Source organism: Balaenoptera musculus, chromosome 15 (assembly GCF_009873245.2).
Source record: "Balaenoptera musculus isolate JJ_BM4_2016_0621 chromosome 15, mBalMus1.pri.v3, whole genome shotgun sequence".
Classification (NCBI taxonomy): domain Eukaryota; kingdom Metazoa; phylum Chordata; class Mammalia; order Artiodactyla; family Balaenopteridae; genus Balaenoptera; species Balaenoptera musculus.
In genome coordinates, this window is record NC_045799.1 from 6,294,713 (window position 1) to 6,364,513 (window position 69,801).

A 69,801-nucleotide genomic window follows, 5' to 3' on the forward strand; every position below is an offset into this window, starting at 1 on the left:
AAAAAATTTAAAAAGAAGTCTATTTTGGAAACACACAAAAGCATCTTGATCTTGTAAACAGAAGTCCTGAAACTACAGCTCTATTGCTGAGACTGTTCCAAAAGCTGGAAGAAGTAGGCAGTATCATCTGAATTCATGAGCAGTTAAAAAGGTCCAATGGAACTTGTATCAGGAGTGCAGTGTGGTCATCCCAGTGCATGTGCCAGAGAGAACAAGCAGAAAAGCTGAACCTTTGCTTTACAGTTTCATAGGCTGAAAGTTGGAAAACGTGGGTAGTTTTGGTTGGTAATTTTGGGGTAGAACCGGTTATCCTTGTTTCTATGCAATAGGTTTCTTTTGGTCGTACAAGAGCAGCACCCACAGATGGCCAAGCTCAAATACCACAGAATGAGAACACAAAATAAATTTAAACTCACTACAGACCAAATAATATAGCTCTTTGGAAGTCTGAACTAAAACCTGTGACTTAACATGTTAAGAATGCTGAAAATGGTTTTATAGACCAAAGAGTTAAAATGATCCTTAAGGATGATGTCTAAAGCACAATTTTTATATAATAAACTTCAGAAGACTATAAAATTCCTGTAACATAAACCAATTACTTTAATATATTTAATATCTTTATCAAATGATCTCAGACTGTATTTCTAGGTACTCCTACCCAGACCATGAGGTATTTGTAGTGGGAGATAATGATAAACCAAAGTTTCTCTCTGTAAGGGGAGCTCAGGGCTCTCTGACCTAGCTAAGAGTTGAGTCCAGAGAACTACTGTCACTGCCTAAAAAGTTTCAAGAACAAGAAAACCTGTATTAGTTCGTTAATTGCAAAAAATCTTCTGAGAATGCAGCTGCTGGGTGTATCCACGATGAGTAGCTATGGCTCATGCTGAAGGGAACTGAAAAATAAGATTTAAAATTACCTAAGAACAAAGTCAATCGATAGTCATCATTCCTGATGATGAGAGCAACAGCGGGCTCACCGAATTGTGATTACACTGGATGTATTTTCAATGTTTCCTATCAAACGGTAATCATCTCATCAGAACACATTTACTGAAGACAAGCATTTTAGGTTGTGAAAGGATAATGTGGGACGTGTGATGGGAGATATACCTCCTATAAATCTTCAGGAAAAGTTGGCCACTACTTTCACTGAAATGAAAACTATGTCAACAGTAACGTCGCAGATCTGAACTTGATTATCAGAATGTCACTTTAGGATAGAATTGATACTATCGATTTTCTAAAATGGTTTTAATATGGCATAAAACTCTTGATTCTCAGAGCCATATGCCCCCATATCTGCCAAAATGTATTTTGAAAGGAAATGTACAAAGGGGATGTAAAACAGGCACAAAAGTTGACAAAATATCCAAATGAACATTCCTCATGACAGATCCACTTGAGATCTAGAAAGCACTTGAATACTCTATCCTTCTTCAAATGATCAAGGGAAAGAGCAAGTCCTGTATTTACAAAACTGATGAAAATCACACTGTAATAATCAGTGACTGCAGAACAACCGCACAGATCTGTGATTCCAACTTTTTCCACCATGATTCTCCATCAAGGTAAAAAAAGATTCTTTCATACAAATCCCAGAAGGACGCAGAGGTGGCAGCACAACTGCCAAACATGGTACAATGACTTACTACTGAAGCTGATGACGGGACACAAGGGGAAGGAGGGGCAGAGTCCTCGAGAAAAGAACCCTATTGAACGCCAGCGGCGGCTCTAGTCCGTGGTTGACCTCCGGTACCAAAACCGCGCCCTGAAGTCGTCGCTGCAGGTCATGAAGCCGGGGTTGGTGGGCGAGTGCACGATACAGCGCACGATGTTGTTGTGGCCCAGTGAGAGCAGGTTCCGGCGCTCGGCCGTCCTCGAGTCCCAGCAGCAGAGGCTGATGGTCCTCTCGTCGGGCAGCAGCACGTAGTCCTCCGTGTGGTTGAAGACGGCCTGCGTCCGGTGCACCTGCCGTCCGCTCAAGCCAGCGCCTGTGCAGAGACCGAGAGGTTAAGGCCTGGGCGCCAGGGCTAGCTTTCCAGTTCACACCTTAGAGCCCAGACTGTTCTACTTTTGTTATTAGCTCTGTTGACGTAAAAACTGCATTTTAAAATTGTTGAAGTAATACACATTTACTGTGCAATTTTGGTAACTCTAAAAAAAGTATGAAAAAGAAAATCACCTTTGGGCACACCACCTAATGCAACTCTGTTAATGTTCTGATGTATTTTTAGGCATAAAAACACCTTAAAAAAATACAAAAGTGGTGCCACATTATCTAACTTCATGTTGGATATGTTGTGTTTTTACTGGCTGCAAAGGATCCCGTTGTTTGGAAGCACCATTAGGTAATGATTCTTTTCCTGCTAGGCAGTTAGTTTGTATCCAACTGTACTACTGTGACAAACATTCTTGGTACAGAACACGTTATTTCTTTAGGACTAACTTCCTAGGCCCAGAATCACTGGGATGGATGAACAGCTGCTCTCCAAGAGGAAACTCTATGCTTTTTTTTTTGACCATGAATTAAAAAAAGCATATTTTATGTTTCAAGTATTATATGAACTATTAAAAACAATCTGCCTGATAATTTTACACAGAGTCAACATTTTGATGAATATCTTTTCCAAATATCTCCGTGCATTGTACACTCATTTGTAATTTATATAAATCAGGGCATACGGCATACAGTTTGTGGTGGAGACCTACAAAGAGGGAATACAGCTTAACAGATAAAAATACACACCTTGGTGCTGGATCTGGACTCAGTACTTATTAGCGATGTGACTTTGAACAAATGACTTAACATCCCTAGGCCTTAACTGTCTCCTCTGCTCTGCAGGGATAATTACAGCACCTGCCCACAAGATGTTGCAGGGATTAAAATGAGGTGTAATGCCCATTCAGCTCTGCAGTATAAGTGTTCAACAAACATTACTGAGTGGTTTTTTTAAAATTTTATTTATTTATTTATTTATTTTTGGCTGTGTTGGGTCTTCGTTTCTGTGCATGGGCTTTCTCTAGTTGTGGCGAGCGGGGGCCACTCTTCATCGCGGTGCGCAGGCCTCTCACTGTCGTGGCCTCTCTTGTTGCAGAGCACAAGCTCCAGACGCGCAGGCTCAGTAGTTGTGGCTCACGGGCCTAGTTGCTCCGTGGCATGTGGGATCTTCCCAGACCAGGGCTCGAACCCGTGTCCCCTGCATTGGCAGGCAGACTCTCAACCACTGCGCCACCAGGGAAGCCCAAGTATTTATTTTTAAAGGCTGCATGCCGTGAAAGGCTATGTAACAATTTAGCAAGTCAAAAATATATATATTTAAAATTTTGATAATATGACACCAAGCTGCCCTTCAGAAATATTTTACCAATCATACTCCTAACAATATGTGATTTCCTGAAACGTTTATCAATACTATATAATACCAATCTTTTAAATTCCTGAAATCTGATGAGCAAAAAGATACTTCCATATTCATTTCTTAGGTTTATAGTGAAGTTGGTCATCTTTTCTGGGGTTCACTGAGCAGTGTCTGACCTATGTTTATTACCTATGCTAAGAATTTTTTTTTTTTCCCCTAGCCAGCATTTAATTTTGTTTACAGTGTTTTAAATTAACTTTCAACATCAAAACTTCTAATGTTTACTTGATAGTTCTTCCTTTTCCTTCATTATTTCAAGAGCCCTCTGAATTCTAACTAAACATTAAAACTGGAAAAGCAGATCCAAAAGTGCTGACATGAAGGGGTCTTAAACTGTGAACTAGAAAAATAGGGAATTTGCATATAAATTCATTATAATCTCATTTTTAAATCAAATCCCAATTCTCCAGAAAAACAAACCAATCAGCCACATATAACCATAAAACATCCCAAGCATTCATAAAACAAAAGTGACTCTTCCAAAGACTTGCTAGCGATACCATCTACACTAGAAGCCAGAGAGATGGCAGGAAGCAGACTCTGGTTACAATGAGATAAATCTATAGTAGGTTATGCTGCACCCTAGTGGTTCAGACGTCACCAACTCCTCAATTTTCTTCACTTACTAACATCCCAGCAGTCCCTTACAATAGTGCTGTTTTGAGTTTTAAAGTTCTGGTCACGGCAATTTCAGTGTATGACACAAACGTCTCACAACAGAGGAAGCTAAGCTGAAGTTTTCTACCAAACAGCCTTTGCTGCTACAAGGAGCAGAAGAATGAAACACAATATTTTAATACTTACTATCAAATAATTAGACAAACACTGACTACTAGTGATAGGATAAATTTAAACAGATCTCATAAAAAGAGCTCACAGGCGCAACTGTTGCAATTAGAGGCCAAAATGAATTAGACAATCAGACTAACAATTTTGTGTTTCTGTCTGAAGGGCCCACTTTATATCTAGGTTCAGAACACTTGGGGTCTCTTTTGGGGGCTCCTTCTCCTCTCTCAGGCATGAGCCAAGATCTTTCCTCTCACTTACTGAGTCTCTTCTCTGGACTGCTTTCATGTTTTTGTGGGAAGTGGGCAGGCCATGGGTCTACAAACAGACCATCTAATTCTCAAGTGTTACTTGCATGGAATCAGATCTAATTTTAGCTGTTAACATATTGAGAAGGGCAAAGTTAAGAAACTGTGGTTCTATTCCCAGCTCTGCCTCTTGTTTGATTCACATAGATTGTGTGGATCTAGTTCGAGGATCTAAAAGAGAGTTCTGGAAACTAAAATGCCTCAGAAATGTGAAGTAATATCAACTTCTCACATACCTGTGTATCTGACCAGGGTTCGTCCTGTTGATATTTCCCAAAGTTTAGCTACAGAGTCTTTTCCACTTGACAGAATGTATTTTGAATTTTTGGAAAAAATGGCAGAACAAACTTCAGCACCGTCGTGTGCTTTCTCAAAAGTTGTGATGCATCGATTTGAAACACCATCCCACAATTTGATGCAGCCGTCCTTGCTGCCAGTCACATACATATTGGCACTAGGATTGTAATTAACGGAACATATGGCATCAGTGTGTTGATCTTGAGGATTGCAAGAGACAAAGCACTGAAATGTGTTGATATCATAAAGTCGAAGAGTAGGATGCTGAGTTCCAACAAGTATAAAGTCTCCAGAAGGATGAAAAGAGATGGAGCGTAACATTTCGGCCTCCTGTTGGGAAAGAGACCAAGTGGTGAACAATTAAACCCAGAGGAAATGTGGAGAATATTTGGCTGATGCAAAGAATCTATAAAACAGTGACTAGATATGACACAGCTAAGAGAAGAACAAAGAACTTTCTGGAATACACAAAAGGACCATCTGAACACAGATTTCCAAAACTATCTACTGGTGAGATTATTCCAAAGATCACAGGTGAGCTTCATCATTTGCACATAAACAGTGGGTGAACTCAGAAGGGAATACTATCAATCTATGACACATTCACATATGATTAATGAATAAAAATAAACTATAAGAATAGTTTCTTTAATTTGTCCCAGGGCTCCAAATACTGAGGTGGAAGCCACTACTAAAACATTAGTACTTCTGAACTGCATATTCAAAACAGAGCACCAAATGTCGCTTTTCCAGCAAACACCTGAGAATTTCAACTGAATAATTTTTTAATTCCCCTAAGTTAGAGAAGTTCATTGTGTTTTGTCTTTAAATAGGAATCTGCAACCTTTAAAGAGTGATGTGGATTATGAACCGTATCTGTGACCAGCAGCCGTCCTGACTGGCCAGAGGAAGTGGGCGCGTGACAGCACGAGAGCCGTGCCATTTGCGGTGGGCGCTGCGTCCTTGCTGCCATCCTCTTTATTTATAGGATGACCACTGAGGCGACTTTTAAAAAGAGAAGAGCCACACAATAGCTCATTGTATTTAGGAAAAAAAAATGCATACAGCTCCTTTCCAAACATTCCTAACCTGAATGTATTTGAAGGCTCTTTTTGCAGATGGTTTGGAATAATCAAATAATTTAAGAGTATAATCCCTTGAACCAGAGGCAAGGATCTGTTCTGTTGGGTGGAAAGCAAGACACGTGACTTCATCCACGTGGTCGTAAAGAGTTCGAATCACTGGGTGGTTTTCCATGTTCTGCTGTGCAGTCTCATTCATCATGACCTAGGCCAGCAAGAAGAGAAGAGAATCTCAAAGTGTAATATCTGTCTGGCTTAAAGTATACATTCTACAGCTATGCTAAGTTAAAACTGGTTTAAACTATGCTCTCATTCTCCCAAGAATGAACAACAAAAGGCAAATGGTAAGTATATTACCAGGATTTTTACCTCTATTGGCATGGCACTTTTGGCCAACATTCTTTCTGTGTCAAGTATTTTTATGGAAGCGTCAGCAGATCCAGTAGCTATTAACTGCCCATCTCTACTATAGGTAGCTACACGACATGGTCCTTTATGGGATGTGACATAGCATGTTTCATACTCTGAAGCCTCTGGGGACATAGTCTGGACATCTGCATCAAACTCCAGGTCAATTCCTGTGCCAGGGGCAACTGTATCTGACCGACCAATTGCATACTGAACTGCAGTATCATCGTTTTCCATTCCTGAAAGGAATAAAAATTAAGGGCATGAAAAAACGTTATTTTAAAAAGACAGGACAAAGTTCTGGATCCAAACTGGGAAAGGTGTTTGCAGATGTCAACTTACTCTTTCTCGGAGCTGCATGGTACTTAATACTGTACAAAGTTATGTATTGTGACCTGGGTGCACGCACAGTGACAACGCTGTAAGGCAATAGGCGTTGTGGCAGGTTAGGCTCCAACAGGTAAAGTCACCTCCCCAGATACTTGCCTCCAAAAGTTTCTACTTTAACCACAACCACAGAAACTGAAAAACAGCAGTTCTGTAGTTAAATTGTCCATTTTTCCCCATTCCGAATTTTAATATTTTTAGTGTTGAGATCTGTTAGTAGCAGCTCTGAAGCTCATTAAGTCAGATATATTGTTAATAATAACATTAGTGAAACATCTCTGAAAGAATGTTGAGGTTTAAACAAACTGAAGTTTATCAAGAAAATGCATTTTAAATTGAAAAATAACTTGACATATCATATAAACAATTTTTATCAGTATAGGAAAAATCAGAAATGCAGATAAACAAAAAAATAAACATAACCTTGTATTATATCACCCAGAGATAATTACTCTTAACACGGTGGTATGAATTCTTCTGGACCTTTCTCCACGCACACAGTTGTTTCATTTCTTAAATCACAATATGTAACGTGGTGTGACATACTCGGTCATTTACTCATATGGAATAAACAAACACCTGGCCAGCGTAATAAACGTTCACCCACATCATGTTGTTGGATCTAACTTTATGAATATGAGAACATGTACAACCAATTCCATATTGTTGGGCATTTCAGTGGAATTCATTTTATTTCCTCAGGCAAATTCTAACAGTTTACACTGCCAAGTCAAAGAGTATAAATATGTTTGGCAATTCTGTATTTTACTGAGTGCTTTCTATGACACAGGCAAGCACCTGGATGCACTGTTGAACAAGACAAGGTTCAATATCTTTATTACACTTGCAGTCTGGGACTTCCCCAGTGGTCCAGTCGTAAAGAATCCGCCTTCCAATGCAGGGGATGAGGGTTTATCCCTGGCTGGAGAACTAAGATCCCACATGCCGCGGGGCAACTAAGCCCGGGCACCACAACTACTGAGCTCACAAGCCGCAACGAGACAGCCCACGTGCTGCAAACTACAGAGCCCTCGCGCCACAACTAGAGAGAGAAAACCCGCACACCACAACTAGAGAGAAGCCTGCATATCACAACAAAGAGCCTGCGTGCCACAACTAAGACCTGACGCAGCCAAAAAAATAAAGAAAACCAAAACCAAAACTAAAACCAAAAACACTTGCAGTCTTTTGGCAGGTGGTATGGATTGTGTGGGAAACTCAAAACAATATAGAAAATTTCAGACAGTGATTCTGTTATGAAGGAAATGGGATTGTTGTTTTAGAGCACTTGGGGAGGTACGGGGAAGATGTTCGGGTTATCTTAGAAGAAATGAGGACTCTGAGACGACATCTGAGCTGAGACTTGAAGTCAACAATACAACGGCAGAAAGCTCCAGATAATTCATATAAAGATCCTGAGGCTAGAACCAGCTCAAAACCTTCACAATCTGGACTTTGCTTTCTCCTGCAGTATCTAGCACTGTGCTCGACACATACTAGGCACTAAAACTAAAGGGCAGTAATCTTGAAAAACATCTGAAGCCTTGTCACGGGCTCAATGAATTTGCATTCACAAGTTACCTAGTTTGATGAGGTGCAGGAGCTGCTCCGAGGGTGCACAGACAGACTGAGGCTTGATTTCATTGATGAGGCCATTAGCAATGCTGATGTAGCCGTCATAGAGCAGCTGGCTAATGATCAGCTTGTAGAGCTGCTGGCGATCCTTCAAGCCCACTTTGGTTCTGTACATCTTGGAGAAGAGGAAGATAATTTCCCTGCCAGCTGCAAGAGAGAAAACAGGTGATGATGAGGGGCAGAGGCACTAGTAAACCACAGAAGCAACACAGGAATCTGGTCAGCCTTTCCAGGGCTTAAATCCCAGCTCTATCAGCATTATCTTTGGTCAGCAACTATGTTTCTCTGAGATCAGGGTCCTCAGCTGTTAAATAAGTCAGTGAAGGCTAAACAAGATGATACATGTAGAGCATTGAGCACAGTGGCACACAGAAATGGTTCAAATCATGTTAGCCAATATTTACAGTAGAACCTCTCTTCATGAACATTTTTTCTCTGCTAAATTACCCACCTGCAATTTTTATTCTTTACTGCTATCCCAGAATCTTCCATTTCTTCTGTTAATGAAACCCTGGCTAATACTTGCAATAGGTACAACAGCTGCTATTGCTGGATGTCTGGACACTACCGTTTCCACCAGCTAAGCTGTTATGTTTACTCATGTCAGTTATGGTCATTCTTAAAACATGTTTCAAGGCAACCGAGCTTGTTACATTACATAATTTAATTACAGAATACTTTGGAAAGCATTGCTGAATAAAATATTGGCAAATAGGATATGGCCAAAATAACTATAAAAAAAGGAAAAATTGGAAGGACTGTGCACTTAGATTGATTTACAAGTGTTTAAGTTCTCTCTCAGGCTCAGAAAGCAAAAGAGAAAATTACAGATGGTTTCCAGTTTATGCAAAAAAAAAAAAAAAAAAGAACTCCAATTGGTTGACGTGATTAGATAATCTGATTATAAAAATCAATGTCTGGGGCTTCCCTGGTGGCGCAGTGGTTGAGAATCTGCCTGCCAATGCAGGGGACATGGGTTCGAGCCCTGGTCTGGGAAGATCCCACATGCCGCGGAGCAACTGGGACCGTGAGCCACAACTACTGAGCCTGCGCGTCTGGAGACTGTGCTCCGCAACAAGAGAGGCCGCGATAGTGAGAGGCCCGCGCACCGCGATGAAGAGTGGCCCCCGCTTGCCGCAACTAGAGAAAGCCCTCGCACAGAAACGAAGACCCAACACAGACAAAAATAAATAATAAATAAATAATAAATAAATAAAAAAAAATCAATGTCTGTACACGTGTAGATCTGTACAGGTATCGGAAGGCTGCAGGAGCTGGGGAACAGCCATAAAGAATAAAAGTCACAGGCAGACAGGGAGCTGTGGCACAGAAGAAAACTGGAAGGCAGAGCACAGGAGAGAGAGAAGAATGTAAGAAAGAAGGGCGGCGAGTGGGCAGTTAACACCACTTCACAGGGGTGATTCTGAAAGTGGGAGGTGCTGTAGGAAAGGGGCAGGGAACAGTGTTTTTAACTACCCAAGGCCCTCTGGAGAATTACTGAGGCTACTGATAAGAATAGCCAATGTTTCCTAAGTGTTTACCATGTTTCTTCTCAATCCTCAACAACATCTTATAAAGGAGGTCCAATAATCTTGTTTACAGGTGAGGAGGGGAAATAACTTGCCCAAGATCTCAGAACTAGTGCCTGGAGGAACCAGCATTAGAACGCAGGCGGTTTGACTCCAGAGATAGTGTTGTTCTAATCGCTGCGTGTACTGCTCCTTAAAAACTTAATGATAAACTAGCTAAAATTCATTAGACATTCCGCATATAACACACATGGTGAAAGCAACTAATATGCATTACGTCATTCAATCTTCAGCTTATCCCATTTTAGAGGTGGGCAACCGGAGGCACAGGAAAGTTAACTCACCCAGGATCGAACAGCTTGTAAATGGCGGAGCCTGGATCCTAACCCAGAGCCTGAGCTCTCACTGTGCTCTACTGATGGGTATTAAGCAAATATACATAAATCCATGCTTGTGTGAACAACACGAGGACACAACAGAGATGATGAAACCGGCTCAAAGAGGTTAGGAAATACCGCAAGTAAAACGTGGCTGCGTAAGTCGTCCAAGGTTAAAGTGGCCACCAGGACTACCCACCCCAGAGCCCAGAGCTTAACCACTATTCCATCCTTCACTCGTGCCAGGCGTATCATAGGGCTACCAAGAGATTAAAACAGGAAAAGAGAGGACGAGCCCTGCTTCTCAACTCCCATAGAACGTCCGCTCGCTGGGCTAGAAAGCGCCTAATTACCGCCCCCAGTTTGCAGGTGAAGGGTCTGCGGCCCGAAGACAGGAAGAACCCGGTGCAGGACTGGTTGTACCCGTAGTTGGAAGGAAGACCAGGGCGAGAACACAAACGCCCCCTCACCGTACGCTCCGCTATGATCCCGAGCTAGAGGCCAGCGAAGGATGGAGTGAGGGTGAAAGAAAGGCCTTTGAGGAAGAGGAGGATCAGTGCAGGCCCAGCCTGGCAACTCAGGGCGCATGCCGCCCCGCTCACTATTGACTCTTCCCGCCTCGCCCGCGTCTTTCCTGTGGTGCCCCAAAAGCGCTAGCCGACCGCACCCGCCATTCCACGCACCCCGGGCTCCCCCATACCGGCTCGTCCCGCTCTCTCGGTCTCCTGCTCTCTCCTAGAAAAATGGAGACGCGAATCCTGCCCGATCGATCGCTTCACTGCGCATGCACAAAGGGTATCGCGCCGAGCGCTGCGCTATCGATTGACCCCACTCGCTCCTGCCCTCTCGCCATCTTACAGGGGCGTTCTAGAGATTCGTTCACCTCCTCCGACTTTATCTCCGACGCGACAACCCTGACGCCAAGGGACTGCTGCCTCACGGACAAATGTCAGATCCGGAGAGCACCGCGGGCGCTAGAACGGCCGCGGGTGTGGCGGGCCGTTGCCTCCATCACTTCCGGGGCCTTACGAAGCAAGTGCGCCTGCGCGCCGTCTCCGCCGGGCCGTGACTCAAGCCGTCGAGTTGGTTTTGAACCAATGAAAAGGCAGCGCCTCTCTAGCCCCGACCAATCAGCTTTCGGGTTCGAGGGTTTAACTCCTATTTAAAATGAAGACTTTGACCCCTAACGGCTGAGCTCTCGGGAGGACTCGGAGGTTTCGGGTCGGAGGTGGGAGGCCGTAGGTACGTAGACCTGGGGCATCTCTGTGAGGCGGGCGGGAGGACCCTGGGTGGCTTTTGGGGGTGGGTGGGAGGGAAGCGGTCTTTGGGGCCGCTGGGCCGGCGAGGGGAGGGTCGGGGCGAGAAAGCCTACCTTGGTCCCGCAGTTCCTCCCTGCGACCCCCCCCCTGCTTTTCCAGCGCCCTCCCATCAGCTCCTGGGTCCCCAGACGCCCTGTAACATGCCGCCTGGTGTTTATTAAACACTTGGAGTGAGTTGGGTTGTGTGGCGTCGGGGGGTGGGGCGTCTGGGGGGTGCTTTCTGATGGGATTCTCGTGTTCAGTGAGCACCTGGGTAAGGAAGTACAGAAGGTTTTTGTTGTCTTGGAATTTACGTTCTGGGGGGTGGGGAGACAGACGATGAACTAGCAAGATAACTTCCAATAGGGATGAGCGCTAGGAACCGGGGGCTACTTTGGATTGACTAGCCAGGGAAGGCCCTTGTTCGGGCGGGATGGATGAGTGGGTGAATAAATAACTAACTTCCTCGAAGAGGCCTTCCTGGGCCAGTGCTTCTCAAACCGTAGACCTTGGACTACCCTTAACGGGATTACTTGAGCGTCCGTGTTAAAAATGTGAACCCACCGAGAGAATCAGAAGCGCTTGGGTGTAAGACTCAGGTGTCTGTATTTTCATCAAGCTCTGCAGGTGATTCTCATGTTTCGTTGAGAACTAGTGGTCTAGCCCAGCCACATGCTGGTCATCTGGGGGTGTCTTTGAAATGCAAGATCTAGTTGTTAGGTCTGGGGTTGGGCCTGAAAGTCTCCATTTCTAGCAAATGTCCTCCTGATGTAGATGTAGCCATCACCCTTGACTTTCACTGTTTCCTTCTCGTCCTTAACCTTCCTAGTTCTTTGAATTAAATGCTTCTCAGCAATATACTCATTTCCTCTCCACTCTCCTGCATCTGTGCAGACATTTGCAGGTTTAATGAAGGAAGGAAAAGTCTCAACCCACAGTGCTATTAAATCTGTTTTGCTGTTTATACTAGTAGGATCTCTGGTTTGAACTGCAGGGATCTTGTGCAGGTCGTCTGGACATGTGACTCCTGAACTCGGCTGCAGGCCAGAATCACCTGAGAAGCAGTCTTCTTGCGGCTTTCTCCAGAATTTCTGGATCAGAATCATGTTCCGTTCTGTTATTGTTCTTCCTGAGAAGGAAAGTGCATTACATTGGAGTGAGTGAATGTAGCTTCAGTTGAAGACTGTTGAATCAGTGTTCATTGGCCTGTGTGCTCTCCTGAGTCTGCTGCTTGTAACTGTTAGGGAGAGTGAAGAAAGCATCAGAGCGTGTGTGAAATTCACATAATAGGAGAATGTATTTCCTTTTCTTTTTTGTCTGTTATGTCTAAATGGCTGTTTGATATAAGGACTCCAGGCTCCTTAGCCTGGTCCCGTCTTCGAGGTGGAGTTATTTGATTACTTATAAAGTGGATGTGAAAGCATGGGGCTGAGGAGTGCTTTCTGATTGGATTCTAGAATATAGGGAGCATCTGAGTAAGAGAAATAGAGAAAGGTTTGTGCTTTCTTGGAGTTTATGTTCTACTTACTGGATAGGTTGTTGTGCCTGACTCACAGGAAGTGATTCTAACACTTCCTAAGTGTTAGAAACTGTGTTTTTATTACTGATCTGCTTTGTTAATGGATTGATTCATTCCCAAAAGATGAGAGTACATACTATGTGCCAGGCATGTTCTGGGGAGGTAACAGTGAACAAAATGGGACTAAGCTCTTCCTCCTGTGGAGCTTACTTTCTTTAGAGATACTGAGCAGGTAGCTGGGTGTCTGAGTCTGGGGACTCAGATGGTAAACAAGTACAAATAATGTTATGTAAGGTGTTAAGTAAAAATAAAAGAGAGATGATCTGAAAGGGGCCTCTCAGCATGAATGAAATGAAGGAACAGCCACACTTCTGTTATAGGGAGGAGCCTCATAGGTAGAGGGAACAGGAAGTGCAAAGGCCCTGTGGTAGGGGGCTTCTCTGCCAGGGAAAGGGAGGAGCCCTGAAAGGCTGGTGTGCAATAGACAAGAGGAGGAGATCCGGTCACAGAGGTGGTCAAGATCCACGTTCTGTGAGACTTTATAGGCCTATTTGTGCAAGTAAGATTTTGAATTTGAGTTGAGGAACCATGAGGGGCCTCTGAACCAAGGACCATATATCTGACTTGTTAATGGGATCACTGGGCACAGTGTTGCGAATGGACTTAATGGGAGAAGGGTGGAAGCAGAGTGACCATTGGGAGCCTTCTGCAAATAATTGCAGGGAGAGAAAATTGTGGTTTGATGAGGTGGGAGTAGTAAAGGCTGTGAGCAGTGATTGTGAAGATAGAGCCTGTTAAGATATGCTGATGGATCAGATATGGGGTTTGAGGGAGAACCGTGTAAAAGATTGTGCTAAGACTTTAGACTTGAGCAACTGGCAGGATGGATTTGCCGTCTACTGAGATGGGGGCAGCCCAGCCCGCAGTCCGAGAGAGCGGGTTGTCGGAGATGGGCGTGGGGAAGGGAGCAGGACTTCAGTTTGGGACAGGTTAAGATTGAGATGCCTCTCAGATTACCAGGTGGTCAGAGTTCCGATGGAAAGTTGGCGATCCTCAGCCTGTGGATGGTATTGAAAGCCAGGAGACGGGATGAGCTCACCGAGGGAGTGAGTGTAGTTGGGAAAGAAGTGTTTCTGGGCACCCCCCATGGCAAAAGGGAAAAGAAGTGTGCGGGAGAGAAGAGGTTTCATTGGGTGTGTTGGGTTGATACGCCTGGCAGACCTTCCTGGGGCATCCTGAGCAGGTTGTTAGAGAGCCTGGCAGTCGCAGGAGAGGGGAGGGCAGGAGACGCAAATTCGAGTTCTCTTGATAAAGATGTTTAGAGCCCTGGGGCCCTAGGCAGGTGTAGATGGAGACCTGAGGAGTCCATCCCGGCGTCACCCCAGACACTGAGATTGGTGGTACAGGTGAGGCTGATCAGCAAAGGTGGTTGCGGTGGGACAGCAGTCAGGTGAAGACAAATCTGCGAGCTAAGCGAAGAAAGGAGTGGAAAAAGAGTGCAGGATCCCCTGGAATGCGGGGAATGCACGTTAGAGGAAGGCCGAGAATTGACCTTTGAGTTTAGCAACAGCAGGGGTCAGTCTGGAGCTGGGCTGGTGGTGGGGATAAAAGCCCTGTGGGAGGGAGCTGTGGCAGCGTGAGGGAAGTGGTAGAGACTTGCAGAGCTTTGCTGTTGAAAGGGGAGACCAGAGATGTGGCCATAGCTTTGGAGTCAGTTCTGGGGTAAAGAGGACCTTTTTTATTCTGAAGGCAGCAGGTGTGGAAGCTGGCTTGTACAGTGATGGAAGTGGTCCGTTAGAGAGACGATGGGGCAGGACAGGGCCGTTCAGGAGTGAAGTCTGAGTATCGGGGAGGGGAGCAGTGTGTGAGGGGGGAGGAATGGTATCAGGCGAGAAAGCACTGCTCCCTTATCAGCCTCATTTGGATGACAAAACATGTAAAATTCTGTGTGATGTTGAGGCTATTTCATCAGGATTTATAACCCTCATCCAGCATAACACTTGGAAGCAGGTGGATTTTTACAAATTAAAGGTGGTTCTTTTTTCTTTTCAGGCATCATGGACAAATGTAAAGAAAACAGCATCTCGGGGCCTAAGGTAAATCCAATAATCTGTAATCTCAAGTCACATTTATAAAACCCAAAGGGAGATTGGGTTTTTATTATTTATTTATTTATATTATTATTATTTTTTATTGGGGTATAGTTGTTTGAGATTGGGTTTTAAATCTAGAATTCTTTTTACCTTTACTTTGGGTTGTAACTTTAGATCCCTCTACCACGTTCCTGGGTGGGAATTAGTCATTTTTCTACAAATTCAATAACACTTCGTTGCTTCTTTCACCGTAAGTTTTATTTCCTCTGCTTTGTCTTACAGTTAGCTGTTTAAGTATCTATATTGCTCCATTGCATGCAGGATAATGACGTACATAGTAGGTGCTTAATACTTGCCCGTACTTCCTTGCTTGCCAGAAATTAATTTCTATGCCATAGTTGGTTCTGCTCACGCTTTAGAGGAATGTCGAGCAGCAGTTCAGTGGGCATTTCCTGGGAGCCCACTTGGAGCCAGGTTCTGTGTCAGGTGCAGGGATCACAATGGTGAAAAGCACGTGGTCTTTGACTTTAAAGAACTTAGAGCCCTTCTGGGTAGGTGTGTGAGCCAGTACCATACTATATATACATATAACCTGAGTAATTCCTAGGAGGGGTGCTCAGTTCAGCTTGGGGTAGATTGGAATCCAGGAGGAGAGACCCCCTGGCCCTTACTTAGCATTTGATGAATATTTGTGGAGCAGTTAGGTGAATGGGTCTCTCACAGAAAGATCCTTTTAATATAAGTAATACCTGGGGTTTTTTTTCCTTCTAGGAAATTAGAAGAATATAAACACTGCTTGTTTTTTTGTGGGTTTTTTTTTGAGGGGAGGGGTTTGTTTTTAGAAGTCTTCATCTTCGAAAAATGGATACTTAGCCTTTTTTACTGGCTGAAAGTGTAAAAATGACCAACCAGAAAAAGGCTAAGTTGATTCACTGTATTTGATTCTCAATTCTGATGATGGTAATCATTTTAAAAACTTGCTCTAGGGACTTCCCTGGTGGCACAGTGGTTAAGAATCCCCCTGCTAATGCAGGGGACACGGGTTCGAGCCCTGGTCCGGGAAGATCCCACATGCCACGGAGCAACTAAGCCCGTGTGCCACAACTACTGAGCCTGCGCTCTAGAGCCCGCGAGCCACAACTACTGAGCCCCCGTGCCGCAACTACTGAAGCCCGCGCGCCTAGAGCCCGTGCTCCACAACAAGAGAAGCCACCACAGTGAGAAACCCGTGCACCGCAACTAGAGAAAGGCCATGCGCAGCAATGAAGACCCAACATAGCCAAAAATAAATAAATAAATATATATTAAAAAAAAATTGCTCGGTGTTTAAAATGATTTTTGCTGCCCGAATGTCTGCTGTGTTGTGGATGCTGCTAGTTTCAGACGCAATCTCTTTTTCCTGCAAGCTGGAAACCCTCTCTTGGAAAGCACTTGTACCAGCAAGCTGGTGATGGGTTGTGAGGCTTTTCTTCTGGCACTGTTTCCTCGTCTATGAGGAAATTTCCTCCACTGAAGCTAGAGGAAGTGCCCCCTGCCCTGTGTTTGATTAGCTCAGGGCCTTAGAATTTAAGTATTTTAAAAACTCGTGACATCCAACTTACAGGCGTGTAAATAATATATTTTGGTAGTGACTTTTTTTTTTTTAAATCCTTTTTTTTTTTTAATTTTATTTATTTATTTATAGCTGTGTTGGGTCTTCGTTTCTGTGCGAGGGCTTTCCCCAGTTGCGGCAAGCGGGGGCCACTCTTCATCGCGGTGCGCCGGCCTCTCACTATCGCGGCCTCTCTTGTTGCGGAGCACAGGCTCCAGACGCGCAGGCTCAGTAATTGTGGCTCACGGGCCTAGTCGCTCCGCGGCATGTGGGATCCTCCCAGACCAGGCCTCGAACCCGTGTCCCCTGCATTGGCAGGCAGACTCTCAACCACTGCACCACCAGGGAAGCCCAGTAGTAACTTTTTGAAGAGCCTATGTTTATTTTGTCTTTTGCCTCAGATGCATTTTGTCAGTATTGAACACTTGGAAATTGAAACACTACTAAATCAGTAGTAATTAGCTTTTTGGACTATTAAAACTGTGGTCATTATTGTAAAAAAAAAAAAAAAAAAAAGTAGTAATTAGCTTTTGTGGAAAATCTGGCAAGTACAGAAATTCTCCAAAACTTCTTTACTCAAAGATAATGACTATTGAGGGCTTCCCTGGTGGCGCAGTGGTTGAGAATCTGCCTGCCAATGCAGGGCACACGAGTTCGAGCCCTGGTCTGGGAGGATCCCACATGCCGCGGAGCAACTAGGCCCGTGAGCCACAACTCCTGAGCCTGCGCGTCTGGAGGCTGTGCTCCGCAACAAGAGAGGCTGCGATAGTGAGAGGCCCGCACACCACGATGAAGAGTGGCCCCTGCTTGCAGCAACTAGAGAAAGCCCTCGCACAGAAACAAAGACCCAACACAGCCGAAAATAATTAATTATTTAATTAATTTAAAAAAAAAGATAATCACTGTTGAATATTTTGATGTATTTCTTTCAGTCTTTTTTCTAAACATAGGTATTGTCAAAGAAATGTCGTTGGAATTGGGATTTTGGTATAAAGTTTCCAAATTGCAGCTTCTTGCTAAATAATAATTCCCAAGTCATTGGGAATTCTTAGTGTTTAATGCCTCCCTTTTTAGATGAAAGTTTGTTAATGAACATTTGTCTATGGGAGCGTGCTTTTCAGGGGTGGGGTGTTGGGGAAGGGGAGGAGGTATCATTCAGGTATTTCAGCCACATACTAACTGTATCCTCTGGAAGTGCTGATTAAAATCGCTTTCCCCTTCCATCTCTTATCAGTGAGTGACACTCATTATTTTCTTATATTGGAAAACAAACTTCTGGAATATTCTCATGATATTCAGCTTTCGTTCATGGAGACCATAAAGTTCGTTTTTCCTCCCCAATCTAGACTACAGTTCCACTTGGTGATGGCCCAAAACGTGTTCCGGTGACTCAGCAATTTCCTTCTCAGAATCCGGTGTCTGCGAACAGTGGCCAGGCTCAGCGGGTCTTGTGTCCTTCAAATTCCTCGCAGCGTCTTCCTTCACAAGTGCAAAAGCTTGTCTCCAGCCAAAAACCCGTACAGCCCCTGAAGCAGAAGCCAGCGCAGGCAGCCAGCGCCCCTCGTCCTGTGTCCAGGCCGCTGAGTAATACCCAGAAGAGCGAGCAGCCCCAGCTCCCAGCACCTGGTAATCAGCGCTCTGAGCCTCATTGGAGAGCCGTTCTTTTTAGTTGCTGAAAAAGCAAGTGTGTAGACATGTCTTTATTGTTTGGAACCCTAGCTTTTACGTCATTTTCTACTGAGGATGGGGAGAAAATCTGGTGTCCGGGTGAAGTACCAGTGTCTCCTGTGGGCCAGGCCGGACTCCCACCCTCGTGGAAGAGTTGGCAGCCAGGGAGGACGCGGCACCAGTGCCGTGTTCTTTGATTGCATATTAGGGGTGGAGGGGAGGGACGGGGTTCTCGTAGCAGGTACTCTTGGAGCTGAACAACTCCAGGGTTCTGGAGCGTGGAGGGAAGTGCCGGGCGTGGGGAGTGGGTGGACGGAGGCGGGCCAGGTCAGGTCGAGGTGGGCACTGCTGGCCGCGGTGAGTGGGGCTTCATCCCGTGTGCACTGGGAAGCTCCTGAAAGGTTTTTGAGCAGAGGACGGGCTGACTTGCCTTTATAGAAAGCTCATCTGAATGTGGGGCATGAATTGGAGAGTAGCATTGCTGGACCCAGGGGTACCAGGCAGGAGGGAAGCCATTGTGGTTTGGGGCCAGTATGGCAGTGAGCTGACTAGGTGGAGTGGGGTCGGTGTTGACAGTTGTCATTTACCAGGTGTGAGTGCTCACACGGCAGGTGTCCTTCATCCACCTTGCATCGTTCTGTCCTCGTAACCGCTCTGCAAAGGCAGCCACAGTTTTTAACTTGGTTTTGTGGAGGAGGAAGCTAAGACTTCGAAGTGTTAACTTATTCGAAGACAGCCAGGATGGGGTGGTGCAGACAAATCCGAGAGCTCACTTAGGATGCAGACTTGACAGAACTGGGCAATAAACCGGACATGGGGATGGTGGTTGTACTGGTGGCCTTAACTGAGATTGTGAACCAGGGAGGGGAAAAGTCCAGGTGAGGCCTGAATTCAAATATCTGACCAGAGCAAAATGTGCTGCTGTTAAGAGTTTGAAGTGCTGGAAATAGACAAGTGGAAATGTCCCATGTAATTTCCCATTGGCCACTAATACAGTGGAAGGAGGGTGGTGGTTGGCTTATGTTTTGTTGCACGTTGTCTGTAGCAAATGGACAGCTGGCTGGCCCACCTCCTGGGGAAAAGGTGACGAGGTGGGAGCTTGTGATGGATGGGAAGATTGGTAATTCTGCTTTAGAAGCTCTTCATTTAGAAACTGAGGCTTCAGGGAGATTATCTAAGGGCCTAGCTGTATGTATCTGCTTGTCTTTACTCTCGAAGTTCTATAAAGACTTCAAATGGCAGGAGTCAGGTTACAGTGTAGTAGTCTTTTTTTTTTTTTAATATTTTATTTATTTATTTATTTTGGCTGCGTTAGGTCTTAGTTTTGGCACGCGGGATCTTTGTTGAGGCAGGTGGGATCTTTCGTTGCAGCACGCTGGTTTTCTCTTCTCTAGTAGTGATGCACGGGCTCCAGGTCGCATGGGCTCTGTAGTTGTGGCATGCAGGCTCTCTAGTTGAGGCGCACAAGCTCAGTAGTTGTGGCGCATGGGCTTAGTTGCCCCGCGGCAAGTGGGATCTTAGTTCCCCGACCAGGGATAGAACCCGCATCCCCTCCACTGGAAGGCGAATTCTTTACCACTGGACCCCCAGGGACATCCCTTTTTTTTAAAAAATAAAATAAATAAAACTAGTAATAGTTCAGATCTATCATTCTGGACATACACTAATATTTTGGTAGCTATTCTTTGATTCATCTCTAATCAAAGATTTTTAACTTATTCTGTATAGTTATTCTAACAACAGGTTTTTTTTTTTAAATAAATAAATAAATTTATTTATTTATTTATTTATTTATGGCTGTGTTGGGTCTCCGTTTCTGTGCGAGAGCTTTCTCTAGTTGCGGCAAGCGGGGGCCACTCTTCATCGCGGTGCGCGGGCCTCTCACTGTCGCGGCCTCTCTTGTTGCGGAGCATAGGCTCCAGACGTGCAGGCTCAGGAGTTGTGGCTCACGGGCCTAGTTGCTCCGCGGCATGTGGGATCTTCCCAGACCAGGGCTCGAACCCGTGTCCCCTGCATTGGCAGGCAGATTCTCAACCACTGCGCCACCAGGGAAGCCCTAACAACAGGTTTTTAACTTACTCTATCTAGGAAATAATCCTGAAAAGGAAGCGGCATCAAAACAGAAAAATGAAGAATCAAAAAGGTAAGTTTTATCTTGTTTACAGAGTTCTGTGCCATCACTCTACTAGAATACACCATTTAATTGCAAATTTAGTTATGGGAACACTTTTAAAATAGGTCTTTATACTGTATTTTCACTTAGAAAATATAGATGTTTCAAATTTCCAATCTTTTAAAAAAGGGAGAAGGAATTTTAATGATGGATGTTTATTAGGGACTCGAGTTTTTCTTATTGCTTTCCAAATTTAGAAATGGCTTGTGTGAATCTGTTACAGAAATGTGTGAAGTAAAAGTTCCTCTCTACCTTCAGAAGTAACTACTACATATGGTTTATGTATGCTTCTATACTTTTTTCTATTCTAGTAAAGAGGTGGAAGTTAAAAAAACAACGACAAAATCTGGTCCTATTGCAGAGCTATGGACTAATACACGATTGTCTGAGTATTTTGAAAGTATTGATAGAATTATTATACTTGTTTCTCATAATAACTGTCTGAGTATTTTGAAAGTATTGATACAATTATTATACTTGTTTCTCATAATAAAGCTTGGCTGTATTTTCCCCTGCTCTCAATCTCTGAACTGTCTAGATTCTAGAATGTGATAGGAGCCAGGAATGAACCCACAGCCTTTTTTGCTGTAGCGCCTACCAGCGGCTCTCTGAGAATCTACATCCAGTGGTTCTCACCCCACTGCCCTGCGGGCTCCATCCGGCTCGCTTAACCGGAGTGGTTGCTCTCCACCTGAGAATGTTGGCACCTCCGGGGCTGCAGGAGGCTGTGCTTGGTTTGAAAGAGGCTCACAGGTGGTTCTGCAGCATTTTTCCCTCTCCAGTTACTCACCTCATCCTTCTTGTGGTCCTAAGTGCTGTTGTTAATAGGTCTGTGCTCCAGAGCATAGTACTGCCTTGGGACGCTTCCCAGTGAGCGCTTCAGCTCTAACAGTCCAGGTTGTTCCTTGTCACGGAGTCACTCAGCTGATGGCAGGTGGGGGCATAGGGGGCTTAATGTCTGCGGTGACTCATTAATTGTGGTTATTGGTTTGGTTCTTGCAGAGGGTACATACTCAGTACAACTTTGGATATAAAATTTATAGGATGTCTACTAACTAATATATGTTGTTAGAAAAGATGTGTTTTCTTCACATTTTAAAGTGTTCAATTCTCTCCTAGAAGGCAGTGGGCTTTGGAAGATTTTGAAATTGGTCGCCCGCTGGGTAAAGGAAAGTTTGGTAATGTTTATTTGGCAAGAGAAAAACAAAGCAAGTTTATCCTGGCTCTTAAAGTATTATTTAAGGCTCAGTTGGAGAAAGCAGGAGTTGAGCATCAGCTGAGGAGGGAAGTAGAAATACAGTCCCACCTTAGGTAAGTTTTCAGATTGATGTCCAGGAGAGTGGTGTACAGAACTTTAAGAGTTAAATGATTGTAAACTTCTTTGTAGAAGGCTGGCTCCGTAGTACTGCAGAGAGTGACTAAATTCACTAGACTTCAGTGCCGTGGTCCTGAAAAATTGCTTGAAGGTTTGTTTTGTTGAGGGAGTAATTTACCGGAGGTGTTTTTGTTTTGTTTTGTTTTGGTGGATAATTAAAGGGAATGATACCTTTTATTTTGAGTTCAGGTTGCAAACTGGCAGCCTACAGGTTGACTTTGGCCAGTGGATCTTTTTCTTTTTGCTTTCAGTGAATTAAAAAAAAAAAAAAGCAGAACAAAACAAAAAAACAGATAGCCTGTGCTCAGCTGTCCGAAGTTGTCAGCAGCAAATCCCCTGCCATTAGTGAGCACTGCCTGTGTTGTCTGTCTCATGGTATTTGGGTTTCAACTACTGTGGGAGTGCCATGTCTTTTTTTTTTTTTTTTTTTTCCAATTTGCAGAGACTTAACATTTATCTGAATTCTTTCCCCACCTAAGAATGTAGATGGCCTAAAGGAAGGCAATAGTCTTAACTAAACCCAAGGTCCATTAACACCTTGAAATGCATGTAAATTGATAGCAGTGTACATCTTTTTCTTACAGTGGGTCTGTAGTTTCAAATTCTCAAGGCGGGTGGAAGGTGGGATCTGTGGCCAGCAGCAGTTTTCACCACTGGTTTCACATGACGATTTGCTTGATACTCAGTACGTATCAGCTCCAAAACCAGGTGTTAGAGTGTTCGTCCTTCGTTGCAGGCATCCAAATATTCTCAGGCTGTATGGTTATTTCCATGATGCTACCAGAGTCTACCTAATTCTGGAATATGCACCCCTCGGAGCTGTCTATAGAGAACTTCAGAAACTGTCAAAGTTTGATGAGCAGAGAACTGCTACGGTAAGTTTTCATTTGTTGTCCGGACTAATTCTGTTTCCTCTATACCTGTCCTACCTAGCAGTGTACCTTTCATTATATAATAGAGGGGGTTTTGTCTCATGGGAAGATAGCTTAATCAGATCAAATATTTGAAATGGAAAAATCAAAATAGCTTAGGTGTATCTTTTATATACAGATAAAATCAGGTACCAAATGGAATACTGTGGTTGGTTTCCACAGCTGTTTCTGTGGAAATGTATAGTTGCTCTCTTTAAAAAAAAAAGAAAAGAAAAGAAAAATTTGTTTTAGATTAGTTTTAGATTTATAGAATAACTGAAGATAGTACAGACTTACTTTCTCTTATAAATACACACCTAATTTCTCCTATTTATATTTTATCAGTGTGGTACAGTTGTCATAACTAATGAACCAATATTGGTACGTAACTATTGACTGAAATCCATACTTCATTCAGATTTCTTTAGTTTCTCATGATTAGATTAGGGTCATGGGTTGTTTTTTTTTTTAAAAGGAATTCCTTTATCTTTATTATTTATTTATTTATTTATTTATTTTCGGCTGTGTTGGGTCTTCATTTCTGTGCGAGGGCTTTCTCTAGTTGCGGCAAGCGGGGGCCACTCTTCATCGCTGTGCGCGGGCCTTTCACTATCGTGGCCTCTCTTGTTGCGGAGCACAAGCTCCAGACACGCAGGCTCAGTAGTTGTGGCTCACGGGCCTAGTTGCTCCGTGGCATGTGGGATCTTCCCAGACCAGGGCTCGAACCCGTGTCCCCTGCATTGGCAGGCAGATTCTCAACCACTGCGCCACCAGGGAAGCCCCAGGGTCATGGGTTTTTGAGAGGAAGATCAGAGGGAAAATGCATTCTCGTATCAAGGATACATACTATTAACCTAACTCCTCATCCCTGAGTGTCGACCTTGATCACCTGGCTGAGGTAGTGTTTGTCAGGTTTCTCCACTGTAAAGTTACTCTTTTTCTCCGTTTGCATGCTGTGTCGTTTCAGAGGAACAGCCCATGGGGGGTTATGTTTCATCTCCTATAGGGCAGGGTATCGACATAAGTTATTTGGAATTCTGTACCAGATACTTCTCTATTCTCCTTTATTTATTTATTTATTTATTTATTTATTTTTGACATTTGGAAGTAATGTTTACTTCTTATATAAATTTAGTAATAAATTTAGTAATCCTGAAGGAAAAAAAAATAGAGAAATTGGGCAGAAGGTAATGTTTGAAGTGATAATGGCTGGGAATTTTCCAAATTTGATAAATGATATAAATCCTTTGATTCAGCAGACAAAATTAGTCCATAGACATAAAAGACATATAACAACAAATATCCACACCAAAGGCAAAATGATGTTAAAATAGTCAGAAAATGTAGTCAATCATTTATTAATATATACTCATGGATTATTTTATACTTTGAGTATAATCTAATACCACTTTGCTCTCATTGTTCCAGCTTTGGCCACTGGGAGCTCTCTCGTGGTTCCTGTGTCCTTTGGATATGTCCCTATCATTGTGTGTGTGCGTGCACGTAAAAGCACTTTCTTGTTTTCTGGTGCTATAAGATGTTCCAGCTTCATCTTGTACATTTCCTATCCCAGTCTTAGAATTCGTTATTTCTCCAAGGAGCTTTGGTTCCTTTTATTGGAAAATGTTATTAGAAACCAAGATCTGGGCGCTGGATATGATCATTGCTACTGAGTGTTATTACTTCTAGGCTTTCAGCTGACAGAGAGCAAGGAAATATGTGTATAGTAATCCATGTAAATGCATGTATCTAAAAGTATTTCTATATTATCCATCCGTATCTATATTAAGCAAAACATGAGTCCATTATCACGTGGATCATTTTACCCTCCTCCCTTGCTTATCTGTAACCTCCACCCCAACATTGAGAAACTTGGGTTCCACCCTCCGCCATCCATTTATCTGTTCAATTCCAGTGTTCATGTGTAGTAGTAGCATTGTTAACCAGTTACCCTGTGGGAAACAACTGTATGCATTTGAGATTCATCTGTATCTTTTTAGGGTTTGATAGCTCATTTCTTTTTATTGGTGAATACTATTCCATTATTATCTCTTCATCTACTGAAGGGCATCTTGGTTTCTTCCAGTTTTCGGTGATTACGAGTAAAGCTGCTATAAACAATTGCATGCAGGTTTTTGTGGGACATAGGTTTTCAAATTGGCTGGGTAAATACTTAGGGGTGCGATTGCTGGCTTGTATGGTAAGACTACATTTAGCTTTTAAGAAACTGTTAAACTGTCTTCCAAGATGGATATACCATCTTGGCATTCCCACCCATGAATGAGAGTTCCTGTTGCTCCTCACCAGCAACTGGTGTTGTTGAGCTTTTTGGATTTCAGTCATTCCAGTCGGTGTACAGTGGTGCCTCACTGTTTTAATTTGCAGGTCTCTAATGACGTACAATGTTGAGCATCTTTTCATGTGTTTATTTGCCATCTGTATATCATCTTTGAGGTGTTTCTTCAGATCTGCCCATTAAAAATTTTTGTTGTCTTACTGAGTTTTAAGGGTTCGTGTGTATTTGTGATACGTGTCCTTTATCACATTTTCTCCCAGTCTGTGGCTCGTGTTTTCATTCTCTTAACTTTGTTTTTCAGGGGGCAGACGTTTTTAATCTTAATAAAGTTCAACATATCAGGTTTTTGTTTTGTCCCCCCCACGAATTATACTCTCCTTTATTGTGTGAAAATTGTTTGAAGAAGCTGAGTCTTAATTTGGGCTGTTTTTTGTTGAAATAGCCGATGATGGGCCTGTTGAATGGTGGTTACTTTGTTCTGTTTCCTGGTGGACGTCTCTGGGTAGTATGTACACTCATTTTCTTTTTGGCATTGATCTAAATGGCATTAAGTTCAGGTGGTTTTACTTTTATCTTCTGATGAAATCACAGCACTATTGGTGAATGACCCTCTGGTCCTGTCTGTGCAACGAGGACATACTATTTTAAACTTAAATATTTGCCCTTTGGATAAGTAGAAATCTATTTTATTTGCTTTTTAAATATTAGTTAACCAAACTAGTTTCTTATTTAATTGGCAATTAATATTTGTAGTACTCAGTTTTCCTCAGTCCAGATGGAGTTTACTTTGGTGTAAACGTATAGCTATTTGAAAGAAAAGATTGGTTCTTTCTAGATTCCTTAGTAGTTCGGAGATATATATACGCACCTGTTTTTCTTTTCTGATTCATTAAAATAAAACTAATTCTAGAGAAGTGTTAGGGACCTTTACGTGTACCCACAATCTAATGTGGGAGGTGTGGAGGGAGTTGATGCCAGAGGGCTCTGGTTCTCGCCGAGCTTTGAGCAGGGACAGCCTGTTGCCCTCCGGAATTGTAACGTGTGCTCCTAGAGCATCATCAGCCCAGCTTTGGTGCAGGCGACGAGCTTTCTTTGCCTTCACTTTCAGTTTATTATGGTCTAAATTTTGGTCTCTGGCTTTTGGCTGAAAAAAATGAAAAATGTCCTTTCTGACGATAACATCTGGTTTCTACCCATTTGTTTAGTAAACCTTTTTTGGTATAAAATAATGTTCAGTCCTGTCTAGAATTACTTTTGGGAAACAAACACTTCTCTAACTTAAGTCAGAGCTAAATATATTCTTTCAGTATACTATAAAACAATTCTTATTTATATGTTAAAGCAAATTCTGGACTTGCTTGCTAGATCTTTTAGTTGAAATGGAAACAAAACGAATGAAAGGACTGACTTGCTTGTGTACTTTGAAGCTGACTAATGAATTACTATGTAGTGTGCCCCCAAATTTAGCCCACTACTTAACATGCCAGGACAACTGCTCTTAGTTTATTGTTCAGGATTTTTTTCCTCCGGTGCTCTTCAAGTTTTAGCTTCAGACAAATCCTTTTGTTGTAAATTGGCCTTGGTTTAAAAATGGGAATTGTCTGTACTTAAGAGTTTTTGTTTTAAATGTTAAAAACCGTTTACACGTCTGACTCCCTAATTTATACCAGTTTTTCAATATTGTCTTAATTCATTGCTGCTGGGCCATATATTGCCACGTGGGGATGTAGTGCTGTCTCGGTGTTTTCCTGTCTTTCAATATCACATCTGCTGTGTTAGCAAATAACGTAGCACAAAATCACTTGTACTTCATGCTGAACACTAAATTGGTTTGTTTTCTTGTAGAGTCATCCATTGTCTCTAGTTTTGGCTTTAAAAATCTACGAAACATGTTAAAATCTATGTCGGGTTTCCTTTCAGAAGAGGTGTCTAAAGTTGTGTTATATAAATCTGAAACACAGACTTTCAATACTTTTTTTTTTTTTTTTTGAATAGTATATCACAGAATTGGCAAATGCCCTGTCTTACTGTCATTCAAAGAGAGTTATTCATAGAGACATTAAGCCAGAGAACCTGCTCCTTGGATCATCTGGAGAGCTTAAGATTGCAGATTTTGGGTGGTCAGTACATGCCCCATCCTCCAGGTATGTAACTTCAGACGTGGAACTTGTTTGTTTGGTTTAGCAAAAGCCCAGGGGCTAATCATGAGCTAAATAGTAAAAAATGTAAAGTATAGATGTTGTGCTGAGTTGGGGCAGGTAACTGACTCATGTACTTTGGTGTAATTTAAGCCTGATAGTAAACTAGCGTCTTCAAGAACATTTTTATTCTGCAGCCGTTTTGCGCTGTTTATCCTGTCCTAAGCCTGGGGTTAAAAGATGCGTAATGTCCTTCGAGGCTAATGAAGGGGACAAATAAGTAAAAGATATGACAACTGTATGACAGGTGAAGTGCAGCATGTGTACAGGGGCAGTAACACCTGACTGACTGGTGTGAGGGAGACTCCACTGCTTCCTGGACCAGGAGACAGAAGTTTCTGAGGGCAGCACTTGCAAAGATCTAGAACCAAGAGCACAGTTCTTCAGGGAACTTAAAAGAACCAAACTGGTTTGGATGGAGCTTTCAGGGTGGGGGGCAAAGATTCTTTCGTCCTCTGTTTGTCAACATAACAGTCCTTTCCTGTCTCCTCTTAAAGTGGAGAGATCAACCTAATGAAACAATTTAAGTGAACTTTGCCAACAGAGCTAAAACATTTTCTCCTTTTTAAAATTTAAGTGGAGTTTAAATGAGCTTTTGGAACCACGTGTGAAGTAGGGCATTTAAAAGCATACATCCATCAGTAAGAGTTTGTCAGCTTTGGGGTAGGTCTTTAAAAAGTTTTAGCCAGATTACCTTAAAGCCAGTTGAAAAAAATTGTATAGTCTAAAATAGATGCCATTGGGTGTGGGGGAGCTTTGTTTTTGTTACAGACCACTCCTAATTGTTTCCAGCAAGGCACTGAATCTGCTGCTGCAGTCTCTTTCTGTTTAAAAAAAAAAAAAAAAAAAAAAATCTGGTGGTCTGCTGCGGGTGGGAGCTGTTGGCACCTGGCTTCGTGGCATCGCAGGGCTAAACTGTACCTTAACCCTCCCAGTGGTGTCATCGTGACAGGAAAGGTAGCTGATCCTTTTCTGAAGAGGACACTGTGTAAATGTTGGTCACTTGTCCTCGCCTCCCGTACCTTGATAACTGTAAGAGCTCCTGCGATATTGTGCTGTCATTTGAGAACCCCCGATTCGGGCCGTCTCCTGAATCTCGGTGGTGATGAGAGGCTAGATGTCTGGAGAGGCAGCTCCTTAATCCTGGGTCGCCATGCAGTCGAGCGAACATTTGTGCGCTCCCTGGGCACCAGGCAAAGAGTAACTGATATAAACCAGCAAAACCTGCATGGTCTTTGCTCCTGTTTTGATGTTTGTTTCCAACCTCTGTTATAAAAACAACATACAAATGTGCTGAATTGGTCACCTGTCTATCCAGTGCCTACACTCAAACAGTTGTTAACATTTTGCCATGTTGGGTGTGTCGTCTGCTTATAAGTTGCAGACAGCGTGCTTCGTCCTTTGAGTGCTTCAGTGTGCATGTCCTAAAAATAAGGACATTGTCCTGTATAATCACAACCATTATCACGCCTAAGAAAATTAACAGCCTTGTTAATACCTACTATTTAGTCCATGTTCAAATTTCCCTAGTTGTCCACAAAATTTTATCGTGGTGATACTTTAAATCCTATATTTTATATCATTTAAGGAAGTTCTGGAGTTGGACAGATTTGGAGTGCAGCTTGATTGCTAGCTGTGAGATCTTGTACATCTCCCTGTCTAAAAGTGGGGATCTGTAACAGTACCTGCTTGGTAGCACAGGATCTAGCCTAGGAAAAGCGCTCAACGTTAGTGTAGTGGTTGGTGATTTTGAGCAGCTGTTGTGCATCAGAAACAGAAGCACGTCAACCTGAACCTGCCTCCGTTTTTAGGAGAACCACCCTCTGCGGCACCCTGGACTACTTGCCGCCTGAGATGATTGAAGGCCGGATGCATGACGAGAAGGTGGATCTCTGGAGCCTTGGGGTGCTTTGCTACGAATTTCTAGTTGGGAAGCCTCCTTTTGAGGCAAACACATACCAAGAGACCTACAAAAGAATATCACGGGTAAGACATCACTAGAAAGGACCCATCATTCTGTTAGAATTCCTTCCTTATCAGCCTTGACTTTAGGCTACCATCTGAAATTTATCCTGTTCTCTCTTAGCCACGTTTGTGACTCTGTCACTTATTGTACACTTACCCAGGTGGAATTCACATTCCCTGACTTTGTGCCAGAGGGAGCCAGGGACCTCATTTCCAGACTGCTGAAGCATAATCCCAGCCAGCGGCCCACCCTCAAAGAAGTACTTGAACACCCCTGGATCACGGCAAATTCAAAACCGTCGAGTAGTCAAAAAAAAGAATCAGCTAGCAAACAATCTTAAGAATCTTTGGGGGCAGAAATCCTCGAGACAGGGCTGCTGATTACCTGCCTGGAACAGGCTGCTGGCATATCTCCCTGCTGCCTGCCCGCCGTCGAGATGCTACAGGAAATACTGTTTATGAGCAGGCAGTGCTCGGCCTCCCAGTTCAGAGCTCCACCTCCGCAGACACGACACTCTGCAGCGGGAGTAGCCGTGGTTATGTAATCAATCTGGAGGCAAGGTTCAAGTGCAGCCACCCCGCAGCCTGTTTCGAGTAAGGTGTCCTTGTGGAAGATGGACTTGCCGCCTGGCTGTGGGGAAGGGCGGCTGCTTGGTCCTGACTCGACCCGTTGAAAAGCTGTGCAATAACTTTCCAAGTCCCTGTGTGCGTGTAACTTATCGGGTGGCCCGGTTTGGTAAAGCTGTCGGAATGAATATGTGATTCTTTCTTTTAAATGTTAAAATAAAGACATTTGTATAGACGTGTATTTTTACGTCCATGGCATTCCTTTAGGACTGCCCTCATGTCTGTCCAGTGCCCCCGCCGAGCCTGCTTGTTGGTCCTCAGCCACTTAGCTCCTGGCGAGACTGAGCGGGGGCCTCTGGCGGACCACCAGAGCTGCAGGTGGTCAGGACAGAGGGGAGGGGTCCTCCACATCCACACCTGCCCACCTCTGGCCTCTGACTGTGTTCTCAACAGGGTGGCAAAGAGCTTCACACGTGGGGTGAACCAGTTCTTGGCAAACGGATTTTCCAAGTGTGGCTTTTGTCTTGATTCTCTGGTGAAGGAGTGTTTGCCTAAACGGAATCCCTCCTCCCCAGCCGTACTTGGATCTGGGCGCTATCAGTGTTCATCGTGGCTTATAAAGTGGACGCCTGCTGCCCCTTGAGTACAGCTGGCAGAGGCTTCCCTTCTTCCCCTTGTCACCTGGTTCCCACGGGACACACTGGAGTTGTGGCATCTGTGTGAACTTGAAACCTGAGTCCACAAATACACCTGTCTGCAGTGCATGGGTAATTTTTTTCCCACCTGTTCACTCTTGGCCTAGAAATGAGGAGGTGCCATGAGAGGAGCTGGTCTCAGGTTCTGTGTGTTCCTATCACGTAAAATGACGTATTTCTAGCTGCCAACATCTGTGCATCAACCAAAGATGGTGAACTTGACCATGATGAAGGCAAAGGTGGAAGTGTTGAACTTACTGAGAACTAGGAGAGGAAATATGCTTTCATGGCCGACTTTCAGTGCAAGAGGCATACAGAGCTCAGAAATGTCTACACAGAAGGACGTGGCTATACGCTTCCATGTCAGAGTTGCCGAAGTAGTCGTGGAAACTTAAGAACTGAGTAAAACTGCCGTGTCCAGTTAGCCCCCTTGGGACAAAGGAGCTTTTGGTTCCCACAGTCTTGAGCTTTTACATCCCAGAGTAGTAGTTCATCCATCCACCCCGGCTGTAGTCGACACAACATGAATAACCCCACCAGTGATACTACTAGCTAAGCTGTCATTTCCCCAAACAATCCCACACAAGCACAGAAGAGAGCTCACTGTAGCAGCACAGCATTAATAAACTAGTCACACGTGCTGCTGCTTCATAATCAGCAGCAGTGATGGCTTTTTAAGAATAAAGTTCTTCATAAACTTTACAAAGATGGTTTATTTGTTTCACGGAATTTAAGCTGCTCATTTTGTCAGATAAAAAATTAGAGGTGAACAATGGCTTACGTGTTTAAAATAGATCATCAGTTTTATTCGCCTAGTTCCATAAAAACAATGTAAATACAAGTGATCTGTACATCTTGCTGGTGAATTCACATAATGCTCTAACTCCCTGATCCTTTGATTGCCTCTCTAGTTACTCTGTTCTGTTCTGACAACTGGCCACTGGAGTGGAGTGGAGTTGGGGCTTACAAGAGAACGCTATGGCTATTTGGTATGATAATTTGTTTTATTGCTTTCCCTTTCATTCCACTCCCATTCAAGCCCTTAAACCTGTAGGAATCCCTATCGGCTTTTTTGCATAGGCATTACTCACGATCTGAATGGTTGGGAGGCCGGTGAGGAAGGTGGTTAGGAGCCCAAAGCCAACTGTTCACACACAGACAGCAACACAAAAGTGCTGGTCCTGCCCTCATGAGGAATTACCTAGCACTGGTGCCATCTCTCTCTGCTGTGGATGCATCCTGGGAATTAGACCCCAGAAAGGCAGTCTAATTCCAACTTTAAATTGCTAAAACCTTTTGGCAGTGGGCTAACTGCTTTAAAAGGGGGGGTGGGGGGGTGGAATAACGGATCCACTTTAAAGATCTTGCAGGTGGAGAATCTGTCTCACAGAGATTCTCATAAAAGTTAACTGAAATAACTGATTGACATGGGTTACTACGGGCTAACTAGGAAACTGTCAATAGTCAGATCTCAGTAAAACCAGGATGATCAGTTTATAGTTCCTTGAGTCTTCTGATTGTCACAAATGTAGTTAATCAAACCAAAAAACTAAAATAAAAAAATAAATCTGGGAGCCAGAAAGATAAATGCAACCCCTCAACCATGGTGGCAGGGCAGACTGGTTACACTGGGGTTCCTGGGGTGTGCAGCAGGTGTCCCGTCAGTGATGCCGAAGCCCACGGGAATATATTCCCTCTCCGTCGCTTGCGCCTGACTGTCTCAAGGAGAAAGTCTCAACTGGCATCTGTGTGCTTGCATTTCTATTCGTAACCAATGTCCCAAACAGGGAATGAGGGGCCTGAAGTCACACACCCTTTATCTGGTAAACTAGCTCAGTCCCTGCCCGGCTTGTATTATTATTTTGCGGTTGTCTCCCATTTACAGCAACTGCTAGTAATTTTCCTTTTTTAGAGAGTGATACAAAATCTTTTTTTGCATACATTACATAATTTTAACTCAATTAAAAAATATAAGTAGCAACACAGTGTAAACACTGTGACACTAGTTCTGGAATGTCTGAAGTCTGAGACAGAGTAGGTTAGGCCAAGATTGTCTCAGCTTTGCGTATATGTGCAGTATCCAGATTCCTCTGAGGACACAGGCGTCCGGGGCCAACTGATGCCATTACTATTGGATGAAGTTTCCATATTTTACCGAAACAGAGACAAATGATTCTGACCTACTTTAATGAAGTTTGGGAAAAATCAGCTGAGGCAGGCCCCATCATGTCCAGATTTGAAGGTGTCTTGGGATCAGCGAAACGTACCAGAAATACTTGTTTTTCTTTCCCCCCAAACAAGTGTAATGAATGTCAAAGTGTTGATGCTAATTAAGATCCTGATTCCATATTGTGAAGTCTTAAATTCTGCTTCATTAATTGTAGCACTGGCAGCTGTTTTGCACAATACTGCATATTAAAACGAAGGCAGCCTGACAGCAAATATGGGAGGAAGGGGAATTTAAAAAACCAGCTTAATGAATCGCTGCCCTTTAAGAACTTGAGCAAAGATTAACCCCTGAGGCTTCTGCACGCAGACCCTCACCAATGATCTTCCAGAAGGAACATTTCCTGGCTGACAGTTTTGTTTCAGATGATAACGCAGTGGTGATGCTTTGCTGACATTTTAGGTGATGCAGACAAGCCCTATGATGAACAGCATTACCAAAACTTACAAAGCAAAAACATTACAGTGATTTGAAACCCTGAAGTTTTGCTGGCAAAAGTAAATCCTATTCACGAGAAGACAGCAGCTAACCCCTGCCTCACCCCCACCATAAACCCTACATCATAAAACCAGTCCAAAATGTGTCATTTCAAAGAAATAGGTTTTCAGGCCCACAACTGAAGAGTTCATCAAGGCTTTGCAGCTGGAGGTTTAAAAATTCCCACTTTCCGAAAATATCTGACAATCAGGGGCACGGAAACTAAGGTAATGCTGATCCTCACGGGTGCGAACACCTTGTGGATGGCATAGGCCACCACGAAAGTACTTGTGCCTGCTGCCATTTTCGACTGTACCAGTGACTCTTTAAACCCGAGTTTAAGCAGGATGGCTGACATGTCCACACCACTGGAGGGGAGAGAGGCAAACAGACAAACACAAAAGATGTTTACTACAGCAATGGACAGAGTTAACCGATCAATTTGGCTATGACATTTACAGTATTTTTAAAAACGTGATGAAAGTAGCTAGATGAAAATAAAGTCTTAAGAAAAAAGTTCTTATTCCCAAAGACACTTGGGTGACAGCGAAAAACAAATATCTATTACTGTCAAAATCTTACCTTGAAACAACCATGTAAAACATGCCCAAAGAGATTAATGAGATTCCAATGTGCACTGACACGCCAACGGCACCATATTCTTGAAAAATCTTTTTCAGCTGCTGCGACTTGCTTTGCTTTTTCTCCTCTGTGCTGCTGCTGTTGCCGCCTGTTGTCACAGTGATTTTGCTGGTGTCCTGCGCACAAGTCAAAGAAGGGGAGACACTTTAGGGCAGGAGCAAGAATGTTAGTGTCGTCAACAGCTTCAGACGCAGGCAGCGTTCTGCTCTTTCCCATCCAGTGAGAGATGAGTTACTCTCTTTCTTTGTCAGCTGAGGCTAATGCCTGCTAAGTCACTGAGTGCAGTGAAGGGCTGGGTACCAGGTACGATGGGCAGAACGATGGCCCCAAAGATGTCTAGGTCCTAGTCCCCAGAACCTGTGAATATGTTACCTTGAGTGGCAGAAGGATTTTGCAGGTGGGATTAAGTTAAGGATCTTGAGATGGGCAAATCATCCTGGATTTTCTGAGTGGGACCAGTGGGACCTTAATCATAAGGGTCCTGTGAGTGGACAGAGGGGGGCAGGAGGGTCAGAGAAGCAGATGTGAGGCCAGAAGCAGAGTCAGATTTGCAGAGATTTGTGCTGCTGGCTCTGAAGACAGAGGAAAAGGCCACGAGCCAAGGAATGCAGGCACCTCTAGAAGCTGGAAAAGGCAGGAAATGGATTCTCCCGGAGAGCAGCTGGAAGGAACCAGCCCTGCCCACACACTGACTTTAGCCCTGTGAGACCCCGTTTGGGCTTCTGACCTCCAGGGCCGTAAAAGAATAAATGTGTGTCGTCTCATGCCACCAGGTCTGTGGTGACGTGACAACCATGTTAGACTCTACAAGACAGTGGGTACGAAATAAAACGGAGCAGAAGCCGTGACATATTTACTTCTGGAATCAAGATTTACCCCTGAGATCTGAACGGAGAAAGGGAGGGCTAGTTCCCGGGCCATAAATGCAGCGGCAGGGTTAGTACAGAAAGTATTCATTGCGTGGAGTGTTTGTTAACAATTACTGAGCATCTACAAGGCCTGGAATGTTTGGGAGAAATAAAAACCTTGGATTAAAAAGACAAAACTGCTCAATATGGAGAGTGCCTTTTTCATCAAAGGATTTCTTCAGCTCTAACGACAGACCTCAGAGCTCTTCTGACAGCATCTGGGTCAGTCAGCTCCGGCTACTGACTCTGCAGCGGGACGGCTGCTTTCTTGTATTTTTAGAACATGCTGCAGTGGAGCCACGCTTCAAAGGCTGCGGTGGGGGGGTGGGGACACATGACATGCAGCGTGGCACCCCCAGGGATGAAAGTGAAATGACACAGGTGCCCAGGGCAGCAGCCTCCAAACGCAACGAGGCACAGGTCCTCCTCCCGGCCCTGCCCCGGAGCCCCTGCCGGGCAGGCGGGCAGGCGGGCAGGCGGGCAGGCGGGAGCTTTGACCAGGCACGTCTGCGGGGAGGCCCCAGACGCTGCCTTCCTCAAGAGCTCCCAGGGGACCCAGATGGTGCTGATCCGTCTGTCTACGCCCAGGCGCCCAGCCTCTGATTTCACAGATCTGGGGTGAGGCCTGGGCACTGCGATGAGGTGTCAGTTCCCCTGGTGCTTCTAAGTGGTCAGCCAGCGCTGCCAGGTAAACGCCTGCTCAGCACTCTCGCCTCCCTTTGCCCTGCTCCTGCCCGCCCTCAGCAGACTCTCCACACGGCCTTCCCTTCTCAGATGTACCTGCCTTGCGACACACTGGAGTGCCGCCACTTCCTAAGCTGGAAACACAGTCACCTTCTCCAAGAGGCCCTCCTTGACCACCTCAGCTGCCTGCCCTCAGTGGCAGCCACGCTATCACATCTCTACTTCCCTCTCTGAGATTTCCATCTTCAGGAGTTGTCCTGCTTATAATGTAACAAATAGAACAAATACATGTATGTAAGCATTCCGTTCTTCGCTTGTTTGCTGTTGGCCAGAGGCCCGGAATGTGTGGTTCCAGGGAGCGAGGACCTGGTCGTCTTGCCCGGCTCCTAGCACTGGGAGGGTGAAGGGACCATCTCTGCCCGGTGTATGAGGGGTCGAGCTGGATCGCACGCACAGGTACTAGGATGTGATCAAGAGTTTTTACTTTTTTTTTTTTTTGGCCGCGCCACACAGCTGTGCCTTGGCATCTTAGTTCCCCGTCCAGGGATTAAACCCGTGCCCTCGGCACTGAAAGCGCGGAGGCCTAACCACTGGACTGCCAGGGAACTCCCTGATAAAGAGTTTTAAGTGCAGCAGGTCCCCTTCCTCCTCAGATACTTCCATTGCCCACCCAAGCCTCGTCCCCCCATCGCACGCCAGGCCCGCGCTGCGTCCTCCATCCCTCGTGCTCATCCGTGCTGTCCCCTGAGCCAGCAGCCCTGGTGGCCCACCCCTGCCCTTCCATCCTCAGGACATGGCGGTGTCTGCCCATCAGAATCCACTGCCCCGCCCTCCACCGGGCCCACTGCAGTCGGCCTCCTGGGCTGTTTTCTTTCTTTGACGGCACTCGGACCAGACCTCCCGAGCTACTCTTGCCCAGGCTGTGGGCAGGAACATGAGAGACCAGGGGCCACCTAGGGGCCCGGGGCCTGACCTCGCAGGTCTCCCATGAGGGGCTGACCCTACAGAGCAGCAGACAGGGCTACTGACCGGAGGGGCACTGAGTGGTGCCAGCCTAGGTGGGTTTAGGGAACGCTGCTTCAGGACCACTTGGCCCAGGCCCCTCATCTCTCCCCTGGGTTACTATGATGGCCTCCCTCCCAGCTGGTCCCCCAGTCCCACCCTTGACCACTCAACACAGTGGCCGGACGGAGCCTGTAAAAGCCGAGGTGGGATTACAGCACCACCCCCGTCAGAGGCCTCCTGGAAGCACCAGCCCCTCAGCCCTCCAGGCCCGCCCCCCTCCCCCCCATTCTCCTTCCTGCTACCCATTCGGGCCACGCGGCCTTCTTGCTGCTTTAAGCAGGACAGGCCAGGCCCGCTCCAGGCCTTGGCATCTGCTGCTTCCTCTGCCTGAATGCTCTTCCCCGACGTCCTCACAGACCCGCCTCCAGGTCTTTATTCCGACCTCACCTCAGGGAGGCCCTCCTGGAGCACCCTCTTTAAAACCGAGACCCTCACACAGCCGCTCCTGTGCAGTTCCCTCCATCGGGACGTCACCACCTAACGCCCCACGTGCGTTTCTTCCTCCTCCCCAGGGAGGCCCATCCACTTTGGTAACAGTTCTGCTGGTATATAGATTACAGGCCATAAAGTCCATCTTAAGGTTTAAAACATACAGTCGAATGGTTTACGTGTGTTTGCAGTTGTGCAACCATCACAAGGACCTAACTTTGGAACATTTTTGTCACCCAATTAGCAGTCACTCCCCATTCCTCTCTCCCCCATCCTGATGGGGGAAGGCAAACACGAAACTCCTTTCTGTCTATGGACTTGCCCTTTCTGGATGTTTCATGTAAATGGGGCTATACATACAGCATGGGGCCTTTTGTGACTGGCTTCTGCTACAGACTGAATGTTTGTGGACATCCCCCCACCCCGCCCCAAATCCGTATGTTGAAACTGAATCCCCACCAGGATGGTATTTGGAGGTGGGAGGTGACTAGGTCATGAAGGTGGAGCCCTCATGAATGGGATCAGGGCCCTTATAAAAGAGACCCCAGAGCGCTCCCTTGAACCTTCTACCATGTGAGGACATGGCAAGAAGACAGAAGACAGCTGGCTATGAACTAGGAAGCAGGCCCTCCTCACCAGACACTGAATCTGCCCTTGTCTTGACCTTGGACTTCTTGACTTCAGGACTGTGAGAAATGAATGTCTGCCTTTTAAGCCGCCCAGCCTATGGTGTTACAGCAGCCCGAACAGACTACGGCAGCTTTTTTCACTTATCATCATGTTTGCAAGGTTCATCCACATTGTAGCAGGTATCAAACTTCATTCCTTTTTATGAAGCAGAATTTGATTCAACTGAAATACAAAGTACAGATTCTAAAATTTACTCTTCAGGGCAAGCTGAGAGCCACAGTCCATTTTGCCCTACAAAGAATGTCTGCAGTGTCTGCAGCCCTGTTGTGTCTGGTGACCCCGGGGGCAGCCTCTCAGCTTGGTTTCATGCAGGACAGGAGGGATTGGCTCTGGACCAGCCGCCAGAACGGAAGGTAAACCGTGGGTGCTGCACGTACATAGAAGATAAGAAAGCACAAAAGCAGACTCTCCTACTGTCCCCAGAAGAACTAAGTAAGGCTGAGTGAAGGGCCACATTCCACGCACGGCAAGGAGGGGGTGGAATTCAGTCTTGGATTAAAACTTGCCCAGAATTGGGAATTTCCTGGTGGTCCAGTAGTTAGGACTCTGCGCTTTCACTGCCGAGGGTGCGAGTTCAATCCCTGGTCAGGGAACTAAGATCTCACAAGCTGCGCAGCGTGGCCAAAAAAAAAAAAAAAAAAAAAACGTTTCCCAGAATCATCCTTGATTTTTAATCATACACAGCAGCTACTCATTTGCCCCTGCTCCCAAAAAAGTTGGTACAAAACTCAGATTTATTAGTTGAAAGAGTCTTTTCATTACCTCCCAACTGGAAGAGCATCTCTTTTGTTCCCAAACTGCAGTTGGGACTGAAAAAAACCAACCAAACAAAACCCCAAAACACCTGGAAGCTTTAAATTAAAGCTTAAATTAAAATTAAATCTGTTTCATTAAAGGCTGCTCAGTCCCTGGGAATTAAGTGTTAAGGTCCTAAGGCGGGGGACGAACTGTATTTCCTCTCTGCCTTTAGCTTTGACTTCTGCGGGCTTTTTTCAGACTTATGAAAACAAACACTTAAAAGAAGGGGAGTGGCTACTAAACTCCAGTATCCATTTATGCGGTCCCAGAGACTGGTTCTGATAAGCAGGAAAGCATAACATTTTTTGAAAGGTTTCAGGAAAAGCACCAGTGTCCTCAAGAGAGGCCCCTTCTATTGATCCAGGTACCAGGCTTAGCACTTGAAAGGCGCCGTCCCATAAAACCCCACAACCCCACGGCGTGGGCACCTCTGTCGCTCCCACTTCGACAGATGGGAGACCAAGGTTTGGGGCAAAGCTATGAGCTGGCTGTCAGCGCCCAGACTGAGTTCTGTGCTGCAGGCTCCCCTTCATGTCCCCCAAGAGCTGAACGTTCCTCAAGGAAGATCCTGTTCCAGAACGTCAAGGCTCTGGAGGGGGGAAGGACAACTGTCACCAGTACCCTTCGGTTGGGCCGGCGCCGCGCCCTCCCTGTTCCCTGACGCCCAGCAGCCAGAACGGCCGCTGGGAACTCAGGCTCCTTCTGATAAACAGCTCCCTACCCGCCTTTTGGCTGCGGATGAAGTGCCCCAGACGGGAGATCTGCCAGGCCCTGATAGGAGGAGCAGTGGACAACCCCCGGTTCCAAGAGCCAAACAACGTCCTGCGGCTGATGACGGGTGAAAGCCCCTTTCACTTCCCACCCTGGACACCTGGCCCAACCAGACTTCACTATGTCCCCTCTGTCCACTTGCCAGGACCGGGCGGAACTGTCTCTCTCTCTTGAGAGCCCTTTGCTGTACGACCTCTATTTTGGCAAAAGGCCTTTTGGCCAGAAAAGAAAAATAAAAAGGCAGCCAGACTTCCAGCTACAGAATAACCAGCATCTATTGCAAGACAATGGGAGGGACAAAATATTCAGACACAACGGACAATTTCCTGTTAGCCGGTGCTGCGGTTAGTTTTTAACTTTCTAGAGTTAGAATCTTATATGGACAATTTTCTTCCTTTTATCCTGCAAATCTCTTTAATCATTGTAGGTCACGCATTTTTCTTCCTAACCCTGGAGGAGAATAAAGAGACTGAAATAAAGGAATTTATGAGGCGATGACCTGCAAGGAATGGAAACTTTTCAGACATGCATTTCTTCGTGAAATATCACCTTAAGAACCTGTGATGAAAAAAAAAAAAAAAACCTGTGATGTATCCTTAGTCGCTGCCCTGGATGCAGACAACATCGCACCTCCCTGGTGTCTATTCTTAGATAGGTGTTTTCATGTACCTGCGGATGGCTTGCTCTCTTGAGCCCCAGCGTCCTCCTCACCTCCCAGTTCTCGCTCACACGCTGCCTCTTCAGGGAGCCCCTCCCTGATGACCTTATTTATTAAACTGGCAGCATCCCTCCCTGCAGCCCTGCCCATCTGCACCCTCCCTCCCCCCTTGGCATTTCTCAGTAGCACCTGTCACATCAACAAGCCTGATATTTTCTTTTTTTTTTTTTTAACATCTTTATTGGAGTATAATTGCTTTACAATGGTGTGTTAGTTTCTGCTTTATAACAAAGTGAATCAGTTATACATATACATATGTTCCCATATCCCCTCCCTCTTGCGTCTCCCTCCCACCCTCCCTGTCCCACCCCTCTAGGTGGTCACAAAGCACAGAGCTGATCTCCCTGTGCTATGCGGTTGCTTCCCACTAGCTAGCTATTTTACGTTTGGTAGTGTATACAGTGTATATATATAGTGTATATATATTCTGTTTATTGTCCCTCCCCTCCCACTAGACGTCAGGGTCCCTGAGGGTGGGTTGTGTCTGTTTTGTTCATTGCTCTATTCCCCCCCCCCACCTTAGAGCAGTGCCTAGCACAGTGCAGACACTCACGAATAAGTGAGGAACACAGCACAGCTGTTGAGGGCAGAAGCTTTGGAATGAGACTGGTTTGGATCCCAGTTCTGGCAGGTAACCTCTGTGTGATTCTCAGAAAGTTACTCAACCTCTCTGGGCTTAAGGGGGGGATGACAGTATTGCTTACGTCACAGGGTTGTTGTGAGGATTACATGAATTAATATTTTCAAAGTACTCAGAACAGTGCCTGGTACAAAGTAAACACAATATAGTGTTTATTATTAATATTACTTATTGCATGAATGAAAACAGGTGTCACTCTAAACAATCTGAACTTGTGAGCAAGATATTTGGCTCATTCCTCAAACCTTCCTGACCCTTCTAATACAGCCTTCTTACTTTAATAAATATGGGGTGGGGAAGCAGTACACATACACATACATACACACACACACACACCTGCCAGTGCCAGGCTCACAAGACAGACCAGCAAGTCGGGAGGACATTCCATATGATGAGCGCATAGAAGATGCACACCCATGGGGCTGAGGAGGGGGCCAGTGGAGGCACCCAAGGTATCACTGGTGGTCAGGGAAGGCTTCTGGGAGGAAGGGACAGCTGGGCTGATCCACGAACAATCACCAGGAGACAGCTGGGTGTGCGCGGAGGGTGCCGGACGCATGAGGGTCCCCTAACTGGGCTCAGGAGGCAGAGACAAGATCTACCGCCTGTCCGATGGGGGAGCAGAGGCAGGGAAGGAAGTTTCTCCACCTGTGGCAGAGGCATGGTAAGGTCATGGGTCAAATGCCTATGCAACATTCAGGAAGCACTGGCTCCCGGTGGCACCATGTTGAGGTCCACATCAGCTCATGGAACTGTTCCCCACACTATTGTTGGGAAGGTGCTATTTTAAACGCCTGCCAGGTCAGCAAACAGGCTCAGAGGCCTTCAGCACTTGGGGCAGGGCTGCACCGCTGGTGAGTGGATGCAGGCAGGCAAAGGGACCGAAGGTGCAAAGCTCCAGGCACTGCTTCTCCCAACTTGTTAGCTCTGGATCTCCAGACTTCACTGCTTACCCCCTTTTTTCTTTAAGGAGACCCACTTCAAAACTTTCAAAAAGGGATAGTCTGCATTACCATTCTGAATGGAAACCAGTTTTCAGTTAGCATACACAGAAGCGACCGAAGTGAAATATTGATGCAATGAAGTAACACTGAGTTTCTTGCGCGCGTCCTGCCTGCAGTCCGACAGGGAGGCCTGCCCTCTGGGTTAGATAAAAAGGGAGTGGCAGCAAGTGCTGGGGGGTGTTAGAGACTGCAGCACCCACCAAGCCTTTCTCCTCGGCCCAGGGAGGAGGCCCCGGCGCGACTCCAAAGGGAACAACTCTACCGCCCAGTGAGAACGTCCATACCAAGCCCAGGCCCCATCTCCAATCCTCTCGGCCACCACCACAGTACAGCCTGACGCTTTGGGATCCTGGGATCCCCTGGAGGTTGTGACCCTGGGCAGTCACCACACTTCCCTGAGCCTCAGTTTCCCCGGCTGTCAACTGGGAACCCGCTTCCTTGACTTGCAGAGATCTGAGGCCTGGGGACCCTGGAGGTGCTCGGTCTCGGGCAGCTGCGCGAGTCAGGCTCTCCTTCGGCGGAGATGGGCCGACGATCGGGGCTCCCGGGGTTCGGGGTGGGGGCGGGGAGGCTTACCTGGCGGCCGTGGCAGTTCCCGCGGGCCGCGCGCAGCAGCGGGGCGTCCAGCCCGGGCCCGAGCAGCGGCAGAAACACGGGCGGCGGGGCGCGGGGGGCGGCAGCGCCCAGGAGCCAGGTGGCGCGAGACCGGACCCGGGCGCCCACCCTGCCCGTGGGGCACAGCAGCGCCAGCAGCCCGGCCATGGTGCGCAGCCCTGCGCCGCCGCCCGCACAGCGGACCGCAGAGGGAGCAGAGCGGTGGGCGGGGCCCGCGGGAGCCCCAGCCCAGAGCGGCGGGGTGGGGCCGGGGCCGCGCGCTGTCCTTGGCCCCGCCCACCGATCCCCGCCCCTCCGCCGCCTGAGCGGCGAGGGCGGGGCTGGAGCCTCGCGCGGCCGGGGCGGGACCGGAGCTGGAGCCCCGCGCGAAATGGGCGGGGCTGGAGACGTGCACCCCTTCCGACAGCCTGCGAATTCCAGCCGGCGGATCCTGACTCATCATGTTGGTTGCAAGCGAGTCGGATGCCAGCCCAGCCGTGATTCAGGAGTGAGGGGGTTAGATTCCTCCGACTTGACGGAAAGTGACAAGGTCACGTGTGGAAGGGCTTGTGGAATGGGAAATGTTGTCGTGACCATGTTTGGGAAATGCAGTCTACCACAGTAGTCAACTATTAAGTGTAATAAAGATAATAGTCTTTGATCTCCATTCTGCAGAAGAAGAAACTGAGGCTCACAGAAATGAAACCTTCCCTGAGGCCTCTTATCGTCATTCTTTTGTCATGCCTGACCCCCCGGTAGCATTTTTTGGTTCAAACTAGAGGATCCAGAATGTTTCTACATCTTTGCTATTTTAAACAGAAAAAAAAATTTTTTTTTTTTTACCACAGGGAACGGTTGCTTGGAAAACCATTGGAAAAGCTGGAGGAGTGGACATTAGGCTGGCCCCCCAGGAAAGGCTCTCTGGACAGAGCAACACGGGCCGGCAAGAGCGGGGGACACAAGCCACAAGCCGTTAGGTGGGTGTCAGGGTTCGGCCAGTGGAATGAATGAATTCTAGAGCACACTGCCAGAGCCGTGACCCCAGGATCAGGAAACTGCCACTGCAGCTGCTTTCCAGCTTCTACAGAACAGATCACTGGACACGGGAAAGCAGGGTCAGGCGGCTGCCTCGGCCATAACTAACTGTCCACACCCATGGGCTGGCGACTGGACACCTGAATTCTGCTGCAGAAAACCCCACGTCTCCTCACACTTGTTTACCACCGGCAAACAGCCCAAACCGCAGGAGGATGCCTCCGCCTCCTTTCTGCCTTCGAAATATTCTGCGAGTGGCTTCAATTGGCAGAAATGAGTTCGTATCCAGAAACCTAGGTGCAAAGGGAAATTATAGCCGTTCTGCCAGCTGTTTAGCCGTTCTACACTGGAAAGAGATGGGAATCGATGTGCCCAAATTCAGTACCTCAGGGCCCTCCCCCCATCTTGAGAAGCCCCTTCTGTCTCACTGGCTACAGCTGAGTCACAGGACACTCTTAGCTGCAAGGGAGTCTGGAATTTGAGGATCCGGCAAAAGAAATAGGCCTGGCTTAGGTCAGAGCAGGCACATCGTCTTCCTGAACACAATCGGGGTTCTGTTGGCAGGGAGGTAGAGGGGGTGGCTGCCGGGGGACGGGGGGGTGGTAACTCCAGGCAGTGTGACAGGGCTGTGCACCCGTGCACGGCGGCGAGTGTCACACGGGAAGTGCACGTGTACCGGGGGAAGGGGCACACATGAGTGTGTGTGTGTGTGAGGGGGCTGAAACCTAAAGGGGGCCGGGGTGCTGGAGGAAGAAAAAGGAGTTTTCCCTTCTGGTGGAGGAGGAACTACTTCTTCCCAGTTTCCAAGGGAACCATGGTTAATCTGCTCAGGGGTCCAGGGCCTCGGGGTTACTCACTGTGGCTCATTTCTATAAGAATGTGGGAAGGTAGATTCTGGAGCACAAGGAGATAAACTGTGTTAAAATAGAAACTGGACAGTGTTTGGGATACATTGCCGCGTTTTCTCCCATTACATATTCTGTGGTTTTATCTGAGTCTTCCTGAGGACGAGAACAGTTTTCTTCCAGTTCTCTTTCTCTGTCAGATTCTGCAGTGCCTGTTCTAAACAGTTTCTGCCCACCTGGAGTCCTCCTTCCTGCCCTGATGCCATCTCTCCTGGCATATACCTTGGCCTCCTACTTCTCAGGGGAAGCCTGAGTGTTAACTGATGGCTCCAGCCCACCTCCCTGTTTCCCTCCACCATTCCCCACCTCCTGCTTCTGTCCCTTTTCCCAAAGCAAATCCAACTACCCGTGCCCATACATCACTTCTTGCCTCCTCTCCATTCATTTCCAATCAGCATTCATTATTCTGAACACCTGCTATGTGCCAGCAGCAGGCGATGTGGTAAAAGTAAGGCTTTTGTGGTTTCATGATTTGTTGGTTAGTATCACAGCTTTGGTGCAGTGCAGGCCCGGTTTAGAATCTTTGTTAAGCGACTCCAACGATCTAAGTCTCTTGTTTCCTCACTTGCAAGAAGTGAGAGGAATAATACCCATCTCAAAGGGTTACTGTGAAAGTTAAAGGAGATAGTATATTTCAGTGCCTGTAGAACCTGGCGTGGCACAGTGAGGACTCAAGACGTGGCAGTGTGGCTGGCGTTTCTGTCTTTTTTGTCTGCCCAGCTCCCTCTTTCTATTGGAGATGCCCCTCCCTTCCTATTGTAGTTTGTATGAAGTTGTCCAATCTCAATGGTTGGTGGCCCTCTGGTCAGGGGATGGGTGTGAGATCCAGGTCTTGCCAAAGTACCCCACGCCCCTAGTATTGGTAGGAATGGGGTGATGTTGTATATATGCATCATAATGTGACTTTTTCACTTCATCTGTCACTAATGTCTTTCCTGTTGAAACCATAATTGTGCAATATTATTATTTAAAAGCTGCAGAGCATTCTATAGTATAGGTGCTCCATGATTTATTTAATCCAGTGTCCTGGTAATGGGTGTTATGGACTGAAGGTTTGTGTCTCCCCCCAAATTCATATGTTAAAGCACTAATTCTCAGTATGATAGTGTTTGGAGATGGGGCCTTTGGGAGGTAAATACGGTTAGATTAGGTCATAAGGGTGGGTTCCTCATGATGGGATTAGTGCCCTTATAGGAAGTGGAAGAGACACCAGAACTCTTTCTCTCTGCCACGTGAGGACACAGCAAGAAGCAATCAGCAAGCCAGGAAGAGGACGCTCACAAGAACTGGACCATGTTGGCACCCTGATCTTGGACTTCCAGCCTCCAGAACTGTGAGAAAATAAATTTCTGTTGTTTAAACCACCCAGTTTATGGTATTTTGTTATGGGAGCCCGAGCTGACTAATATAGGTTATAATAAATATATACGTGAAGGCCCAGAGGCACGTGTGAAGCCTCGGTTCTGCCCTCCGAGGGGTCCTGGCAGCTTCTGGGCAGAGAACAGAGTGTTCTGGCAGAGATGACGGGGTCCCACATCAGCACAGAGAGGACCCAGGCCTGCGTGGGCAGGGTTGGGGTGACCCAGCTTGCCAGCAAAGCCCAGCCCATTCTCTCTGACCAGCTCCCCACATTCCTGCTTTCCACTTCAGGCAGAAAGGATTCGGCGTTCCCTACCTCTGCCCCCCACAAAAGGAGGTGGCTCCCTGACTTGTCCCTAAATGGGCAAGGGGAGACAGAGGGGGCCAGAAGTTCTGGACAGGACGACTGCAGCGGGGGAGGGGCCATGGTCCAGAAACCTCGGATGCCAGCTCCATCTGCCTTTGCCACTAAGACAGACGGCCCTGGCGGGAGGGGGATCCAGGCTGCTGTCGGTGGGGCAGTGGTGACGGGACCAGATGCCTCCATCTCTTCCTGGGGCTCTGTGGACTGAGGACCTTCCCTCCCCTGCCTCTCCTGGCTGCTGGCTTGCAGTCGGCCCTCTCCATCCATCTAGGTCAGCGTTGCTGGGGACCCCCCCAATGTGTGCCCCTTGGTCACGTGTATTGTCCTCAAGGATGTTTTGCTGCTGTGGCTACTGTGCCTGTGTCCTCCTGTCCCATCTTCGTGCAGCCATCCGTGTAACTGCCTGTCCTCCTTTTGTAGTTTCTGATGTTTGTAACCAGACCCAGCCATGTCATTAAACAGACTCGTTCTTCCTGAAAAAAAAAAAAAAAAATATATATATATATATATATATATATATACGTGATTTCCAGATTTTTTTCCTATTATAACTTGAACTATTGTTAGCGACATCTTGTAGCAGTAGATCCTGTTAGTAACCCTCTCCTTGAAAGAGTCTCACCCATTCACTTATCAACACGCACTTACGGGGTGCCAACAACGTGTGCACATTTTCTTCCATCGTGTGGCACCTACTGATTCTTCTCCCTCTGTGAGGCAGGGTCTTCGGAGGCAAACGGGTCAGGGTGGAGTTTGGGAGCTCGTGACACTAGCCGTGCGGCCCCAAGGAGGGTATGTAGCCTGCTTTAACTTCAGCTTTCTTTTCCTGTGATACGGGAATAACGACACATGTGTCTGTGACTTCCTGAAAAAGTGAAGAGCAATCCCATGTGTGCACGACGGGCATGGTATCAGTCCCCACAAAGGCTTCACTCCCCACCCCACTTCCCTCCATCACGGCACAGATGGCCTGTGGGGCACAACGAAGGGAGGAGGAGAGCTGAGGAGAAAACGGGCTTCCACGCCCCACAGACCACGTCTGAACTGGGAACCATGGAGGCACGCGCTGTAGGTCTCTGTAGGGAGAGGTGCATTCGCTCTCAGTTGTTCAGTCACTATTAATTCAGCATCCGCGTCATGCTCGGGGCTCTGCTAGGCACCAAGGGGGGCGTGGAGAATGTCACCAGTGGTAGCTGCCACCACCCACTTCTGAGCGACCTCTTTCTCCTCGTGGCCCACCCTGTGGGAGCTCTGTCCTTGTCTGAACTTGGGCTGACGTTGGATCATCATCTCTGCTTTTCTTCATCATTTGGGGAAAAAATCGTCAGTAAGAACATGGGCCGTGGAAGCGGAGAGACCTGGATATGATTCCAACTCAGCCACTGAGTGACTGTGGCACCTTGGCAAGTCCCGACACCTCTCTGTGTTTCTCAGGCTTCACCTCTGGGATGCGGACAGTGAGTGAACCCCTCTTAGTTTGGTGTGAGGCTGAAGTGGGATGACACCTTTTGAGTGCTGTGCCTAGTGCCTGGCTGATGGCAGGAGCTCAGAAAATGTGAGTTATTAAGAGGAATTTGGGTTCCTCCTGCCCCAGGTTACTGCCTGGCTGGGTTTTCTCTTGTTTCCACAAATAAGGTAGAAGATTAGTCCAACGCTTTGAAACAAATGGTGTTTTATAGCTTGGGGCCAAGAGCTGGGGCTTTGGGGTCAGATTGCCTGGGGGTGTGTCCCCCCATTATGGTGCACTGACCGTGTGATGGGTCAAGTCACTCAACATCTTGGGACCTCAGTTTTCTCATCTGTAAGATGGGAATAATAATAGCACCATATCACAAGTTTGCTGTGAAGAATAATAGAAATTTCATGCATGTGTATGCTCGGCACAGGGACCAGCACATACAGTGCCTTCCCGAAAGCTGATCTTGGTGAGCACAGTGGCCATTATTATTATTGTTCCTTTTCATTCATTCGTTCCGAGAACAGGATGAATGGTGTGGGCTGGACACAAATAAAAGCTTCGGGGTGGGGGGCACAGGGCGTAGAACCTGAGCTGTGCGGTCCAATGAGGCCACTCAGGGAGAGAGATGCTACTTGTAAAACCACCACCAAGAAAAGCGGTAGCTTGTTGAGGATGAATGTGCTGATAGGGTTTTCCAAGAATCTCCTCTCGACTGCCTTGGAGATAGAAACGATCACTTCTCGGTACCCGGGAAGGATCTGGATTAGCTGGAACTATGATGTTTGAAGATTTTCTCATTCGTTCGATGTCTCAATATGTTGCTAATAAGAATGTCTGAAGTACTTGGTAATAACGATTTAAAGACTACTGACTCATGCCTGAGAAGCATGGGGATTAACAGGAAATAAAATCAATATCTGTTAAGCAAACCAGCGGCTGCCTTTTGTATTGCACAACTGTGGAGAAAGCTTAATTGTTTTTTAACAAAACTGTTGTCATAGGTGACATTTGATCATTGGAAAAAATGAAAACTCAAAGGACAAAGCCAGCAACTTCGTTTATTCATTCAATAAACAGGTTTTAAGCACCTCCTCAGTGCCGGGCACACAGCCGTGAAGTAGGAAGACAAGGTCCCCTGGGGTTTATGTTCTACTGGGAAAGAGAAGCCAAGGGGGAGGGGTGGTGGGGAGAATTCAAAACAAAATCTGCTGACCCAGAAAACCTTTCCACAAAAGGAGAAGAGAAAGAAAAGAGTTTTATTACTGAGTAAACATTAAGCTAGAACGTGATGCAGATCACGGGCAATTCACTAAAGAGATCCCAAAGACAGGAAGAAAGCGCCTCGTTTTATGCAGCTAAGCAGATGGCTTCATCCAAAGACAAAAAGTAACTAGTTCTCAGGTAAGAGGACTTGACGGCACCGTTTGTTCACCCTCGTTTGTCCCTAATTGTCTTTATCCAAAGGAATAATACACTTCCCGTGCCTCTGTGACAAGCATGTAATTATAGCACAGAGCTAGTCACCGAAGTTAATCCCTCACCTGGCCTAGGAGATAGGCTGCTATCTTCCTTGATGTTTACATTTCAAGGAGACAGCTCTCAGACTCTTAACACATTCCTGGGTCTTAAAAACCTGCAAGCGGCTTATTTCGCCTTTAAAAAGATTTACATACATCTCAAAAGGGCAGAGAAAGAATCACATGCTCTAAGAAAAGGAGAGTGGGAATGCGAAGGTTCTCCTCTTTTTTTGCACCAGGGAAAATCAGCTTTTTTCTTTTTCCATTTATTCTTACCCTTACAGAGACGGGCATCAAACAAATAAGTGTGCCCTCTGGTGTCAGGCAGCAGCAAATGCAGCGTGGAAGCCAAGTAGGGGGCTGGGGAGTTGGGGCTCTGTGACTGTGGATAGGGCAGCCTGCTAGGGCTCGAGGGAGAGTTCCACGTGCCTAGAGCCTGGAGCGAGAGACCGGGGAAGCCCTCCCAGCAGTAGCCAGCGTCAGCCAGGTTTGTGTGTCCTTCCAGCCACGTTTCTGTGTATGAACAATGACATCTGGCTGTAGTTTTCTTTGATGTTTTCCAAAAAAATGGGATTATAACATGTGTCCTTCATTTGCTTTTTTTTTCACCCAGTGTCCCATCAAGGACACCTGTCCATGTCAGTAAATACAGAAATCCTTCTTTAAGCGGCTGCCTTGTATTCCCTGCGGAGGGGGTGTCCTTTCCCCTATGCGATGGACATGTAGGGCCTCCTTCCTGGAGGCTGAGAGCATGAACTCTGGAGTGAAGCCCAGGTTCAAGCTTGAGCCATACCGCTTGCTTCCTGTGGACACTGGGCAAGTTACCTCACTTGAGCCTCAGTCTCTGCACACGTAAGATGGGGACTCGCAGTGAGGATTAAATGCATTAACACACGTGAAGTGCATGGAGTAGCGCCAGGCTCAGAGCAGGCCCATCCTGGTGTTGGCTGTTATCACAAATTACGTTAATAATTACTGATTGTTCTCCGGTGTCTGTCTTCTCATTCCTTCCCTTTCTCCCTCCCTTCCTCCCTCCCTCCAATATTTTTTGAACATCTATGATCTGCCCTCTACTCTGCCAGGTTATGCAGGTGGGTGGCTTGCAAATGGTCCCTGCTCTTAGGGAGCTTCGAGTTGGGTGGGCCTGATGGACAGAGAACAGATAGCCAGGGGAGGACGGCATCATGCATTGTGTTGGGCGAGGGGTGATCAGAAAGGCTTCCCGGAGGAGGAGGCATTGGACATCGGGAAGGTGCCCAGGAGCAGACGTGGAGCTTCCAGGGGGAAGAGGGGTCAAGCAGAGGGACAACTGGGTGCAGGTCCAAAGGAGGAAGAAAGCAGTGTGAGTGGCAGGTTGGGGGCGGGAGTGTCAGAGGAGGCCTGAGTGGCCGGTGTGCAAGGAGTGAGGGGCTCGAGGGGTTTGGGAAAAGTTGCCAGGGGTCAGATCAGCCAATTTTATTCTAGCTGCGGTGGGTAAGCATTGAAGGATCTCAATCACCGGAGCCATGTAATCTGATGACCACGTTAAACAGGCCCTTCTGCTTGGCGCCGGGAGGTCGGGGTCGGGGAGGAAGACGGAAGACGGCGGCGTCTTCCGCCTCGGGCGGCGTCTGCAGAACTCTGGGCGCCGCGTGGGAGGACTTGGGAGACGCCGCGTGGGAGGACTTAGGAGACACGAGTGAAGCCTGGAGGTGGGGTGAAGAGAGGGAGGGCTCGGGGTTGTGGGAGGAGGTCACCGAGAGGACGTGACCTCCGCTGGACCCTTGAACTAGGCCCCGACGATTGGAGGCTCCTCCCCCGGCCTTGAAATGTACCTTCCGCCCACCATCCCACAGTGGGAGCCATTAGGAGGACGCAGCCTTGAGAGTCGCGTGTTGTTGAGACGGTCTGGATGACGAAGGCCCGCTAAGGCCCCGACGTAAACTTTTAAGATTCTCGGGCGCGGGGCGGAGAACTGCTCGGTACAACTTTCAAGCCTCATAAGTTCCCCGCGTGTTGAAAGCACCACCCACCCATCTGGAGGGTCCGCCCCTTTCTTGGGCCTCCCCTGGCCCTCGGTCCACAGGGGTCAGTTTCGGATTTCACCCCGCAGCTCTCGCGCTTGCGAACCCAGGGCCGCATGCTGGTCCTGACGCTCAGGGCGGATGGACAGACAGACCGACAGGCATCTGCCGAGCCGAGCCGGGCGAGCTGGGGAAGCGCCCACGTGCGGGGTGAGTCAAGCTTCTGCCTGAGACCTCGTGGGAACTCAGAGCCTCCTTTGTCTCAGCACGCTGGGCCAATTCTCAGACTTCAGCACGCAGGGGCGTCGAAAAGTGATGTTGATTCTTGGTTGACCAGGTATGTGTGTGTGTGAGGTATGTGTGTGAGGGCTGTGTGTGTGTGGTGTGTGTGCGAGCTGTGTGTGGTGTGTGTGTGTGTGCTCACCAGTCTCTCATCTGTCCCCCGGCAATTTGGAGGCGTTTCTCATCAGCCTCCCTCACTTGGCTTTAATGAGGCTACGAAAGCTAACGCCCTGGCAAGCTTTGTGCATCGTGCGGCCTAGACCACGGGGTTCTGGCCTGGGCACCCGCCACTGGCTTCTGGGGGTGACAAGCAAGTGATTGGAACTGCTTAGCCTGACCCGGCTTCTCCATTTTCTTTCTGTAAGATGAGGACACATACCCAGGGCCGCCAGGCCGGTGAGGAGCTCTGCAGGTAGTAAAAGCGTCACGGAGGGTCTTTGGGGGAAAACAAAGCCATTTGATTCACTTAGTTTCCGTTTTTTAATAGATTATCAAGGAAAAAAGGGGGGAGGTGGGGAGAGTTTTGACTTGCTAATATCTATCCAGGAAGAAAATTTTTTATTACTTCTAGACACAGGTTGCTGGCTTTTGAATTTTAGTCCTGCTACTTGCTTCTAGCTGAGTTTGGCCAAGTTACTTAATCTGAGTTTTCCTTATCTGTGAAATGGGGATAATATAATGTCATGGACTTTATGGAAATGCTTGAGGTTTAAAAACGTTCAGTACACCTAAGGGTCTCGGAGCCTGGCAGATGGTAAATCCCCGGTACGTGTTGTTACCACACTCCTGGTGGGTGGGTAGGGGACCGCTATAGATTATTCTTGTTATGTTACTCTTATTCAGAGGAGATTCAGGCCTGACCTCAATAGCTGCTACTTGTTGTGCACTCTGCTTCCAGGCTTTGAGGGCTTCCTCTGGATTGTCACATTTGCACCTAACAGGCACCTCATGGGGTTGGGCATTCTCGTCATTTCCATTTTGCAAATGAGGGAATTGAGGCTTAGGGAGGTTAAGGGGAAGGTGGTCTGGGGCCCTGAAGGTGGCAGGCGCTGCAGAGCTGGGCCTCGGAAGTGGGTGTTAGGGGACCCCGGCTTCACCGGCTTGCAGCTGAGTGATGCTTGCAGGTCCCTTAGGGTGAGGTCTGTCCCGGATTTACCTCAATAACCCTGCTCTGAGCCCCGGGTGACCCTGTCCCAGGCGTCCTCACCCAGCAGGGGGTGCTGCAGGCCCTCCCAAGGCTCCCACCAAGGAGAGGCAGGCATTGCCAGGGATTCTGAGCTTTGGGGCAAGTTACGGTTTGTAAATGCGAGGACATAAAGCACCCCCTGGGCCATTAAGTCTCTGGATCTTTCAGCAAATCGCTTCTGCACATGAGTCCTGAATTGGTTTTTGTAGGAAGCCTGGTGTAAACTCACAGCTGAGCCGGGAAATAACCTTAACCACTCATTTCTCCGAGTGCTTTTCTGGGTTGTCGTTGCTTTTGTTTCCTTTTTGTTTTTGTTTTTTGCCTAACTTCGTTACATCAAAAATGGGTCCATATTTATGCAAAATGTATGGATCAACGAACATAATTCATTTTCAAGGAGAAGTAAGCAAACGTAGCAGGTACGGTTTGACAGACGAGAAACAGGCTTAGAGACACTAAGTTCATGGGGTCTTGGAGCCACAAGGAGAACCCAAGTCTGTTGGCTCTAAAGCTGCTCTTTTCCTGAGTCTTCCAACTACTGAAGAGTCACCCTCCTTCCCCCTTTCTCATCCCCTTCCCCCATTCATTCTCCTAGCAGAAAATGGGATATTTATTGGGGGAAGGGAGACGGGGTAAACAGAAAGGAGATGTTTTCTGAGAAGTGAAAGGTGATTCCAGGGTACTGACAGTGGGTGCAGTCATGGCTGGGGACGGATCTTTGGGATACACAGGGTGGGAGCTTCTTCCGGGATCAGGAATGGCAAACCCTGCCACGCCCTCAGGGCCAGACCGTTGTGTAAACGAATCACAAGGGCAAGGCTTGTGCAGAAAGGGGCTGACATAGCCCTTACGGGGGCAGCTGCCTCTATACTCCAGCACACGGTGTGGTTCCATCTGTTGATTTCTTAAGATAAGCTGTGTGTAAAATTGCAAAATTGGCCTCAACATCTTCCCCTCCTATCCAGAGGTGGAGTCCGTTTTTCCACCCTTTGAATCTAGGCTGGCCTGTGACTTGCTTTGGGCAATAGAATTCAGCTTAAGTAATGGTGTGTGAGTTCTGAGCCCAGGCATCGAGACCTTGCATGCCTGCTCTTGCCCTTGGAACCCGTGATTGCCTTGTGAACAAGCCCGGGCTAGCCTGATGGAGGAAGAGACCAAGGTGGAACAGAGCCAATTGTCCCAGCTGAGGCCACCCTAGACCAGCGAGCCCCCATCTGATCCGGCAGCCGACCACAAACACATGAACCTGGCTGGCAGAGATCAGTCAAGCCAGCCCAGACCAGCAGAGCCGCCTGGCTGAGCCCAGCCCAAATTCCTGAACCCCAGAATCATGGGACAGTAAATGGTTATTACACAGAAAATACTAACTGACCCAGGCTTGCCATCTGCACTGAGTGTAAAATCTCCTGATTTTAAAACGTTGACAATGAATTCAAACAAAGAACCTCTACAGGTGTAACCAAATATTTCTGAGCTCCAGATGGGGCCCCAGGAATCACCAGTTTGCAAACAATGCGATGAAGACCATGGAATAGAAACAAATCTTGGTTTTCTGCTTGCAGCAATCTTGGCACATGTAAATCTTAGAGAATTTATAGATACTGATTGAATGTGGGTGTAGAGAATGATTTATTGTGACTACTCTCAAAGGGCCTGCATCTATGCGGGCTTGCCTCTTGGGGTGCGGACTTTCAGTTTTGTATCCATGGGTTTCTTTGATCAACATTATCTCTGGTCCTGTTTGAAAATAGAATCTTTATGCTTCGCACCAGCTGAGCTCTAGCTTTCTCACATCAACCTGCTTTAATAACTGCAGTGGTGAATAATCAATGGGTATTGACTAGGGCCAGGAAATGATTATTTTGAATCAGCGTCCCTGAGAGAGGTAAGCAAGGTAGCAGGAAAGAACCAGCTCTTCTTTTCACACTTTAGGTTTTCAAGGTTTCCGTGTTGTTTTGCCTGCATTGTCCATGAGACTCTAAAGAGCTATTAAAATACAATCTTGGTCCCGAACATCTGATATAATGAAACAGATGTAATTCCCTCAGATTTGCAAAACGGGGAAAGAAAATAAAAAACCTCCAAGAGGTAGGAATGGCTACTGATTCTTCCAGAGGAATTTTTCTCTGACTTATTCACTGGTGGATCTTTTCTGAGACAGAGAAGAGGATTGTGATTGTATATGTTTTACACAGTGGCGCTCAGCTTGCCGTCCCCTGACTTCAGACTTGGAGAAGGCCTGGCTCGAAAGCATGCTGGCAAATGCTCTCAGTGTTATTCCCATCTCACCAGCTGTGACGGCTCAGCTAATGGATCAGGGGAGAGGAGACGCCAGTCTTTAGATCATCTTTTCTCTCAGAGCATCTCTACCTATATCGGGATCACCTGGGGGACGGTTTCTTTATAAAGCAGATTCCTGGGTCCAGGCTACAGCCACTGATTCAGAATCCCTGGGAATGGGGTCTGGGGATCTATAGTTTAGCAAGCTATCAATACTTAGGTGATTTTCTGCACTGCTTTAGAGGTGGGAGGGAGCAGGCAATGTGGTGCAAGGCTGAGCTCTGGAAAGCCTTCGCCTTTGTTAAAATGTCTAAGCTGAAAGCTCTCAGTGAGATGCTGACCTGTAACTTAGAGAATTGGCTTCGATTTTTGCCACTAGGATCAAGAAAGAATTTTGTAGATAATTAAAACCATGTCTTAGCACAGGCTGAAAGGACGACTTTGGTTGAAAGAGACCCATCTTTTTATTTTTTTCTTCTTCCCCCCTATGTTTATGTATTTATTTATTTAATTTATTTTCAGCTGCGTCGGGTCTCAGTTGCAGCACGCAGGGTCTTTGTTGAGGCATGCTAGATCTTTCGTTGTGGTATGCGGGCTTCTCTCTAGTTGTGGCGTGTGGGTTTTCTTTTCTCTAGTTGTGGCGTGCAGCCTCCAGGGCGGCTCTGTAGTTGTGGTGTGTGGGCTCCAGAGTGCATGGGCTCTGTAGTTTGTGGCTCACGGGCTCTAGTTGAGGCGTGTGAACGCAGTACTTGTGGCATGCGGGCTTAGTTGCCCCGTGGCATGTGGGGTCTTAGCTCCCTGACCAGGGATCGAACCCGCATCCCCTGCATTGGAAGGTGGATTCTTTACCACTGGACCACCAGGGAAGTCCCGAGACACATCTTTTTATCTGATTTAGAATAATGTCATTTGGAATTAGTCATGTACTGTGAAATATGGCCCTTCAATAGGATGGCTGACACTACAGTAAAGTGTAGTAGTTATCTATTGCTGTGTAACAAGTTACCCCAATGCGTAGTGGCTTAAAACAATAATAAACATTTATTATTGCTTATAGTTTCTTTGGGTCAGGAATTCATAACCGGGTGGTTCTGACTCAAAATTTTTCATGAGGTTGCAGTCAACACATGGGCCAGGGCTAGCATCATGTGAAGATTTCACTGGGGCTGGGTGATCCCCTTCCAAAGTAGCTCACTCACATGGCAGGCCAGTTGGTGTCGACTGCTGGAGGTTCCTCTCCACATGGGCCTCTCCATAGAGCAGCTTGAGTGTCCTCACAACATGGTGGCTGGCTTTTCCCAGCCCAAGGAATCCCAAGAGAACAAGGCAGAAGTTACGATGCCCTTTGTAGCCTAGCTTTGGAAATTACACACTGTCACTGCTGCAACATCCCATTTGTCAAACAGGTCAACCCTATTCAGTGTAGGAGGAGATTACACACAAACGTGAATACCAGGAGGCAAGCATCACTGGGGACCACTTTGGAGTCTGGCTACCAACCTGAACAGTATTTAGCTTGTCATAAAAATAATAATCAACTACCATTGATGGAGGCCTTACTCTTGCCAAACACTGTGCCATGCTCTTTACACACATACTCTCGTAATAATATAAAGGCTATTTACTGGTTTTCAGTATTTAGACTTAGCTTATAAGTTTAGTAATACCTGACGGCAGGTGTTACTCTACATTGGAATACCACCCAACGTAGAGTAATACCTGCCATCTGTGCAAAATATGACCCCTTGTCTAGAACACCTATTGAAAATTAGCTTCTCATGTCATTCGTTTATTTGTACATTTCTTCATTCACCCAATAAATATTTACTGGCCATCTTACTATGTACCAGATACTGTTTTCGGTGCTGGGGGTACTTCTGTGAATAAGAAAGACAAAAGACTGCCTTGAGAGGGAATGAACTGTAAATAAGATCTGTTTAGAAACATAAAAGCCAAGGAGTCTTGGGCAGAAGTTGTGACATGGATTGGAGGGAGGAGAAGGGCGGGGACGGGATGGGTGCTAATGAGCATCTTATAAAGCAGGGGGGCCAGGATCCCGCAGAAAGTTGATAGAACAAGAAATAGAGGATTGAGCATATCATCTAAGAGTCCCAGAACTATAAATATCAAAAATTGAGATGAAGAGGGAAAGTTATGGGCTAAGTCCTCTTGGTGGGGAGGTAATATGTGTTACCTGAATCAGGAATAATGGTACCAACATATTATTTTGAGCTGTGGAGGTGAACACTGGGGTTTGTTGGAGATTGGTGCTGTGAGCCCAGATGGGACGACGCTGCCCAGGGAGAGTCGTGGATACTAGACTAGCTGGAGGAGGGTTAGACGCTCAGGGACTTCCCAGGGGGAAGCAAGCAATGGTCTCAGACTTGAGTTCGTACCAGAGTCACCTGTTGGGCTTGTGAGAACAAGACTGCTGGACCCCATGCCCTGTTTCTGCTTCAGTAGTCCCGGCTAGTCTGAGAGAAAAAGACCGTCATGTTTTTCTTGTACTACTCACCTCTGGGTCCAGAAGTGTAGGTATTTTTCCCCCCCCCAGCAACCAATTCTCAACTGGATGTCCTAGAACTCAATTCAGTTCTGCCTCTGTCTACCTAGGGTTAGTGTCAGATCCCACAAGTTCAGGGTTCCGTCCCGCAAGACTGACCCCACTTCAGATGCCAAATCGCAAGTCCCAGGTTGTCAGCTGTACTTCTGACCAACCGGCTATAAATCAGGGTTCCCATGATCCCCTCCTTGGGTTTGATAATTTGCTGGGACAGCTCACAGAACTCAGGGAAAAGCTGACATCCACCCCCTCCCCAGACGCTCAGCGCTGTCCTGAAACCCCCTCCCGCCTAGCCCTTCCCTTGGGGAGTTCTCAACCTGATGGATGAAATGTCAAGACAAGCACAGAGGAGACTTGATTTTTAAAAACTTAAAAAAGTGTGCTGACAATAAGACTAATATCTTTCCATGTCTTTCTTTTCACATCAAATTATTATACAGAAGCATGAATACTTCTGAATTAAGTGACTAATTTTCTCCCGTAATTGTATTTCAGAACAATGGCTTCTTAGAGGTCTCCATGGTACCCAGGGAAATAATACAGGTGAACTGGAATACCACCCAACGTAGAGTAATACCTGCCTTCTGTGCAAAATATGACCCCTTGTCTAGAACACCTGTTGAAAATTAGCTTCTTGTGTCATTCATTTATTTGTTCATTCATTCATTCACCCAAATAATATTTATTGGGCGTCTTGCTATGTACCAGACACTGTTCTCGGTGCTGGGGGTACCGTTGTGAATAAGAAAGACGAAAGACTGCCTTGAGAGGGCGGACATTTTAGTGGGGCGAGAGACCCTAAACAAGCAAATACTGAAATACATAGGATGGCAGATCATAATGCAAGCTATTGAGAGGAAAGAAGGCAGGCGAGAGAGATCGTGGGTGTCAGGGATGAGATGCAATCAGGGAACCCTGGGAATGTCACAAAGTGGGGACATGTGATCAGAGATCTGCGTGGATTATGGTAGTGAGCCATGTGGCTTCCTGCGGGAAAAGCATTCTATGTAGAGGGAACAGTAAATACAAATTCCTGAGGCCAAAAGGTGTCTGAAATTTGTCATCGATGGGGAGAAAAGGTGAACGAGAAGAAAAAAGTTTGTAGTTTTTCAGTCCCATCTGTGCTTCCTCGGTCTCTGGCTTACTGACTCATTTTTTCCTTTTCCACTCTATCCTCTGAATTCTTAAAGAAAAAACAGAAAAAGAAAAAGAGAAGACATGTATTGTCTCTATTACAATAACTTGCGTAAGAAAAAGAGAAAAAACATAAATCATAATTACTTTTTAATCAGGGTGGAATCTTGTTAAATGGAAAGCGCTTTGATTCTTGGTTTGGATACACAAAAATGAGCATGGCACTGGATTGGAGCAAAGGGCCTTGGGAAAGTAGAATTTCTTATTTTTTAATAAAAAAATTTTTTTTATTGAAGTATGGTTGATTTACAATGTTGTGTTAATTTCTGCTGTACAGCAAAGTGAGTCAGTTACACATATATATACATTCTTTTAAAAATATTCTTTTCCATTATGGTTTATCATAGGATATTGAATATAGTTCTCTGTGCTGTACAGTAGGACCTTGTTGTTTATCCATTCTATATATAATAGCTTACATCTGCTGACCCCAACCTCCCACTCCATCCCTCCCCAATCCCCTCCCCCTTCACAACTACCAGTCTGTTCTCTTTTTCCTGATTCTGTTCCTGTTTCATAGATAAGTTCATTTGTGTCATCTTTTAGATTCCACATATAAGTGATATCATATGGTATTTGTCTTTCTCTTTTTGACTTACTTCACTTAGTATAATAACCTGTAGTTGCATCCATGTTGCTGCAAATGACATTATTTCATTTTTTTTTACGGCTGAGTAGTATTCCACTGTATATATGTACCATGTCTTCTTTATCCATTCATGTGCCGATGGGCGTTTGGGTTGTTTCCATGTCCTGGCTATTGTAAATAGTGCTGCTAAACATAGGGGTGCATGTATCTTTTTTTTTTTTAATTTTATTTTATATTATTTTTTTATACAGCAGGGTCTTATTCGTTATCTATTTTATACACATCAGTGTATACATGTCAATCCCAATCTCCCAGTTCATCCCCCCCCCAACTTTCCCCCCTTGGTGTCCATACGTTTGTTCTCTACATCTGTGTCTCTATTTCTGCCTTGCAAACCAGTTCATTTGTACCATTTTTCTAAATTACACATATATGTGTTAATATATGATATTTGTTTATCTCTTTCTGACTTACTTCACTCTGTCTGACAGTCTCTAGGTCCATCCACGAATCTACAAATAACCCAATTTCATTCCTTTTTATGGCTGAGTAATATTCCATTGTATATATGTACCACATCTTCTTTATCCATTCGTCTGTCGATGGACAGTTAGGTTGCTTCCATGACCTGGCTATTGTAAATAGTGCCACAGTGAACATTGGGGTTCATGTGTCTTTTTGAATTATGGTTTTCTCTGAGTATATGCCCTGCAGTGGGATTGCTGGGTCATATGGTAATTCTATTTTTAGTTTTTTAAGGAATCTCCATACTGTTCTCCATAGTGGCTGTATCAATTTACATTCCCATCAGCAGTGCAAGAGGCTTCCCTTTTCTCCACACCCTCTCCAGCATTTGTTGTTTGTAGATTTTCTGATGATGCCCATTCTAACTGCTGTGAGGTGATACCTCATTGTAGTTTTGATTTGCATTTCTCTAGTAATTAGTGATGTTGAGCAGCCTTTCATGTGCCTCTTGGCCATCTGTATGTCTTCTTTGGAAAAATGTCTATTTAGGTCTTCTGCCCATTTTTTGATTGGGTTGTTTGTTTTTTAATATTGAGCTGCATGAGCTATTTATATATTTTGGAGATTAATCCTTTGTCTTTTGATTCATTTGCAAATATTTTCTCCCATTCTGAGGGTTGTCTTTTCATCTTGTTTATAGTTTCCTTTGCTGTGCAAAAGCTTTTAAGTTTCATTAGGTCCCATTTTGTTTATTTTTGTTTTTATTTCCATTACTCTAGGAGGTGGGTCAAAAAAGATCTTGCTGTGATCTATGTCAAAGAGTGTTCTTCCTGTGTTTTCCTCTAAGAGTTTTATAGTGTCCGGTCTTACATTTAGGTCTTTAATCCATTTTGAGTTTATTTTTGTGTATAGTGTTAGGTGGTGTTCTAATTTCATTCTTTTACATGTGGCTGTCCAGTTTTCCCAGCACCACTTATAGAAGAGACTGTCTTTTCTTCATTGTATATCCTTTCCTCCTTTGTTATAGATTAGTTGACCATAGGTGCATGGGTTTATCTCTGGGCTTTCTATCTTGTTCCATTGATCTATATTTCTGTTTTTGTGTCAGTACCATATTGTCTTGATTACTGTAGCTTGTATAGCCTGAAGTCAGGGAGTCGGATTCCTCCAGCTCCGTGTTTTCCCTCAAGACTGCTTTGGCTATTCGGGGTCTTTTGTGTCTCCATACAAATTTTAAGATTTTTTGTTCTAGTTCTGTAAAAAAAGCCATTGGTAATTTGATAGGGATTGCGTTGAATCTGTGGATTGCTCTGGGTAGTATAGTCATTTTCACAATATTGATTCTTCCAGTCCAAGAACATGGTATATCTCTCCATCTGTTTGCATCATCTTTAATTTCTTTCATCAGTGTCTTATAGTTTTCTGCATACAGGTCTTTTGTCTCCCTAGGTATTTTATTCTTTTTGTTGCAATGGTAAATGGGAATGTTTCCATAATTTCTCTTTCTGATTTTTCATCATTAGTGTATAGGAATGCAAGTGATTTCTGTGCATTAATTTTGTATCCTGCAACTTTCCAGTATTCATTGATTACCTCTAGTGGTTTTCTGGTGGTATCTTTAGGATTCTCTATGTATAGTATCATGTCATCTGCAAACAGTGACAGTTTTACTTCTTCTTTTCCAATTTGTATTCCTTTTATTTCTTTTTCTTCTCTGATTGCCGTGGCTAGGACTTCCAGAACTATGTTGAATAATAGTGGTGAGAGTGGACATCCTTGTCTTGTTCCTGATCTTAGAGGAAATGCTTTCAGTTTTTCACTACTGAGAATGATGTTTGCTGTGGGTTTGTCATATATGGCCTTTATTATGTTGAGGTAGGTTCCCTCTATGCCTACTTTCTGGAGAGTTTTTATCATAAATGGGTGTTGAATTTTGTCAAAAGCTTTTTCTGCATCTATTGAGATGATCATATGGTTTTTATTCTTCAGTTTGTTAATATGGTGTATCACATTGATTGATTTGTGTATATTGAAGAATCCTTGCATCCCTGGGATAAATCCCACTTGATCGTGGTGTATGATCCTTTTAATGTGTTGTTGGATTCTGTTTGCTAGTATTTTGTTGAGGATTTTTGCATCTCTATTCATCAGTGATATTGGTCTGTAATTTTCTTTTTTTGTAGTGTCTTTGTCCGGTTTTGGTATCAGGGTGATGGTGGCCTCATAGAATGAGTTTGGGAGTGTTCCTTCCTCTGCAATTTTTTGGAAGAGTTTGAGAAGGATAGGTGTTAGCTCTTCTCTAAATGTTTGATAGAATTCACCTGTGAAGCCATCTGGTCCTGGACTTTTGTTTGTTGGAAGATTTTTAATCACAGTTTCAATTTCATTACTTGTGATTGGTCTGTTCATATTTTCTGTTTCTTCCTGGTTCAGTCTTGGAAGGTTATACCTTTCTAAGAATTTGTCCATTTCTTCCAGGTTGTCCATTTTATTGGCATAAAGTTGCTTGTAGTAGTCTCTTAGGATGCCTTGTATTTCTGCAGTGTCTGTTGTAACTTCTCCTTTTTCATTTCTGATTTTATTGATTTGAGTCCTCTCCCTCTTTTTCTTGATGAGTCTGGCTAATGGCTTATCAATTTTGTTTATCTTCTCAAAGAACCAGCTTTTAGTTTTGTTGATCTTTGCTATTGTTTTCTTTGTTTCTATTTCATTTATTTCCGCTCTGATCTTTATGATTTCTTTCCTTCTGCTAACTTTGGGTTTTGTTTGTTCTTCTTTCTCTAGTTTCTTTAGGTGTAAGGTTAGATTGTTTACTTGAGATTTTTCTTGTTTCTTTAGGTAGGCTTGTATAGCTATAAACTTCCCTCTTAGAACTGCTTTTGCTGCATCCCATAGGTTTTGGGTTGTCGTGTTTTCATTGTCATTTGTCTCTAGGTATTTTTTGATTTCCTCTTTGATTTCTTCAGTGATCTCTTGGTTATTTAGTAACGTATTGTTTAGCCTCCATGTGTTTGTCTTTTTTACATTTTTTTCCCTGTAATTCATTTCTAATCTCATAGCGTTGTGGTCAGAAAAGATGCTTGATATGATTTCAATTTTCTTAAATTTACTGAGGCTTGATTTGTGACCCAAGATGTGATCTATCCTGGAGAATGTTCCGTGCGCACTTGAGAAGAACGTGTAATCTGCTGTTTTTGGATGGAATGTCCTATAAATATCAATTAAATCTATCTGGTCTATTGTGTCATTTAAAGCTTCTGTTTCCTTATTTATTTTCATTTTGGATGATCTGTCCATTGGTGTAAGTGAGGTGTTAAAGTCCCCCACTATTATTGTGTTACTGTCAATTTCCTCTTTTATAGCTGTTAGCAGTTGCCTTATGTATTGAGGTGCTCCTATGTTGGGGGCATATATATTTATAATTGTTATTTCTTCTTCTTGGATTGATCCCTTGATCATTATGTAGTGTCCTTCCTTGTCTCTTGTAACATTCTTTATTTTAAAGTCTATTTTATCTGATATGAGTATAGCTACTCCAGCTTTCTTTTGATTTCCATTTGCATGGAATGTCTTTTTCCATCCCCTCACTTTCAGTCTGTATGTGTCCCTAGGTCTAAAGTGGGTCTCTTATAGACAGCATATATATGGGTCTTGTTTTTGTATCCATTCAGCAAGCCTGTGTCTTTTGGTTGGAGCATTTAATCCGTTCATGTTTAAGGTAATTATCAATATGTATGTTCCTATGACCATTTTCTCAATTGTTTTGGGTTTGTTTTTGTAGGTCCTTTTCTTCTCTTGTGTTTCCCACTTAGAGAAGTTCCTTTAGCATTTGTTGTAGAGCTGGTTTGGTGGTGCTGAATTCTCTTAGCTTTTGCTTGTCTGTAAAGCTTTTGATTTCTCCATCCAATCTAAATGAGATCCTTGCCGGGTAGAGTAATCTCGGTTGTAGGTTCTTCCCTTTCATCACTTTAAGTATATCATGCCACTCCCTTCTGGCTTGTAGAGTTTCTGCTGAGAAATCAGCTGTTAACCTTATGGGAGTTCCCTTGTATGTTATTTGTCATTTTTCCCTTGCTGCTTTCAATAATTTTTCTTTGTCTTTAACTTTTGCCACTTTGATTACTATGTGTCTCGGCGTGTTTCTCCTTGGGCTTATCCTGTATGGGACTCTCTGCGCTTCCTGGACTTGGGTGGCTATTTCCTTTCCCATGTTAGGGAAGTTTTCGACTATAATCTCTTCAAATATTTTCTCTGGTCCTTTCTCTCTCTCTTCTCCTTCTGGGACCCCTATAATGCGAAGGTTGTTGCGTTTAATGTTGTCCCAGAGGTCTCTTAGGCTGTCTTCATTTCTTTTCATTCTTTTTTCTTTAGTCTGTTCCGCAGCAGTGAATTCCACCATTCTGTCTTCCAGGTCACTTATCCGTTCTTCTGCCTCAGTTATTCTGCTATTGATTCCTTCTAGTGTAGTTTTCATTTCAGTTATTGTATTGGTCATCTCTGTTTGTTTGTTCTTTAATTCTTCTAGGTCTTTGTTAATCATTTCTTGCATCTTCTCAATCTTTGCCTCCATTCTTACTCTGAGGTCCTGGATCATCTTCACTATCATTATTCTGAATTCTTTTTCTGGAAGGTTGCCTATCTCCACTTCATTTAGTTGTTTTTCTGGGGTTTTTTCTTGTTGCTTCGTCTGGTATATAGCCCTCTGCCTTTTCATCTTGTCTGTCTTTCTGTAACTGTGGTTTTTGGTCCACAGGCTGCAGGATTGTAGTTTTTCTTGCTTCTGCTGTCTGCCCTCTGGTGGTTGAGGCTATCTAAGAGGTTTGATGGGAGGCTCTGGTGGTGGGTAGAGCTGACTGTTGCTGTGGCGGTCAGAACTCCGTAAAACTTTAATCCACTTGACTTTTTTTTTTTTTAAATTTTTTTCTTTTCTTTTTTTTTTTTTTTAATTTTTATTTATTTATTTATGGCTGTGTTGGATCTTCGTTTCTGTGCGAGGGCTTTCTCTAGTTGTGGCAAGCGGGGGCCACTCTTCATCGCGGTGCGCGGGCCTCTCACTATCGCGGCCTCTCTTGTTGCGGAGCACAGGCTCCAGACGCGCAGGCTCAGTAATTGTGGCTCACGGGCCTAGTTGCTCCGTGGCATGTGGGATCCTCCCAGACCAGGGCTCGAACCCGTGTCGCCTGCATCGGCAGGCAGACTCTCAACCACTGCGCCACCAGGGAAGCCCTCCACTTGACTCTTGATGGGTGGGGCTGGGTTCCCTCCCTGTTGATTGTTTTGCCTGAGGCAACCCAACACTGGAGCCTACCTGGGCTCTTTGGTGGGGTTAATGGCAGACTCTGGGAGGGCTCACGCCAAGGAGAACTTCCCAGAACCTCTGCTGCCAGAGTCCTTGTCCCCACGGTGAAACAGAGCCACCCCCTGCCTCTGCAGGAGACCCCCCAACACCAGCAGGTAGGTCTGGTTCAGTCTCCCCCAGGGTCACTGCTCCATCCCCTGGGACCCGATGCGCACACTATTCCGTGTGCGCCCTCCAAGAGTGGGGTCTCTGTTTCCCCCAGTCCTGTCGAAGTCCTGCAATCAGTTCCCACTAGGCTTCAAAGTCTCATTCTCTAGGAATTCCTCCTCTCCTGTTGGCCGGACCCCCAGGTTGGGAAGCTTGACGTGGGGCTCAGAACCTTCACTCCAGTGGGTGGACTTCTGTGGTATAAGTGTTCGCCAGTCTGTGAGTCACCCACCCAGCAGTTATGGGATTTGATTTTACTCTGATTGCGCCCCTCCTACCGTCTCACTGTGGCTTCTCCTCTGTCCTTGGACATGGGGTATCCTCCTTGGTGAAGTCCAGTGTCTTCCTGTCGATGATTGTCCAGCAGCCAGTTGTGATTCTGGTGCTCTCGCAAGAGGGAGTGAGAGCACATCCTTCTACTCCGCCATCTTCTGCCTCAGTTATTCTGCTATTGATTCCTTCTAGTGTATTTTTCATTTCAGTTATTGTATTGTTCATGTCTGTTTGTTTGTTCTTTAATTCTTCTAAGTGTTTGTTCTTTAATTCTTATAGGTCTCTGTTAAACATTTCTTGCCCCTTCTCGATCTTTGCCTCCATTCTTTTTCTGAGGTCCTGGATCATCCTAACTATCATTATTGTGAATTCTTTTTCTGGAAGGTTGCCTATCTCCACTTCATTTAATTGTTTTTCTGGGGTTTTATCTTGTCCCTTCATCTGATATATAGCCCTCTGACTTTTCATTCTGCCTGTCTTTCTGTGAATGTGGTTTTCGTTCCACAGGCTGCAGGATTGTAGTTCGGGCTTCTTGCTTCTGCTGTCTGCCCTCTGGTGGATGAGGCTATCTAAGAGGCTTGTGCAAGCTTCCTGATGGGAAGGACTGGTGGTGGGTAGAGCTGACTGTTCCTCTGGTGGGCAGAGCTCATTAAAACTTTAATCCGCTTGTCTGCCGATGGGTGGGGCTGGGTTCCCTCCCTGTTGGTTGTTAGGCCTGAGGCGACCCAACACTGGAGCCTACCCAGCTCTTTGGTGGGGCTAATGGCAGACTCTGGGAGGGCTCACACTAAGGAGTACCTCCTGGAACTTCTGCTGCGAGTGTCCTTGTCTCCACGGTGAGCCACAGCCACCCCCCGCCTCTGCAGGAGACCCTCCAACACTATCAGGTGGGTCTGGTTTGGTCTCTTATGGGGTCACTGCTCCTTCCCCTGGGTCCTGAGGCACACATTACTTTGTGTGTGCCCTCCAAGAGTGGAGTCTGTGTTTCCCCAAGTCCTGTCGAAGCCCTGCAATCAAATCCCGCTAGCCTTCAAAGTCTGATTCTCTGGGAATTCCTTGTCCCATTGCCAGACCCTCAGGTTGGGAAGCCTGACATGGGGCTCAGAACCTTCACTCTAGTGGGTGGATTTCTGTGGTATAAGTGTTCTCCGGTTTGTGAGTCACCCACCCAGCAGTTATGGGATTTGATTTTATTGTGATTGCGCCCCTCCTACCGTCTCACTGCGGCTTCTCCTTTGTCTTTGGATGTGGGGTATCTTTTTTAGTGAGTTCCAGTGTCTTCCTCTTAATGATTGTTCAGCAGTTAGTTGTGATTCTGGTGCTCTCGCAAGAGGGAGTGAGAGTACGTCCTTCTACACCGCCATCTTTTGCAGGTATCTTTTTGAATTATAGTTTTGTCTGGATATATGCCCAGGAGTGGGACTGCTGGATCATACGGTAGTTCTATTTTTAGTTTTCTGAGTAACCTCCATACTGTTTTCCACAGTGGCTGCACCAACTTACATAAAGCAGGATTTCTTTGAATAACAGGAAGAGGGAAATTTGGAGTTGGAAGGGAGCCAACTAACTGGGAGGGAGGGATCGCAGAAAATATGGGAAAGCGGGGAAGAGGGTGAAGACTCTGAAGGACTGAAGACAATTCTGAAAAATCTCGTGTGGTGGGGTGGCCGAAGGATTTGATGAATTAAGATTTTAAAATCAGAAATAATAATTTATTGTTTTTGCAATTTATTTTAATTTATTTAATGAAAACTTCCTTAGCACTTAGCCAAGCATTGTTCTGACTGCTGTTCAAAATAGTTTTTTTGAGACATAATTCGTATGCCATGAGATTCACCCTTTTAAAGTATACAATTCAGTGGTTTTCTTCTGTTCAGAGAGTTGTACAATCATTACCACGATCTAATTTCAGAACATTTTCATCACCCTAAAAAGAACCCTCATACCCCTTAACAGTCATTCCCCAGATGTACGAAAGATTCGGGCTTCAGGACCATAAAAGTTGAAATTCTAGCTCTTCTAAGTGACTTCACTTATTCCGAAGCCTCAGTTTTTCCATTGGGAAGAATGCTGCTTACCTTGGGGGTTTTAGGAGCATGAGAGACAGTGAATAGAACATGCCTTGCACAAAGCTAGTGCTCAGTTAATAGCGGTCAGGCTTAATGTAAGATATAAAGTCACGGTGACCTCGGGGATCTGATCTACTAAACCCTGGGCTGGCATTAATTTGGAATTTAGTAGAAAGCACAGCAAGAAATTGATATAAATGAAATCCATCCCTAACATTTTCTAAAAAACTTTCTAATGAAAGAGAACTTCCTAACCTGTGAAACTGCGAGACCTGGGGAACTCAGTGCCAGGTAAATAGGCTTTTTGCAGAAAAAGGTCTGAGCCCTCTTAACATTTAAATGGTACAGAGCAGTGCATTTTGTCTCTCAGGCAACCAACAAAGTAGATTCCACTTCCAGGTAAAATAATGTGACTGTTCTTCAGGGAAGGATCGAACTTAAGGCACATTTATATCAGGGACCACATTTCTCAGCCCCAAATCCGAACCACGGTGTTTGAAATGGAAACAGACTCCGAAAATTGGGCTTAGATAGCCATGTTCAAAACCAGCCCGAGCTGACTAATCCTGGGAGCCTGTGGGGAAGAAATGTCCTGACTGCTGTCTCCTCCTGCCCTCGGACCTCCTGTTGTTGCCTCCCATTGGCTGCGACAGGGGACTTTCGTAAGCCAGTCTCTAGAATCAGCTCCCAGGCCACCGAGCAGGAGCAGGTGGGCAGAGAAACGAGCTCAAGATGCAAGGACAGTTTATTGGAAATCCATGGGGCAACCCAGTGCCAAAGGGAAAACCCAGTCCCCCAGACACAGAGCTCCAAGTTGTTTTGGCAGATCATGGTGAGGTTTTGTGGAAGATGGTGGTGCGAAGTATTGCCTGGGGTGGATTTCTAGACCTCCCATTTCTCTGAAAAAGCCTTCTTTTTTTTTTTTTTAAATTTTATTTATTTATTTATTTACTTTTGGCTGTGTTGGGTCTTCGTTTCTGTGCGAGGGCTTTCTCTAGTTGCAGCAAGCGGGGGCCACTCTTCATCACGGTGTGCGGGCCTCTCACTATCGCGGCCTCTCTTGTTGCGGAGCACAGGCTCCAGACGCGCAGGCTCAGTGATTGTGGCTCACGGGCCCAGCTGCTCCGCGGCATGTGGGATCCTCCCAGACCAGGGCTCGAACCCGTGTCCCCTGCATTGGCAGGCAGATTCTCAACCACTGCGCCACCAGGGAAGCCCTACCTTCTTTTTTGTTTTTGGTCGCACTGTGTGGCATGCGGAACTTCCTCCCCAACCAGGGATAGAACCCTCGCCGCCTGCATTGGAAGCGCAGAGTCCTAACCGCTGGACCACCACGGAAGTCCCAGAGGCTCCTCTTGTATCTGCTTTTTATTGAGATCCTCCTTAAGATTTTGTGAGAAGAAAATGTTCCAGATATCAGAAGTCTATTTTAAAAATCACTCTCGAGAGCCCTCCCACCGCCACCTGCTCCCTTGTCTATAAGTAACAGGTCACGTTTAAGCAAAATGCTCTGTGAACTCCATCCAACCTGAGCTTTTCTTTCACAACCTGGAATAGAAAACCCTCCTGTGATTGGTCTTTCCTCTGATGTTCTGCCGAGGAGATGCCCTCCACGGAGCGGGCCTGACATTTAAGATGAAAACACGTTCATTCCTCTTTTACATTCGAAAGAGTGGAGGAAGGGCAGGTGTGAAAGTCTGTTTGGGACTCAGAGTCTGTGCTTTTCCCCAAGGTTCACGAGGAAGGTGACATCAGTTCTGCTGGACTGATTAGCGTCTTTAACAATTCAGATAAGAAACTCTTGGGACTGGGGTGAGATGTGACAGGGTAAGAGAGTGGCATGGACATATATACACTACCAAACGTAAAATAGATAGCTAGTGGGAAGCAGCCGCATAGCACAGGGAGATCAGCTCGGTGCTCTGTGACCACCTAGAGGGGTGGGATGGGGAGGGTGGGAGGGAGGGAGATGCAAGAGGGAAGAGAAATTGGAACATATTGTATATGTATAACTGATTCACTTTGTTATAAAGCAGAAGCTAACACACCATTGTAAGGCAATTATACTTCAATAAAGATGTTTAAAAAGCAAAAGAAACTCTTGGGAGAATGAGATTCTAAGTGCACAGAGCTTTCACAGTGCCACTTAGAAAACTCTTTTGATTTATCCCTGTTTTCTGCACTGCTTGTTCCTAGAAAGATCACACCCCCAAAGTAAGAGAAACCTGGATCTTTGTTTTTCTTTAACCCGGCAGCACTTCAGATGGAGGAAGTATCCTTCCCCCACTATCTTTTTGTGGTTTGTAGTATGGTTTACTCCTTCTCTTCAAGAATCTCTCATTTTAAGTGTTAGAGACTCCGATTTAGGCTGAACAAAAAAGATTTTTTTTTATCCCAAGGTGAGAGAGGAGGCAGTGAAACCTCATTTCAGATTAAGTCCAGATGTTACTTAGCCATACACTTGGAAAATTTACCTTGGCAGCTTCTCCAGGAATCAACGTGACTACAGCTCCAAGCCCCCCCAC

General features: G+C 45.8%; 3 protein-coding genes across 7 annotated transcripts; 1 reads left to right on the plus strand and 2 right to left on the minus strand.

Annotated features, from left to right (window-relative positions):
* Positions 1–1,237: 1,237 nt before the first annotated feature.
* Positions 1,238–11,266, minus strand: CSTF1 (cleavage stimulation factor subunit 1). Of its 4 annotated transcripts, none has more exons than XM_036825266.1 (6): positions 10,932–11,266; positions 8,272–8,472; positions 6,265–6,542; positions 5,903–6,100; positions 4,753–5,143; positions 1,238–1,994 (listed from the first exon to the last, which is right to left on the minus strand). In XM_036825266.1, the coding sequence occupies exons 2-6, from the start codon at positions 8,438–8,440 to the stop codon at positions 1,735–1,737; spliced, it is 1,296 nt and encodes a 431-aa protein (XP_036681161.1). In that variant the 5' UTR covers positions 8,441–8,472; positions 10,932–11,266; the 3' UTR covers positions 1,238–1,734. The 4 variants fall into 4 exon arrangements, with proteins under 4 accessions (XP_036681161.1, XP_036681163.1, XP_036681164.1 ...); XM_036825268.1 differs by having other exon boundaries at positions 11,115–11,245; XM_036825269.1 differs by having other exon boundaries at positions 11,090–11,231.
* Positions 11,267–11,332: 66 nt separating this feature from the next.
* Positions 11,333–30,118, plus strand: AURKA (aurora kinase A). Of its 2 annotated transcripts, none has more exons than XM_036825271.1 (9): positions 11,333–11,473; positions 15,101–15,144; positions 18,079–18,358; positions 20,489–20,543; positions 21,693–21,884; positions 22,685–22,823; positions 27,151–27,299; positions 29,165–29,339; positions 29,480–30,118. In XM_036825271.1, exons 2-9 carry the CDS (start codon positions 15,106–15,108, stop codon positions 29,657–29,659), a joined length of 1,209 nt encoding a protein of 402 aa, XP_036681166.1. In that variant the 5' UTR covers positions 11,333–11,473; positions 15,101–15,105; the 3' UTR covers positions 29,660–30,118. The 2 variants fall into 2 exon arrangements, with proteins under 2 accessions (XP_036681166.1, XP_036681165.1); XM_036825270.1 differs by lacking the exon at positions 11,333–11,473 and adding an exon at positions 12,496–12,685.
* A 1,157-nt stretch (positions 30,119–31,275) lies between these two features.
* Positions 31,276–42,448, minus strand: FAM210B (family with sequence similarity 210 member B). The gene is made up of 3 exons (XM_036826718.1): positions 42,210–42,448; positions 33,867–34,042; positions 31,276–33,652 (listed from the first exon to the last, which is right to left on the minus strand). The coding sequence occupies exons 1-3, from the start codon at positions 42,393–42,395 to the stop codon at positions 33,436–33,438; spliced, it is 579 nt and encodes a 192-aa protein (XP_036682613.1). The 5' UTR covers positions 42,396–42,448; the 3' UTR covers positions 31,276–33,435.
* Positions 42,449–69,801: the final 27,353 nt, after the last annotated feature.

Excerpts from the sequence above, each read along its gene's own strand:
- CSTF1 (XM_036825266.1), bottom strand. The coding sequence starts at position 8,440 with ATGTACAGAACCAAAGTGGGCTTGAAGGATCGCCAGCAGCTCTACAAG. Across the intron at positions 5,144-5,902 it reads GAGCCTTCAAATACATTCAG|GAGGCCGAAATGTTACGCTC; the intron begins GTTAGGAATGTT and ends CTTTCCCAACAG. Across the intron at positions 1,995-4,752 it reads AACCCTGGTCAGATACACAG|GCGCTGGCTTGAGCGGACGG; the intron begins GTATGTGAGAAG and ends GTCTCTGCACAG.
- FAM210B (XM_036826718.1), bottom strand. The coding sequence starts at position 42,395 with ATGGCCGGGCTGCTGGCGCTGCTGTGCCCCACGGGCAGGGTGGGCGCC. Across the intron at positions 34,043-42,209 it reads GGAACTGCCACGGCCGCCAG|GACACCAGCAAAATCACTGT; the intron begins GTAAGCCTCCCC and ends ACTTGTGCGCAG. Across the intron at positions 33,653-33,866 it reads TTTTACATGGTTGTTTCAAG|TGGTGTGGACATGTCAGCCA; the intron begins GTAAGATTTTGA and ends TCTCCCCTCCAG.
- AURKA (XM_036825270.1), top strand. The coding sequence starts at position 12,634 with ATGTTCCGTTCTGTTATTGTTCTTCCTGAGAAGGAAAGTGCATTACAT. Across the intron at positions 18,359-20,488 it reads GCCCCAGCTCCCAGCACCTG|GAAATAATCCTGAAAAGGAA; the intron begins GTAATCAGCGCT and ends TACTCTATCTAG. Across the intron at positions 20,544-21,692 it reads AAAAATGAAGAATCAAAAAG|AAGGCAGTGGGCTTTGGAAG; the intron begins GTAAGTTTTATC and ends ATTCTCTCCTAG.